The sequence below is a fragment of the Pseudonaja textilis genome, chromosome 2, assembly GCF_049901715.1.
Source record: "Pseudonaja textilis isolate UNSWEBS1 chromosome 2, rPseTex1.2, whole genome shotgun sequence".
NCBI classification, from domain to species: Eukaryota; Metazoa; Chordata; class Lepidosauria; order Squamata; family Elapidae; genus Pseudonaja; species Pseudonaja textilis.
The window spans coordinates 86,693,362-86,765,450 of record NC_141991.1 but is presented as its reverse complement, the minus strand read 5'-3'; the positions used below and the strand labels follow the sequence as shown (position 1 = coordinate 86,765,450).

The 72,089-nt window shown below is 41.3% G+C and overlaps 1 long non-coding RNA gene across 1 annotated transcript; it reads left to right on the top strand.

Annotated features, from left to right (window-relative positions):
* The first annotated feature begins 48,095 nt into the window (after positions 1-48,095).
* On the top strand, positions 48,096-67,576 carry LOC148126956 (uncharacterized). Its single transcript, XR_015741436.1, has 4 exons — positions 48,096-48,449; positions 57,288-57,375; positions 63,895-63,977; positions 67,252-67,576. It is a non-coding gene; the product is annotated as an uncharacterized LOC148126956 (long non-coding RNA).
* The last annotated feature ends 4,513 nt before the right edge of the window (positions 67,577-72,089 follow it).

Below are 72,089 nucleotides of genomic sequence, written 5' to 3'. Positions count from 1 at the left end.
CACATTGCTTTCAATGGGTACAAGACAGTAACTTGGCACTTGAGCATTCCAATGGGCAGGAGTATGTTAGGAGGCCAACAAAAGCCAAAGATGTGAAACCAAGTGGTTTCACATCTTTCCAGTCACATGATTTGCTAAGCCATTGGAATTGCTGGTCACAATGAAGATCATTTAGTGGGGACTAGCTATACAGGTAATTCAAGCAGACTGAATAAAAGGCATTTCCAAATCCTATTATTTCTCTTTTGTCCTTTAAAATAGTCACCCTGAACCCAGAGTATTGGTCCAAAGTATTATAGAACATAAACCTTAGACTGACCATGATCTAGTTTACAAAGGTGTCACTTGCATCACTTTTTGACTAATCTCTGGGGATGGGAGAAAGGGAAAACACTAGGAATGTGCTGGACATGCATAGCTGCATCTGAGTGAGAAACAGAATTGTACAGCCCAATATATTGACTCATCTAAGATCAACTATCCTATGATTCTTCATCTCTCAGACTTTATTATCACCTCATTTTATGCAACTGGAAAGTTTTGTATAATGTTCTTCCACTTTCCTATCTTTTCTTTCTGTGTAATATTGCTTAATTTACATATGAACTGGCATATCCAATGTAACTAAGTCTTTGTATAGTATTTCTGATCGGTAATTACTATGGCTTGTGCTGCATTTTGGAAATGGATGTCCAAAATATATTTCAAATTACGAATCTAAGATAATCTAGTTGTCCTATCCCATAAAAGATATAGCTACTTTTAAGACATTTTAGACTGTTCTAAAAATAAATTTTGAAATGAAATCACAAATATTTTATTTGTTTTGATCCCAGAAACATAAATGGAGGGTATTACAATTTATGAATGTATTTATTTTAACAGCAGCAAGAATCAGTCTAACATAATGTCGGAACAGAGAAAACTTGCTATCTTTACAGAATTGGGGGACTAAAATGGAAGAATATGAGGCAATGGAAAATCTGACTGAATATATTCCCAGAAGAGGTTTAACATAATTTTAAGCAGGAATTATTTTTAAAAATACTCTTTAAAAATTGTTTCAGACTGGCACTCCAATGCGCCTTTCACAGATCAAATACAAAATACAAAATTGCCCTACTAGTTACCCATTTGTCATCAGGCTAATACTCAAAGTGATAGTTTTAAAATTTAAATTTATTCATATTCTGCACTGAAGATATTTAGACGAAAGATTGGCCCATATAAACCGTCACTTGAATGAGATCTGTTGAATATTCAAGAAATTCCTGTACTATGAAATTCACATGCCATGAAAATCTACAAGTTGACAACGGTTTCCTTTAGAAGTTATAATATGCTTGATTTTGAAAAAAGAAAGTAGCTTTGCATTTTAATATGATGGAATTTAAAATCTTGTATTTTAAAATTGAGTAACATGGAAGATACAAAGTTTCTCTGAGACAATTATACACTATTAAAACTAAGTATTAAGATGTTTCCTTACCACTCGCCTCAGTTCTTTTATGGTTACTATCCTTATTTTCCTTTGTCTATCGGCTTTCATATTTATGCAGTTATTTTCTATACTGTACTGCATCATACCCTGATTCTACATGTTTGGATAAGGCCACAAATCTTGCCAATAAATAACATAAAATAAATTCTCAATATCAAGTCTTTCCCCCAAACTCAACAACCAAAATCTCCAAGATTTTTTTCTGAGTAGAATCTTACAAAATGATAGTGAATCATAGCACAGTCATTATAATTCTTTACAGATCCTTGTTCTCTCGTCCAAGTCTTCCTCAAAATATCCCAAAGGCCTTTTCTGTAACTACACAGCATACGAGGACCTCTAGCCAACATAATGAGTTCAAAACAAGATACACAGCTTTTTCCAAGCAACATCATTGTAAGGAATGTGAATATAGATCTGAAATGCTCAAAAGCTTGCATACTGTAAATGAACATTCTGGATGGTTACAAAAAAATTTCTCTAATTTTTCACTTAGCAACATAAATTTTGGACGCAATTCTGGTTGTAAGTGAGAACTACCTGTAGTACAGAATCTACAGAACTGATTAAACGACTAAGTAAATATTACTCAAGCACAGCATGTTCACAAAAACTTTATATAGAGATGAAGATATCATGCATAAATTGCCTGCCTATCAATCAATCCTTTTTTAAATTATAGCTTTTCTTTCCTCCAGTAAAGCTATATCCAGTACTTCCAATGTAGCAAGTTTGCTTTACAGCCAGAAAGTGTATCTTTCCATCTGGACTTTGTCAGTTTTTTGGTTGATTGATGCAAATTTCAAGAAATTCATGTTTCTGGCTTCTTATTCATCCCTACCCACTAAGAAAAATAAGAATTCTTATTTTTCCAGAAAATTTACAAGAGTCCAAGAATACAAAAGCCCCTCTCCAGAAAACCCCAAAACCCATGGCAATCTTATACAATTTAGTTTGTGGATATGACTAAGTAAAACAAACACTGGACAAACACCCTACCACCATGGTATAGCTAGGACATATAACAGAAACCTCGTGGGATGGGATCAAACAGCATTTTGTCCCTAGGAGATACATGTGGTAAAAGTCATCAAGCTGTAGGTTGCAAGTCAGCAGTGAATGGGGACAAATGTATATTGCATCCTGTACTACACGGATCTTTATTTTGCTCTCATCTTGTACATACACAAGTTCTTCTCCTCATGTTTGGTCATTCATTCTATATCAAACCCCCAAGACTTGAAATAATGATGACTAGAGATTGCATTGGTTCACATGTACCAGGATTACCCATTGTTACAGACAATACATGTATTACATGGACCTCCGGGGGAAAACACTTGGAAGTCCAAATTCAGAGTTTCTGGTTCTGCCTTACAATCAACCTTACAATCAAAGGTTTTGTATAGAAAGACGGAAGAAGAAAAAATGCTGAGAAAAACACAGTGATTAACATATCCTGGAAAATGTTGCATTCTAATTATAATTTCATGTCGTCAAAAGTCAGAAATCAACTAGTATGTTCTCCATTTTATCAGCAGCATTAAAAGTCAAACAAAAGTAAACAATAATTCTTCATATTTTAATAATCAAAATAATTGTTTCTAAAATGAAAGTTGATCTATCCCTTCTTTCTAACATACTATATCATTGGATTTGGGGGAACAGTGGACGAATAAGTTAAAGGAGCATGCTGATGGATTCAGAATAATATTGCAGAATTCTAATTGCAGAAGGAAAATATAAAATTGAGCTGTTGATGTCTATATGATAGAACTGATGCAGTCAAATGTGTAGTGCCCATATTCTAGAACATGCATACTATTTTGTAAACCTTGATTTAGCTTAATAAAGTTCTTGCCTTAATATGGATCCTGTAAGTTTTTTCTCACGACTACTATATCTATTTTCTCCCTAGAACTAGAGATAAGCAAAAATTTACCATAATATTATACCATAAGAATATGTATTTGTTATGTATATATGTGTATATACATTTGAATATGTATATATCTACTATTCTGGAATATAAGGTAAATGAGATCTGATCTATTCAACCAGTTTGGTGCAGTGCGATTAGTCATTTCTCTAAGGCAGGAACATACAACCATACAGGCAAGTGGATCAGAATTACTGTCACTAAACAATGTGGTTGCAAAGTACAATGTCATATGACTGTCACAAAGACAGGTCATTAAACCAAGATCTCATGCAACCACAGCTTCAAACTTCCTGCTGGCAACCCCATTAATAGTGGAAATCATGATCACATGATCGCAAGGGCTGGCAATAGTCACAGAACTCTGAGGATATCTTCCTCATTCATTCCTCCTCATTCAGCAATGTTGCAAGTTTGAGTGGTGCCATCCACCCATATTTAAAAACCCCAAATTAAAATATACCATAAGCCTTTTTAGTATCCATTTCCTTCATTAATACAACACATTTTCTCTAAAAAGTATTTCCATTTGCAAAAGAATAGAAACACTTAACCGAAATGGCACTCTACAATCATGTCCTAATTGTAATCCCATGTTTGTTTAATCAGGCTGTAATCTATAATATCATGGAAAGAAAAATACAAGATTTTTGCAGTTTCCTGTCTGCTGCTGTGTTGCAATGCTCCATTTTAAATTAGTTGAGCTGCACTGGGTTGAAACAGAATCACTTAGAACATTGGACTTTTTCAAGTATAAGACAAGAACCAAAGTGTATGGTCTTAAACGACTGCCCCAACTGATGATAGCTGCCTTTAAGAAAAGGTTATTTGTTTTAAGTCTAAGTGTGTGTTTGAGAGAGAGGGAGAGGGAGATCTACACAGAAAATGTGGATGACTGAAAGATGCATCTGGATATAAGTAAAATCCAACTATGAGGTTAAGATTCTGTTTTCTAATTGTATATTTCATAATCTGGACCTCATCACATCCCAGACAACTGTTTCAACTCCTTCCCTCAGAACAACGCTATAGAGCATTGCACACCAGAACAACTAGACACAAGAACAATTTTTTTCTGGAAAGCCATCACTCTGCTAAATAAATAATTCCCTCAACACTGCTCAACTATTACAAAGACTGCACTACTATTACTGTTAAATCTTGTCATCACTCCTTATTACCCATCCCCTCCCACTTATGACTGTAACATTGTTGCTTGTATCCTTATGATTTATATTGACTGTTTCCTAGTATGGTTTGATTGCTTATTGTACCCTATGACTACCATTAAGTGTTATACGTTATGATTCTTGACTCTTAATGAATGTATCTTTTCTTTTATGTATACTGAAAATATTTGCACCAAGACAAATTCCTTGTGTGTCCAATCACACTTGGACAATAAAGTATTCTATTCTATTCTATTCTCTTAATATTTACAGTGGTATTAATTGGGATAGAAAACCACAGAGTGTTTAGTATAAAGAACTTCAAAACAAGACTATACTACAGCTCAGGATTAATGCCTTTCTAATCTCTGGGGTTTTCTCAAGTTAAGTTGACTCCTGATGAGTACACAAAGCCATTTTTACCAGCAATACAGAACTGCCTTCTTCTGCAATTATTCTCCAGAATTGCTACATAATCATTGATGGCCTCTCATCCAAATGCTGCACAGATTTAACTCCACTTGGTTTTTTCAAGATCAGCAAAGCGCTACAATGTGCTGAAGTAGTTTGCGAGGTACTAATTGAAGCAGTAGTTATGATCTATAATGGTATGTGGGAAAGACCCAGTGAGATACTGTGAAGAGATGCTGCCTAGAGGATGGTCAGATAAGAGAGAGCTTCGCCCACAGCTGGATAGTGGGTGGAGTTAGATGTTCAGAGGGGACGACCCTCTCTAGTTTCTCAGAATGTAAAGAAGACAATGGGAGTATTGCACTTTCAAATATACAAGATCCTGTTAATATTATGTTTTTATTTGGAAAATTTACATTGCCATGGAGAGTCAAGGCAGCTTACAGGAAATAAAAACACAATATAAAGAAATAAAAATAAAAAGAATAAAAAATAAAAAATAAAAGAATAACCACTCACCCATACCCACCCCAGCAACAACACACATACACCACCCAGTGGTGGGACAAATATTTTTGCCACCAGTTCGGTGGATGTGGCTTGGTGTGGCATGCACACACCAAACATGCACTTTGCGCAGGCGGAGAGGCGTTCTAACTCACCTCCTGCAAGCCTGCACGATCCCGGTTGCTTCAGCAGCTGCTGTGCAGCACTATTCTGTGCCACGCAAAGTAGCTGCGCTTCAAATGCAGTGAATAAAGGTGAGTATGGGAGCCCGGGTGGGCGGGCGGGCCCAACAGCAGAGTGGCAGAGAGAACTGGTTTGGTCTCTGCTGCTCATCACTGCTACTGGCTCACCAGAACCAGGCTGAACTGGTAGAATACCACCATTTAATGGGCTCCATCCCGCTCTGGGTTCCTCAGGCCTGCTGGCAGAACCAAATCTTCAGGGCTTTCTGAAAGAGTGTCAGAGTCTAATTTCCAGAAGGATGATGTTCCAGATGGAAGGAGGTACCACGGAGAAGGCTCTTCTTCTGTTGAGCCCTGGATAACCTGGGACAGGCCCACGGAAGTTATGGTTTCCATGAAATCCCAGGCTCCCTCTGACCCCACCCCAAGGTATGGAAGATTGAACTCCTCAAGAACTATAAGCCTAGGGAACTCCACTGTCAGCCTTGCAGTGAGATTCAAGAGCCCAGGTAGGGAAGCTGCCATGCAGCAGAGAGTCTGGTATAGCACAGCAATCCTACCTCATCCTTTGAGCCCAACCTAAAAGGAAGGGTCTCACAGCTGGGCATTTGTGAAGCCATGACCCTGGATGCTGCCAAAGATTCTCTGATAACAACAGCCACACTCTTCTCCAGTCCTGAGATCTAGGCTGGTGCCATGCTCAATAACCCACTGGGCACCTTTCTGAGAGGGGAATAACTCCCTCTGAGCCAAGCAAAGTCTTGGAGATGCAAGCCAGATGTGCCTTCTCTTCAAGAATCAAATCAGCAATAAGACTAATCTTATTGCAGGTGATCTGACATTTAAAAGTAACAGCCTAAGAGCAGGGCCACCACAGATCTGCTGACCAGGTAAATGAGCTGAGTGCAAGGGGGCAGAACATGAAACTGGTACCAAACACCAAGGTTCTCTGTGAGCACACTCCCATCTGCCTCCCATATCCCGTAATGTAAGTGTTCACAATAAAGTATTGTGAAATTATTAGTCATGTTTCCTATCTGGTCTACCTGGTAAGGCTGACATTATCATCTACCTACATGCTAATTCACACTGGGCTTCAAGATTAGGAAATTAAGCAAAAACAATACACTATATGCTGTAAAATGCCATATATGAAAAAAGATGGTCTAATTTTTTTTAGCATTGCTTAAGTAATGCATTATCTTGATTACTGAGCTGACAGTCACTCCCAGGGTTTCCACTGTCACTGGTGCTGTTTTACATTAGCAAGAAATCTGGTCCTGAATAATAAGAAACGTGACCTTGTGATTTTCTCTGGTTTGGGCTTGGCAACATTTCTGAACTGAGAATGCTACGGTTTACTGAGGAGGTCAGATATCTACTGTTACTAGCAAAATTAGCTCCACTTATAAACATGCCATATGACATGTCAACAGTCTAATCCCATGTGCAGCAAAAATTGCTGGAAGGATAATTTATAATTTGGAAGAGAAAAATAAACAAGCAACTATTAAAAGCAGTTTGCTTCAGTTTGATAGTACTATTGTTGTTTTTACTGATCTATTGATTCTTGAAATTTACATGTGTTCCCGAATTTATCAGCTAATTAAATTAAAAAATTAAGTTAACAAACCCATTATGCTCTCTCATATGATGATCCTTTAACTTTTACTTAACTTTTATTCTAATTCAGGCATTGTACTTAAGGAAATGTAGGATATAAATTGTCTAATAAATGAGTTAATCAAATAAAGAACCACCTTATCAGTGAGATGGTGGCATATAAATTTAATAAATAAATAAAAATAATTTCCAGAGTGCAGGTTTTATTTGGTTCAGCTTTATAGTATGGTTCATTTATTTCTTTTTATTCCTATTTATTCCTTAAGCCTTTGTAGGCTACAAGGCTCAAACTTGCAAATCTGTCATTTTTTGCAGCCTACAATAGTAGTTTCTAAATTTTGAAGTCATTGCCCAGCAAGGCCAAATGGTGAATACCCATAATGCACCCCAAAAGTGCTCCAGGCAGAGCATGAGCAACAAATCCCCATTGAATTTTTTAATAGTGTTAAGTTTGAGCAATGAGAGGCTGAACCAGAGCATGAGTGCAACAGTACTTTATTTACAAATAAAGGGCTGACCGTGCTTGCCAAAGCCTGGAACTGGCTCGCAGCAATCAGCAGCCAGTTGGACCCCGCAGCCCGCTTTTATAGCTGGCTGCTGGGGAGAACTGACCAATGGGAATGGGGGAAATAACACCCACACAAGTGAGTGGACCTGAGTGAGAACTCCTTGAGTCCTCAGGACATAACACCCCTTCCCCCCAGATGCGAACACGCATAGTCCTTGAGGTAGATGGGGGGTTTGTGTTGGCGCCCGGAGCGGCGCAACTCGGGAACATTGTCTGACTGTTCGGCATCAGTCTGTGACGGTTGAGCTGGCATAGTGTCACCAACACTCTCTCTGGACTGGGCATCCTCGGAAACCACCGGGTTGGTTTCTGGAGTCAAACTCTCGTGGGTTGGATCCGGCTGATCAACTCTCTGGGCGCTGTTGTCCGGGTTTGGGCTGACCGGGCGACCGCTGGCGCAGACTGGTCACTGGGTGCGATGTGGCTGGGTGGCGGATGGGACGGTTCCCCTTCGACTGGAGACTCTGGATCCTTGTTTGCGAGGTTGCTGAGGCGCCTTCTGAGTTGGTCTATGTGTCTCCTCCAGGCGCGACCGTCCTCTAGCCTGACTCTATATGATCTCGGCCCGGTGACGGCGATGACTTCGCCCGGAATCCAAAGTGGGTCCCCAGCGAAATTCCTGGCGAATATCGGCTCCTGTAACATAAAATGTCTAACCCCGAAGTGGAAGCGAGGGGAGAGTCAGGGCAGTATTGTGGGTGCAGTCTATCCAACACAGTCCTCAGGCGTCGGCCCATCAGAAGTTCCGCTGGGGACTTATTGGTGACTGCACAGGGGTTGAGTGCTGGCTCATCAGGAACCGTGAGAGTTTGTGGTGCCAGTCATCTCTGCCAAACCTAGCGAGGGCCTCTTTGGTGGTCCTGACGGCCCTTTCAGCCAACCCATTACTCGCAGGGTGGAATGGGGCTGTTAAAATGTGGCGAATGCCTAGGTTGACTACAAAACGGCTGAATTCTACTGATGCGAACTGTGGGCCATTATCGGAGACCAAGGAGTCGGGTAGTCCATGGGTAACGAACAGGCGCGTTAACACGTTGGTGATTGCTAGTGTGGTTGTCGTGGATAGCTGCGCCACGTCTATCCACTTGGAATAAGCGTCCACGACCACTAGGAACATCTTTCCATGCACGGGCCGGCCAGATCGATATGGATTCTAGACCAAGGGCGCTGGCGCTCTCCATCTGGTAGGGGTGGCGATGGGGGAGCAGGACGGGATTCCTGGCAAATGCTGCAGGAACTTACCCAATTGACAATGTCCTCGTCTAGACCCGGCCACCATACGTAGCTGCGTGCCAACGCCTTCATTCTCACAATGCCGGGTGTCCCTCGTGCAACGCCTCCAGGACTCGTGTACGCAGCGAGGTCGGGATGATCACTCGAGTGCCCCACAGTGACAACCCTGCAAACTGGACAGCTCCTGCATGCGAGTCTTAAAGGGTGCGAATTTGTTATCAACATTGCCTCCCGGCCACCCCCTCCTCACCCAGTCGAGCACCTGGGCGGCGTTTGGTCTGCCTTGGTTTTGGCGGCGATGTCAAGGGCGGTGATGGGCAGGTCCAACTGGGTGATTTCAAAAATGGCATTGACAGGAGCTGGGTCTTCAGCCGGAGCGGGTAAGGGGCAGCGACTGAGTGCGTCAGCGTGGGATAGAGTTTTGCCGGGCGGTGGATAAGTTTGTATGAGTAGGCCGCTAAAAAAGCGTCCACCGTGTCATCCGAGGGGAGAGGACTTGAGGTGTCTGTTTGTCGCCGGCCAGTAGGCCCAGGAGGGTTTATGGTCGGTGACCAGTTCGAAGAAGTGGCCAAAAAGGAATTCGTGAAACTTTTCACGGCTGCAACAGCTGCTAGGGCTTCCTTGTCTATTTGGCTGTAATTTCGCTCCGTGGCCGAGAGCGTCCTGGAAAAAAAAGCGATGGGGGCTTCGGCGCCATTGGCGAGTCGGTGACTAAGGACCGCCCCAATTCCAAAGGGGATGCGTCTGCTGCCAGTACTAAAGGAAGGTTGGGGTCGAATTGGATGAGCACTGCCTCTGACGTAAGTAGTGATTTGACGGCGTTAAACGCCTGGTCTTCTTTGTGCCCCCAGTGCCACGGTGACTTTTTGTCTAGTAATCTGTGTAGGGGTTCGGCTACTGAGGCTTTATGGGGCAAGAAGGATGCATAAAAGTTTAGGAGTCCCAAGAAAGCTTGTAGCTCCGTTTTGGAGGTTGGTGTGGGAGCTTCGTGGATCGCCCTGACCTTGGACTCCAGGGGTGAATGCCAGAGGCGTCAATTTTATAACCCAGAAAGTCCACCTGTCTAGTGGCAATGGCGCATTTTCTTTTTTTAACTTGAGGCCATGCTGTCTGAACCTCTCTAACACTGCTCGCACTCTCTGGAAGAGTTGGGGTCTGTCCCTGGCCGAGACCAAGATGTCGTCGAGTAGGGTACTACACCAGGGAGGCCCTGTAAAATCCGCTCCATGAGGGATTGAAAAATGCCGGGGCAACACTTACGCCAAATTGGAGACGCTTGCATCGGAAGGCACCCCTGTGAGTGGCGATGGTCTGAAGTTCCGCTGTTTGGTTATCAACAGGGAACTGTTGATATGCTTGAGACATGTCCAATTTAGCAAAAATACTGCCCGGTTCGAATGTATGCAATAAATGCTGAATGACGGGCACGGGATAGGCGCTAACTTGTAAATATTTATTGATTGTTGTCTTGTAGTCCGAGCAAATTCTCAGGCTACCATCTTTTTAGGGGTGTGACAATGGGCGTCTCCCACTTGGCGAAATCTGTTGGCTCAATGACCCCTTGTTTTAGTAGTTTATCCAATTCAGCGTCTAGTTTTGGTCGAATAGCAAATGGAACCCTACGTGGTTTTAATCTGATTGGGGTTGCCTGGGGGTCAACGGTGAAGCGAGATGGGGTTCCATTATAACACCCCAGCTCCTCGCTGAACACATCTGCGTAGTCAGCGAATAAGGAGTCAGTGTCTGAGGTTGAGACAGCATGGACTCCTGTTAACCCTAGGCCGAGGTGGGAAACCAATCGAGCCCCAATAAGGTGGGTAGGTTGCCGTTAACTACCACTAGAGGTAGGTGGCCTTTAAAAGCTCTAAAACTGACAAAGAACTTGCCTCTGCCGATCACGGGAATGGCCTTCCCCTGGTAGTCCTTCAGACCGAACTGGCATCTCTGAAGCCGGGTAGTAGATAGGCTGGGGTGGAGTCTCTTGAGGGTGTTCCACGAGATTATTGAGAGCGCTGACCCTGTGTCAACCTCCATGTGACACGGTTTACCTTCTAGGGAAACGGAGAGAGAAATTTTACTAACAGAGTGGCAAGTACGCCTGGCAAGGCGGTGCGTGCGACAGTTTAATACTTGCCTCTGTGGTCCCGAGTGCGGGGACGGGGTCTTTGTGCAGCGCTTTGGGGGCTTGGCAGACTCTGCAATGTGCCCCCTCTTATGGCAGTTGTGGCAAGCGGCTCCTTTAAACTTGCAGGTGGCCCTTTGATGTGATCCCCCACAGGCTAGGCACAGGGTGATGTGCTTGGGTGGACCGGTGTATTCTTGTTTGGCCCCTACCTCGACCGTCTGTCATTGGTGAGGCGATGGACATCGTTCTCATCGTTGTGGCCTTCCTCCGCTTCCACCTCTTTGGAATGGACTGGGAATGCTGCTAGCTTGGCGCTTGGGCCCTGAATTTCGGTGGCTGAGTTTGTAGCTAGCTCGGCTGCTAGGGCCTCCTCTACCGCTTGCGTGAGGTTGAGGTCTTTCTTAGCTAGCAGTCGCCTCTGTAGGTTGAGATCCTTGACCCCACAAACCAATTGATCGAGGAGCATGTCCTCTAGGTATGTTCCAAACCCGCAGTGCAGGGCTGCTGTTCTGAGGCAGCCATATATTGGTTGATGGTCTCCTTACTTGATTGCTTTCTCATTCGAACGTGAACCTCCTGGCGATTTGTGAAGGTCTGGGGCGTAGTGGTTTGTGAGGATCTCAAGCAACTTCCGGACCACGGGCGTTTTTAATTCTCTCGGCGCCACGAGTGCTGCAGCGGTATCGTAAACGGTGGCTCCGCAGTAGATTAGGAAATAGGATTTTTCCGATGCTCTCCGCATCCGACAGGCCGACTGCATCGATGTAATGATTGAAACGGTTCTTATCGATTCCCACTTCTCTTCGTCTGGTTTAAACGCCGGGAATACTGGATTGGAACTCATGGTGCTGGAGCGGCTGGGCTACCTGCGGAAGAAATCTCTCTGGGACTACGAGCGCTCGTGAGTTACAAGTGATATTAGCTCTGGAGAGGTTTTTTGCTACCCTCTCTTTCTCTCTCTCTGGGTTACCACGTTGGCTGCTAGCCGTTGGAGGTGTCTTGATTCGCGCCAAAAAAATGGGCGTTAGTGACTCTCTACAGCGCTGTGCTGTGATTCCTACTGGCCCGAAATTCAAATGACACCCGTTTGAATTTCGCGCCAAATGCAGGCGGCTGCGGCTGCAGCGCTTCACTTTCCCGTGGCGTGGCTAACAAGCGGCTACAGGCGCTTCTAACTATTTGACTCAGACCGCTTTCTCTGGCTGCGGATCTGCGTTTGCTCTTTTTGATCGCTCGTTTCGCTAGCTGACCGCTCTCTCTGGCTGCGGATCAGCGTTCCCCTGTTGCCAACCGATCGCTCTCTCTGGGCTGTAGATCGGTGGCTAGTGACTCAGCGGTTGCAAGGTGCTTCTGGTAGCTATCCCATCCTCGTCGCCAGTGTTAAGTTTGAGCAATGAGAGGCTGAACCAGAGCATGAGTGCAACAGTACTTTATTTACAAATAAAGGGCTGACCGTGCTTGCCAAAGCCTGGAACTGGCTCGCAGCAATCAGCAGCCAGTTGGACCCGCAGCCGCTTTTATAGCTGGCTGCTGGGAGGAACTGACCAATGGGAATGGGGAAATAACGCCCACACAAGTGAGTGGACCTGAGTGAGAACTCCTTGAGTCCTCAGGACATAACAAATAGCATGATCAGTAACAATGTACTTTCTACAAAAGGGGAAAAATATAACCTTTCCTTATTCTGGATAGATATAATGATAGAGACCAGTGGTCACCAACCAGTGGGCTGAGACCCACTGGTGGGCCATGAGAAAATTTTGGTGGGCTGCAGAGAAATCTCACCCCCAGAGCAACCCCCCAAAGCAATTAATCCAGGCTGCACAGAAACACAAGGCTGCGCAGCCCACATGGCCCGCGGGAACCCTCCCCACCCACTCACTCCTTACCCAGCAAACTTGCCTGCTAAATTGCTATTTTTCCTTTTCTGACCATCATCTGTTCTGCTGTGCCGGGAGATTTAAATTAACTAGGAAGCAGGAAATGGTTGAATTTCTTGCTTTCTAGCTAGTCTTTAGATCTTCAGCTCTGCTTTTAAGCACAGCCGAACCTCCCTTAGGACTGAAGGTTCTATTATTCAGTGCAGACTCACGGCAAGCAAGTTTTATGTGACAGACTCACATGGCAGATAGATAGATCACTGAATGATTTTGTGAGCAACTCAATCTGCCTGCCTGCTTTGCCTGATTTGGGGTAAAAGTTGCCCTTTTTTATAAAAATATTTATAATATTTACATACAAGCCATGCCCAGCCAGTCTCATGACCATGAAGCCACACCCTCAAATTAGGCCATGCCCACAGAACTGTTTAGTGGTCCCTGGGATTTAAAATTATGAGTTTGGTGGTCCCTGAGGTCCAAAAGGTTGGTGACCCCTGATATAGACTAGAGCAGGGGTGTCAAACTCATGGCCCCCAGGCTGGATGTGTCAAGTACTGGCCCCATCCCACCCGGTTTAGCAAAGGGGGAAAAGTACCGATACGTCACATGATGCTGCTGTGATGTCACGAGTTTGACACCCTTGGATTACTGGATAAACTCATAACTAAGATAGCCATCATGCTTGAATACAAAAAATACCCCAAAAATTAAGATTACATTCCACAAAGAAAAAGCTTTTGACATGTCTGTTGCTTAGTTAGGATACAATCAGTGCTTGCGGTCAAGGTGGATGATGTGTATGTGTGTGTGTGTGTGTTTGAGTCAGCGTTGATTCCTAGAAATGATTTTCATGGCAAGAGTTCAGAGTAGCTTGCCATTGCCTCCTTCCTTGGGCTAAGAATGAGTGAGTGGTCCAAGGTCACCAAGCTGGCTCTATGTCTCAGATGAGACTACAATTAATAGTCTCCTGGTTTCTAGTCTGTTGTCTTAACCATTACATAAAATGGATATCAGATAAGTAGTGGTGAGGAACACTAGTTTCAAAGTTATACAATTGAAGATGGAACCAATTCTCAGAACACACACACCTATCTCAAATTAGAAAAAGCAACCATCATGCTGTGAAAAACAGAAAAATCTATGCTTATACTTACTTTTACAAACTTACTGATTGTAGTAACTTGATTAACTTTCCAATATAAACATCTTCTTTATTAGACCATTCAAATGCAAAACCATGTTTCATGAGATCATCAGAGGCCAAGTAGGGAAAACAAGAAATTGAAGAAAGGGAAAATCACTGTGCAGTTTTTTAGTCTTGCAGCAAGCCTGATACAGGAAGGAGATAAACACTGGGAATTTTTATTAGATGAGTCCCCTTTTATTTAGCGCATGAATGTATCAAGTACACAGCATACATCTCTATATCAAGCAGCTCCTCCAGAACATGAAAACCATTAGACAGATAAAATCTGAATCCAAAGAAAGAGTTCCAAGGAAAAAAGGGACAAGAAGTTCAAATGTCAAGGTCTTCAACTTTCCTGCTCCTTCTATTTTTTCCAGTTTGTTTGTTCAACTAAAACTGAGAAGATTGGTTGGAAAGAGAAGCTGACACGAACAGTTTGCCAGCATTACAAACACTGGTGAAATAATGCCAAGATACAAGTGACTTAATCAATTGTTCCACTGAAAACATCTTGGAAATGTAAGAGCTGCCTAAAGACATAATTATGCCTGTCAAGTTGCATTATTTCAAATAGAAACAAATGCCAACAATAAAAGACAATGTTTATTTATTTATGTTCTTTGTGGTCTGAGGCCAAAAAAAACCCTCAACATGCAACACCACAAATAAGCAGAAGCTAAAATAAATAATTGGAAGATAAATAATACTATCTTGAACCAGTTAACAAGTTTAAATACCTTGGAATCATCCTCCAATCTTCTACAGCACAGAAGAAACAAGCAAATGGTATTACTGCTTAAACACAGTGTTATGTCCCTGGAACTCTCCACAGTTCCCACTCAGGTCCGCTCGCGCTGCGGGGGCGTTTGCTGCTTCCCCATTGGCTGACCATCCCCAGCAGCCGGCTATATAAGCAGGCTGCGGGGTTCGGTTAGTCGCTGGTTGCTGCGAACCCGTTCCAGGCGGGGTGAGCACAATCAGTCCTTTATTTTTAAATAAAGTATTGTGTTGCACCAATGCCCTGGTCGAGCCTCTCATTATCCGAACTTAACACTGGCGACGAGGATGGGATGGCTACCAGAGGCAAAATGCAACCGCTGAATCACTAGCCGCTGATCCACAGCCAGAGAGAACGATCAGCAGGCAACGAGAGCGAACGCTGATCCGCAGCCAGAGAGAGCGGTCAGCGAACAAGTGAGAGTGAGAAAGCGTCTGTAGCCGCTAGTTAGCCAGCTACAGGGAAAGTGTAGCGCTGCGAGCCGCAGCCGCTCGTTTTTTTTCTAGGCGCAAAATTCAAACGGCTGTCATTTGAATTTCCGCTCAAGAGTACAGCGCGGTGCTGTATTTCGTAGTCACTGACGCCCACGCAGGCGCGAAATTCAAAACGCTGCCAACGGCTGTTGCAGCCTAACCTCGTGTTAACCCAGAGAGAGGGAGAGAGTTGTGAAAACCTCTCCAGAGCTGAAGTTACTTGCCTACCATAGGCATAAAAAACCTTCCTGTTGCTGCCCCAGAGAGATTTTCTCAGCAGATTTTCCAACGAGATTCCCATCATGAACTCCAACCCAGCTTTCCCATCGTTCAAGCCGGATGAGGAGAAGTGGGAGTCATACAAGAATCCTTTTAACCACTATATCGACGCCATAGGGTTGGCTGATGCAGGGGAGCACCGGAAAAAATCATTTTTCCTGAGCTATTGCGGGGCCATCGTCTTCGACACCGCCACAGCACTGGTAGCTCCACGTGAGTTAAAAAACGTTCCCTCGACTGAACTGTTAGAAATCCTTACTAACCATTATTCTCCTAGACCCTCACAGATTGCCAGGAGATTCACCTTCCGCATGAGGAAGCAAACAGAAAAAGAGACTATCAACCAATACATGGGCGCCTTGAGGACTGCAGCGCTCCACTGTGGGTTCGGGAGCTACCTAGATGACATGCTCCTCGACCAGCTCGTCTGCGGGGTCAAAGACCTCCATCTCCAAAGACGTCTATTGGCCAAGAAGGACCTCAACCTCGCCCAAGCCGTCGAGGAAGCCTTGGCAGCAGAATTGGCTACGCAATCAGCCACTGAAATCCAAGGCCCCGTGCACAAACAACCCGCTGCCACCATCCATTCAGAAGAGGTGGTCAACGCAGAGGATTCCAGCGATCAGACCAACATCCACCGCCTTACTCATGCCAGACAACCACAGGTAGGAGCCAGGCAAGAAAGCAGCCACCCACCTAAGCACATCACCCTGTGCCTGTCCTGTGGCGGATCTCATCCGAGGGCCACCTGCAAGTTCAAGGGAGCCTACTGCAACAATTGCCACAAAAAGGGGCACATCGCCAGGGTCTGCCAGGCTGCTCACAGTTCAACGCATGGGGGCCCCTCCTTTGCACAATCAGGTCCACAAAGGCAAGTACTAAACTGTCGCACTCGCTACTTTGCTAAACATACCTGCCATGCCATTAGTAAAATCTCACTCTCCGTTTTATTAGAAGGTAAACCTTGTCGTATGGAGGTTGACACGGGGTCAGCGCTCTCAATTATTTCTTGGAACACCCTCAAGAAGCTACAGCCCAAGTTATCCAGAAACCAACTCCAGAAGTGCCAGCTCTCCTTGAGGGACTACCAGGGGAAGGACATTCCGGTACTTGGCAAAGGCAAGTTCCATGTTAATTTTAAAGCTTTCAAAGGTTACCTGCCTCTAGTGGTAGTTAACGGCAATCTCCCTTCTCTATTGGGGCTAGATTGGTTTCCCCATCTCGGCCTAGGTTTAACAGGAGTCCATGCTGTCTCAACTTCTGACACTGACTCCTTATTCGCTGACTACTCAGACGTATTCAGCAATGAGCTGGGATGTTATAACGGTACTCCCATCTCATTCTCAGTCGACCCCCAGGCAGTTCCAATCAGGCTGAAACCTCGTAGAGTCCCATTCGCCATCCGGCCTAAACTGGATGTGGAGCTGGACAAGTTATTAAAGCAAGGGGTCATTGAGCCAACAGACTTCGCCAAATGGGAGACACCAATCGTCACCCCCCTTAAGAAGGATGGCAGTCTGAGAATTTGTTCGGACTATAAAACCACAATTAACCGATTTTTACAAGTTAGCGCTTACCCAGTCCCTGTCATTCAGCATCTATTGCACACTTTTGAACCCGGCAACATTTTCGCCAAATTGGACATGTCGCAAGCGTATCAACAGTTCCCTGTTGACAATCAAACAGCCGAACTCCAAACCATCGTCACTCACAGGGGTGCTTTCCGGTGCAAGCGTCTCCAGTTTGGCGTGAGTGTTGCCCCGGGTATTTTCCAATCCCTCATGGAGCGCATACTTCAGGGCCTCCCTGGCGTAGTACCCTACTTCAACGACATTTTAGTCTCGGCCAGGGACAGACCCCAACTCTTCCAGAGAGTTAGAGCTGTGTTGGATAGGTTTAGACAGCATGGGCTCAAATTAAAAAGGGAGAAATGTGCCATTGCCACTAGACAGGTGGACTTTCTGGGTTATAAAATTGACGCCTCAGGCATTCACCCCCTGGAGTCCAAGGTTAAGGCAATACATGAAGCACCCACACCAACCACCAAAGCAGAGTTACAGGCCTTCCTGGGATTATTGAACTTTTATGCATCATTCCTGCCCCACAAGGCTTCAGTGGCGGAGCCTCTGCATAGGCTCTTGGATAAAAACTCTCCTTGGCACTGGGGTCACAGGGAAGACACCGCTTTTCGCGCAGTCAAGTCGTTACTCACTTCAGACGCAGTCCTTATTCAGTTTGACCCCCAACTTCCATTAGTGTTGGCAGCTGACGCATCCCCTTTTGGGATTGGAGCTGTTTTAAGCCACAGGCTACCTAATGGCTCCGAAGCACCAATCGCCTTCTTTTCCAGAACTCTCTCATCAACAGAGCGAAACTATAGCCAGATAGACAAGGAGGCTTTAGCTGCCGTGGCAGCAGTAAAGAAATTTCATGAATTCCTTTTTGGCCACTCCTTCGAGCTAGTCACGGATCATAAGCCTCTCCTGGGTCTTCTAGCCGGAGACAAACAGACTCCACAAGTACTGTCTCCAAGAATGACGAGGTGGACCCTATTCCTGGCAGCCTACTCGTATAAACTCATACACCGCCCAGGAAAAACCTTAAGCCACGCAGACACTCTCAGCCGCTGCCCCCTGCCTGCTCCAGTTGAAGACCCGGCCCCGGTCCATGCTATCTTCGAGGTCACCCAGCTCGACCTCCCAATCACTGCTCTCGACATCGCCACCAAATCCAAAACGGACAAAACGGTCGCCCAGGTACTGGACTGGGTGAGGAGGGGGTGGCCGGGCACTAGTATCGATAGCGAATTCACACCCTTTAAAACCCGCCAACAAGAATTATCTAGTTTGCAGGGCTGTCTGCTGTGGGGCACGAGAGTGGTCATCCCGACCCAACTGCGCACCCGAGTCTTGGAGGCACTACACGAGGGCCACCCTGGCATCGTCAGAATGAAGGCGTTGGCACGAAGCTACGTGTGGTGGCCAGGTCTCGACGACGACATCATCAAATGGGTAAGCTCTTGCCAGCCCTGCCAAGAGTCCAGACCATCCCCTCCAGTCACCACCCCCACAAAGTGGGAAAGCGCCAACGCACCCTGGTCCAGACTACATATTGACTTAGCGGGTCCAATTCACGGCAGAATGTTCTTGGTGGTTGTAGACTCATACTCTAAGTGGATTGACGTGGCCCAACTATCCACGACCACCACACAAGCCGTCACCAAGGAGTTGACCCGCCTATTCATGACACACGGGCTTCCTGACTCTATCGTTTCTGATAATGGCCCCCAGTTTGCCTCAGCTGAATTCAGTCGTTTCACCGCAAACCTTGGCATCCGTCACATCTTCACGGCTCCCTTTCACCCTGCCAGCAATGGATTGGCGGAGAGAGCCGTTAGAACCACGAAGGAAGCATTGGCCAGATTCAGCAAGGAAGACTGGCACCATAAGCTGTCCCGTTTCTTGCTGAGTCAGCACTCAACCCCGTGCACGGTCACTAATAAATCCCCAGCTGAACTACTGATGGGTAGACGCCTAAGAACTGTGTTAGATAGGCTTCACCCAAATTACTGCCCTGACTCGCCCCTTGCTTCATCACTGGGGATCAGAGGTTTTGTTTTGCAGGAACGTGTCTTCGCTAGGAACTATGCCGGAGACCCCCTATGGATCCCTGGAGTGGTCGTAGCCGTCACCGGTCCCAGGTCATACAGAGTCCAGCTAGAGGATGGCCGCATCTGGAAAAGGCACCTGGACCAGCTACGTAAGCGCCAAGACGCTACTACCAGCGCAGAGTCATGGGCACAGTCCAGCACACAGACACCACACCAGACTCCCGTCAACTTCAGTCCCAGAGATCCCTCACCACCACCACGAGAGACGAGTAGCGTGGACACAGACAGAGACCACCAGACGGGTATGTCACCCGAGCCAACGAACGAGGACGCACTGTTACCGGTCAGCTGTTCGACTCCCAGACCAACGCAGACCGCTGGGCAAGCTCGCGTTTCCACACCAGTTCAACCATCCACTTCGGACTCTGGGCCAGTGGTCAACCCACCAGAGTTACGTCGCTCAGGGCGCCCACACAGACCTCCAGCTTATTTGAACGATTATGCGTGTTCACATCTGGGGGGAAGGGGTGTTATGTCCCTGGAACTCTCCACAGTTCCCACTCAGGTCCGCTCACGCTGCGGGGGCGTTTGCTGCTCCCCCATTGGCTGACCATCCCCAGCAGCCGGCTATATAAGCAGGCTGTGGGGTTCGGTTAGTCTCTGGTTGCTGCGAACCCGTTCCAGGCGGGGTGAGCACAATCAGTCCTTTATTTTTAAATAAAGTATTTTGTTGCACCAATGCCCTGGTCGAGCCTCTCATTATCCGAACTTAACACACAGCACATCTCTAATGCAGCAATGTTATGCACTAACCTCAAACCCAATAATTCTGTCCCTGCTACAACTTGTGTAAGGCCAAGATGTTAGTCTTTTTCTTTACTGAGCATAGTTCTACTTAAAAACTTTTTAAAAAATGTAATCCTTAAAAACTCTTGAACAACTCAAATGAAATAAATGACTGTACATTCTCTGATAGAAATATAGTACTTTTTATGCCTGGAAAATGGCCTTTCCTCTGTTTTGGCTCACATAAGAGTATCTTAATTATTTTTCTTCTCCCTTGCACTTTTCATGCAGGTGCAGGGTTTATTTTTTCAGATCAACTGAGTATTGATCCATGGGTTGTGATAGAAGTTGACAGACCAGCTTGTTGCCTGAGTGTGACATTGTGGGCTGAAAGAGAGTGACTGGCCCAAAGTCCCTCAGCTGGCTTTCTGTCAGGTACAAATAACTAGGGGTATTTGTTGAGTTCAAAATGCAAAAGAATTTACTATTGCTATCTATACCCAGGAATCTCGTCAATCAGTGGTCAAAACTAAACTGCACTAGATAAGCTTTAATGAATTCATGGGGGTTGGACTTGGCTGTCTTGTGGCAATGTAATGACTCCAAACTCATGACCCATTTAACTCTGTCTTCCAGCTCAGCCTGCTCTTCTCCTACACTTTCATGTCTAAAGTAGGACTAGAATTCACAGTTTCCTGGTTTATAACCTGGAGTCTTAACCATTAGATCAAAGAGGCTTTCTTAATATCTTAATTAAAATATTGGATAAGATTACATTATTCAAAGGAATTCTTTTCCTCTGTCTCCTCATATTTCTCATAGAGAGTTTTGCCTCTTTGTGGAAGGTATTTGTTTAGATTATGAATCATTTAAAAAATATCATAGGGCTTGAAGGAACATTAAAAGCCATTTAGTTCAACACATTGTTTGGTTTAGGGTTTGCCAAAAAAATGTCAGATACAATGGCTACACAACTTCTCTTTCAAAAGCTCTGGTAAAAGGGAGCACAGTATTCATGGAGCAATCTATTGACAACACTTACTGTTTGAAAAGTTCTAACATGAATATACTATTTTATAGTTTCAACCACACTGATTCTGGTCCTGCTCCCTAGGCACAAGACCATTCTCTCTCCCGTATGATAACTACCATCAAACCCAAAATAATTATGGACCATTTCAGAGTGTTAGATTTATCTCATAATGGAGAATTCTAGCTTACTGTGAACTGTGAAGTTATCTTATAATTTAATTGAATTATATGCAATGGGGCTGGTGCAGTCAAGACTTCTCACAACTAATCAAGGAGAGAAGCAACCTGGAATTAAATAAAAATTTCCTAACAGTGAGGACAATTAACCAGCAGAATAGCTTTCCTCCAGAAGTTTTGGGTGCTTCATCACTGGAGGTTTTTAAGGAAAGACTGGACAGCCACTTGTAAGAAATAGTATAGGGTCTCTTGCTTGAACAGGGGGTTGGGCTAGAAGACCTCTAAAATCCCTTCCAGCTCTATTCTGATTGAAACTGTTAAAAGGAAATAATAAAATATGTTTTTCTTTGGAACAACAGTGCTATTAATGTAGTCTACCAGCAGGCCTTTGTTTTAGTCAACCTTTCTAAAGCATGAAAATTAATTCCAAAAGGGATTTGTCTGTTGTCATGGCACCAAACATGTTCTGTCTCAAATAACCCAAGATGGAAAAACCATGCATCAGCCTCTCAAGCACATTTGAATGGCCTTTGCTGAAATGTTCATTAAAATGTCATCGCTGTATCAAGATATCAATCGGACAGACCAAACTTGATTCAATGGCTCTGAACAGCCTCTGTTTAGCACTTAGGAGGCATATTGTCTCTGCTTAAGATATGGAAATCTAAATATGGAGAGTAGATAACACTTTTTAAAGAAGAATATTTTTCAATCAAGTTAAGACTGGCACATTTAGTAATACACAGAGCTCTTCTTCCCATTATAAATATAATTTGAATCTAGAGCAGAGCAGAGCAACTTTAAGATGTCTGTACTTCAGCTTCCAGATTTCTACAGCCAACATGCATATTACACAAAATAATTTTTTTAAAAAACATTTAGAGTATGATTTAAAAAGCTTATGCCACCATGTACTGCAAATTGGTTAGAGTACAATGGAGAGAGAGGTCAGAAATTAAATATTTAACAATATTTTTAAAAATATTTTTATTTTCTTTTTTAAAAAAAACGTTTATAGAAAATAACAAAATGGACACTTTGACAAGAAGCTAAAAAAAAATGGTAACAAAATGAAAGGCACGAGATAAGGAAAAGAAATCTTAAACCATGCCAATTTTAATCACTATAGCCTCTTTTTTAAACCTCCAAGCCTGACTTTCTCACTTTCCTCTTTTTTTCCAATCCATTAACTGTTAGTCATTAACTAATTTGTTAATAGATATTTCTCATTCTCTCCCTCCCAACAGATGCATTCTGCCCACTAGACACAGAATTTAAAACCAGTTGTGAATACCAACATACTCTCCCCCCACACCCCCAGTTTTCATGGCTAACCAACAATTGTCGATCAGCAGAATTGTGCTCCTCCTCCAAAATGTAATTAGAGGTCATGCTTACTTCCAATCCCCTTCCCTGAATCCACAATTTGAGATAAAGGAGAATAAGGGTTGCAATAAATTTATATTTACCAACAAAGAAATAAAGGGGCACTAGTATAGATCTATTTCAAGCTATTTAGCCCTCATCAGCTAGCCATGCTCTTCTGGGATTCGAATCTGGACTATTTAGATGTATTAACTTCTAAGCCATGGGGTCTCCTAGCTTTGTCGGCTATACCAGGGGAGAGATTAAATGTTTTTTATCAGGGCAACCTGACTTACCCAAATATGGGATGGAGCATACTTGAGAATAAGGGTTCCGTCCACCGTAACCTCCCCTCCCTCCGCCAGAAGCTTTGGATCTCTTCTGTTGCTAGCTACTGGCAATTGCCAAACTGAGTCTCATCGTTCCATCCTGAAGTCTGATAATAAAAGAAGTCAACTTTGATGTGTATTTCTTGGATGCTCAAAACTCTCAGAAAACCCCCAATAAGAGCAAGTTCCAGGAGTCTCTGAACTCTGCCAGTTAATGAAAAATGCTTGTGGACAGTAAAAGAAAACACATAGTCAACACGCAACTAAGTTTAATGAGAATATGGTTTCAGCTTAGAATTCAACTTGAGAGAAAGCTAATTTATTAATTTATTAATGTATTAATTCATTTTACTTCTATTAACATAAATATTAGTTAAAATCAATGGATTTAGATTGGTTTCCATCAGTTCAAGTAATGCATATCAGTACTGCACATACTTGCTTTCCAATACTCAATCCTAACTATGTTATATAACCTCATATTTACCCATCATCATACTAGTTCCCTATGTTTTAGATTCTTTCCCAGAATTAGCATAACCCCAAGAAATGATACTGTGTCTTAGCAGTTCTAGAGTATAAAATACTATAAATGGATAAACTGAAAATATAAAAGCATATACATATACACAAAATTATTAGAATATTAGAGTATTGAGGAAAAATATCTGTTTTGCAATGTTATTTTAAAAGATAACTTCAAACAAACCTGGGCAGCCTTTATTTCCAATTCCTAGAAGGGTTATTCCAAATCTTAAAACAATGAGGAAGAATGGATCCCTAAAATGCTTCCAGTGGATCAGAACTCTTATACCAAGTATCCTGACCAGATTTGGGTTCATTTTTTACCTTTATAATTGCTGCAATTCCCATTCTTCATTTCATCCCTTAATGACATTGACTCAGTAGAATCTTCACTTGTTCTTGACCTATTGAATTGTTCAACATGTCTTTTCACTGTACCATCAAGTTTGTCCATATTAGAAGCAGGTATGTAAAGTTGACTAGGAATGCTTCAAGACTTTCAGAATTTCTAACTGAACACAGTCTATTGCAGCAATATTCCTAGAGTAGTAAGAACACTCTTAAGGAAATCCAATCCATGAGCAAAAAAAAATGAGTTTGAATTCCCTAGCTAACTGAACAGTTTTCATTTGCCATATTGGATGAAAGGATCAGTTACAGGTGCACCAAGAGATCATTTGCATATATTGCTCACTTGCAACAGATACAATGACAGGAGACAGAATATTATACCCAATCTTTGTTAATAATGCAAACAACTTCAATATACTGCTGAATAAAACACCAGATGTTTCGATTAAACCATTGGATAGATTGCAAAGTTTAGAATACAACAGTTTAGAATACAACAAACAGAACATCACAATTAAGATTTTTTTTCCCATGTAAACCTGAAATACAAATAAGCTTAAATATGTAACAGTCTTGCAACCTTCCAACTATAGCATAATGATAATAATTTAGTTTAATTTACAAAGTGAAAGAATGACTGAGTTTTTAATTTTCTTTTTAAATAGAGAAATTACAACATCAAGAAAAATATAGTTGTAGTAACACAATAAAAATAAAATAAATAAACTAAATGTAACAAAGAAAAAATTAAAAGTATCCATATAGTATCTATTTAGCGTTAGCATGGAATTAATTCAATCCTTAATTACATTTCAACCATATAATAATACTAATTTATTAGATTTATATGCCACCAACTTCCAGCACCTTTATACAGTATATCAATGCCTTCTGAAGTGGATCTAGCAAAACTTCCTGGAATAAGAAAAACAATTCATATTCCTGAATCTTTAAATTTGCTTCACTGAAATCCAGTGTATTGTGAAATCCAGGACAGTATTGTGGCAGTAGAATCTGCAGAGATTTGACAAGTGCCATTAAGTCTAGAAATGCAGACATCATTGACCCCAGGATGCTGATACAGAAATGAACTCAAATTGATAAGGAAAATGTATAGAGGTCCCATATCACCTCTTCCTGAAGATACTAAGAAATTTTCAAGAGATACCATGTAACACTTAGACTTTAATAGCTACCCTTCTCCTTCTTAGCACCTTCTATGCCTGCTCTCAGAACAGTAAACAATTATGTTTAAAAGGGACTCTTGGCTTGATAAGCAATTTTATAGTGCTTTCCATTTCCAGAGTAAATTAAGTCAAAGAGCAGGCTAAAGGCAGTATCCTTTAAGAGTAAAGCAATACAACTATAAATAATTCTACCAACAATGTAACTCAAATAAAACACCAAATTGAAATGGACCCCACTGAATTGAAAAGCGAGCACCTATTTATTTTCTGGTAATCCATTTGTCAGATAGATGAACTTTGAAACAGCAACCCTGAAAATTGTTTAATTTGATATGAAGCACTATGAATTGGTCTGCTATTTTATATGTTTTAATGAGTGGCAATTTCCATCAATGAATGTTCACCATCGCCTATTGAAATTATTATATATTTTGTCTTACTATAGTTTGGAATAGTAAGGAAATTATTTAGGAGGTTTTGACCCTATCAATCTTCTGTGCTGCTTCAATAAACCAGTAGATGCAGGTCAGATAAATAGAGTACCCTAGAATTGTCCCTCTTGTGTTTAGTTATACTGGAAAGTGGGAGGAGCCAGGGTAAAGGAAAAGATTAACCTGGTAAAAATCCTTGAATGCTGGCAAGCTCAGCTCTCAGTCTATGAACACACCTTTTTATGCATCCAGAGTGGAAGGATATCCTTTCAAAAAAGATGATATTGATTTGTAGAGGAAAAGAACTTTAAAATCTGCCATTTTCAGTGGAATTTTTCAGGCTAATCTATCTTTTTGCCCAGCAGTACTGTTTGCCATGAAATGCATTAACAATCCTTTAGAAAGGAATGAAGATGTACAGAAATAAACCTTACGTACTAATTTATTATGCATAGTTTGGTATCAAAGGTATTTCTGAACTGCGGGGTTGAGACCAGTGATGGGATTCAAAATTTTTTACGACCAGTTCTGTGGGCATGGTTTGGTGGGTGTGGTAGGGGAAAGATGCTGTAAAATCTCCAATCCCTCCCCATTCCTGGGGGAAGCTTACTGCAAAATCCCATTCCCTCCCCACCCCACTAACCTGCTTTCCAGCTCCGTTCTCCTGTGCAGGGCAACAAAAGAAGAGCCAGCCGATCAGCTGGGACTCGGGAGGCAGAGAATAGATGGGGGTGGAGCCAGTCAGAGGTGGTATTTGCCAGTTCTCTGAACTACTCAAAATTTTTGCTACCGGTTCTCCAGAACTGGTCAGAACCTGCTGAATACCACCTCTGGTTGAGACCTTCAAATTATATACATTAGAGGAAATGAGACTAGGGTCTTCCAAGCCATTCTTAGCAAACTCTGTTACTCTTTATTAATAATAGCAAAGTTATTTCATTTTGCCAATGATGGCTTAATATCTTTTTTAAAAATAATCCTAAATATATATACACGTGCATAATTGGCTATGTGTTGTTTCACTGTTCTTTATTGTAAAGTAACTTGAAATTGTACAATACCCTGAAATCCAAATAAGATGAATTTTTGGTACATAAAATATTTTAAAAATAAAGTAGTGAGAACTCTTATTTTCTGAGGGGAATATAGATTATTTGTACTTCTTCAGAGTTTGTTTTTTATCTAGGATTTTACATCACGTTTCAGTTAATTAACCTTTTTTTGATTTACAATAAATTTATATTGATTTATAATAAAGGAGATATTTATCTAATCTGCCTCAATGGGTATCTTCTCTAAAGATTCAGAAAGTGGCTTACAAGAGCAACTATTATTTTAAACTAACAAATATTGTTGTTGTGGGGAAAATAGGATGATGGAGTATTAAATATGTTTATTTCATATTGTGTATGTTTATTACAGAATTACTTATAAAAATAATAAAGGCAAGATATAAATATAATCAATAAATAAAAATAAAAGCTGGGAACTAAATGTCAAAAGTATAATCCTGCCTAGTTCTCTTGAAAGTCTGACAGCTTTCAATGCCAACAATATTATGTATTATCCAGCAAAATTGTGCATGGGGGCACAGTTTTGCAATGTTTGTTATTCCTGTCAGAAAATGCTCAGAAGGTGGAGCTGGGAGAATACAATTCAACACTTCCTTAGGGTGTCATTAATTGTGGGAATGACCCTGGAAGACAAGGGACCACAAAACCATCATGCAAAATATATCTCAGGCTGCAAGAACAGCAGGGACCCTGCAAGGCACTAGATACATTGTTGATCTCAACAAGCTAAGTAGAATCTGACTTAATTAATACTTGAATGAGATACTGTAAAATTCCAAGGATGTTGTGGGGGGGAATCCCTTTAAGAAGGCAATGGCAAACAATTCTGAATTTGTTGCCCGGGAAACTACATGGACATGTAGTCACCAGGACAGAGTATGGTTTGAATGATTATTGAATACTTAGCAATAATTAACTTCCATATTTTGCATTCTCTGGATCTTTTAGTTACTTGCCACTAATGGGAATCTGGAACCTACATAATATCTTATTTCCTTCTCTGTGAGGGCAACTGTGTGAGTTGTCAACAGAGTATACAATAAATGGCATATAGACAGAAAAAGATGTGACATAAAAAGATTGTTGGTCATTTTCAGTAGAGGTTAATAGAATTAAATCAGCAATCTGTACTGGGCCAATTTTATGGATTGTTAAAAGGTCTGAGGCCCCAGTCAGATAGTAGACTTACCAACAGATAGTAAAAGCATTTACTGCTTTAACTAAGGTGTTTAGCAGACTTTTGTGGCTGGTTAGTTTTCTGATCATCTTAGCTACATTCATTAGTAACCCACATTAAAAAGTAAATTCAGTCCTGGTTGTTCTAAGTCACTCCCCAAGGGAACAAGAAATAATATTTCCCACAGATTCTATTGGAGTTTCTCCATTTATTCTTGGAGAACTTACCAAAATTCATACAGAGGAATAAATAAGTGACTGGAACACTGGGTGATTAGAGCAAGTTATAAATGGAACATGACTTCTTTCATTCAGTCTTTGATAAAAAGCTCAGACTCCTAAGTAATATGATTTCCCCTTCTGAAAAGTAGGACTAACCCTCCTGCACTTTGAGAGTGAAGTTCCTCTGGCACGATTCTTAAGAATAGGTGTATTCATACAAAAATAAACTTCTCTTATCAGCTAATAGTGTCGTTCTGATTCCTGTGCCTGACATAGGTCTTTGAAATCTTCCCAGTGAGAAAAAATATGCACAATCCATCTCATTTGGTAACTTTATGTCTAAAATTAAAGACTTTCCTCATACATTATTTAATATAACTAGGCTCAACCCAACACTTGAAGCTATTAAATATTACAGACAATAGAATTATCCTCACTTCTTCAAACTAAAGCACAAACATGCCTCAATAACTGGGCTTTATGTCATTTTCTCATGACACTGTCTTCATCTTATCTCCAACCCACAGCTTGAAGTCAGGTTTAGCTGTTCTGGTTTTAAAGTTTAAATGTTTGGGGGTTTTCTTTTGCTATAGTAAAAGTCTACCATATATCATTGATGATGTAATAGTTGATGGAATCAAAGATGGTTCTGCCCAGCTCTATGGTCCTTTTTAGTCTGCTGGCTGACACTTTTCTAGAATCTGCCCTCAAGGACCACTTCAGCTTGGACTTCAGGAAAACGCAAACACCTTACTTCCTCAAAGTCACCTACCCATCTTGGCCAGCATTTTGAAAGCTATTATGCAGTCTTTTTAGATGCATGGGTTTAGTGCAGTTTTGAAGCAGATGTAGACCTGTGTTTCAAAGACCAGCACTTTCTTGAACTGGTCCTATGTGGCATAAGTGGGGAAATCGTGGTATAGCTATGTGGCAAACCAAGAAAGAGATCTAGGTTCTGGGTAAACTGAAGGTTTTCCCTTTCTTTGGTCAAGAAAGAGTTTTAATTATTTGGGGGGACTTTGCCAACTCCACTATATCTACCAGGTGCCATCAGCCACAACGAGAGATATTGGCATTCTGTTGCAGGACCATCTATGAAAGAGTTCATTCATTATCAATTGTTCCCTTCCACTCCATCCCCACATCCTTCGCCTACACCAGCAACCTATTAATCAGGCAACTTGATAGGTGGCTATAGTATTCCAGGTACATACTTACACTCACTCAACAATTCCCATCCTCTGATTAGGAAGAATGACTGGCAGTTGTGGATAGGCAATTCTCAGAGGTGGTGGTGAGGAGAGCTGGAAGAATCCACCTATTGTTTTGCATATCATGCATTAAAACAGCCAGAACATTACTTGTTACCAGCCTTTTTTGCTGTGGCAGAATGAGACTTGGAAATCAGGACAGCATACTTTTCTATCTGTTCAGACATCATTAACGATCTATCTGCCTGTGCTCTGTTAAAAGGCTTTTCTAAGTTTCAACCAAGAAAATCCTATCAGCAGCAAATCAGAGAAATTCTGCACATTTCTTCCTTGCTTTGCAACCCGCTCTGCCTGCCTCCATTTAAGTTTTTGGAACAGTACAGCTTGCTTTTTCCTGTACAGATGTTCTCACTGTTTTATATCTCATGAGATATTCAAATTTGGTCCCTGGTGGCTTGCAAAAAGTCTGAAATCCAAGGCGAACAACTATTATGTGCATCCAAGATTATTAATCAAGGGACTGAAGGGAGAAAAACACCCAGGGCATGATATAGTTATTCCCATCTCTTAAATGTTTTGCTTCAACATTAAATGTTTGCTTACCAAAATTCCCAGAAGCGGAAGAAGTTGACAGAATGCTTCATTGAGAACCTCCTGTTTATCACTAGGCTACGCATTCAACAACACACTTGGTCCAGGCTAAAGGCCTTCCCACTTCCCATTCTGGAGCTCATCCAAAAGTTTAATGGCTTTCATTTGGCACAAAAGAGGATGCACTGAAGTATAATCTTTATATTATTCATTCCTTCCATGGAGCAACTTTTCATGTATATCATGTACTTTGCAAAATCCTCTTACCATTTGGAGGGGAGTGGGGAGGAAGGAAGCAGCCACAATATCTTGCCTCCAGTGATTATTAGGCTTCTTTCTGGTTTCTACATTAGTGCCACCAGATCATACCAGAGATCAGGGCTGATAAAAAATAAAATGCAAAATATAACTTTTATTTCCAATAATGTATCTGGGTCCTTCACAAACCTCGCAGGCATCCCTGGCAAATTAATGAAGAGGGTAATTGCAATTCTTTTTTTTCTTTAGTTTTCATACTGGTTCAGAAAAAAAATGTAAGATTCTTAAAAATGGGGATAAGATGAGAAAAGACAAATTATACTAAAGGAGTAGAAAAGATGGAAGGGACAGCTTTACCAGTTTGCCTTTTATAACTGAGTGGTTATGGCTGTCTACACTCCTTTTGTAGTATGTTCTGAATTTTCCCTGTGATTATTGGTCCCCAGTGTTCCCTTTATTTGCTCTGCTAAGTTGTTCCTAAACTTTTCTTGTATTTAAACCACTGTATCCTTATCAAAAGCTTTTGCAGGTTAAAACTAAATTGGCCATGTAGCAAGCACTACATTATGAAGGAACCCCCAAATAATTTAAAAATTAAAGAAACCTTAAAAAATCAAAATGGGCCACATCACAAAACATTATTAAATCTTTCAAAATATTGGTACCGCTATTTGAAATTTCCCTTTTCCATCTCCCTAGTCCTCAAACTACAAACTGGAAACCATAACTCAGGAAGATCTCTTTGATCTGCAATTCAGAAGCCAAGTCAGGAAATTATTTAAAGATGAAATACAACCTTATTCAAAGGTTTGGCTGAATGTGTGGAGCATTTGAAACTGAGTATTGAATCAGCCTTTGTGTGTCATTGCCTCCAACCCCTCTATACCTTCATGCATTAGCTCACTCAAATCAGGACTCTAATGAAGCAAGCTCTAGATCGTTTAATGAAATCACTCTTCCCTTTCAGTGCTTTAGGTGAACACGTAGAAGCCTGGAAAAGAGCATGGCCAATTATTTGCCTCTTTAACTGTCTGGTTTGAAGGTCTCTACTTGCTCAAATGAATATTTGAAGAGGGCCTTGAACAGCTTCTTTGACCATCAATAATCCAAGGAGAAAAACACTGTAGGAGAGCTCAACTTCCATTGGTCAAGCAATTCAGGAAAAGTACTTTAAATGAGAAACATCCTGGAATCTAATCCATCGATATTCCTCTAAGCCCAGCAAGGAAGACCAGAAATCCCAAAGAAAGGACAATCGTTTTGACAAAATGCCAATTTACTTTTTCATAACCATACATTCTATTGTACTATGTTATCTTCCCTTTAAACTGACAGATACAACAGGAGATGCTTTTCCCTTGAAGAAATATTTTGATATACCTTTAACCTAAGCCTTTTCAGAGTGCTGGAAATATCATTTTATACTAAAGTATTTTATTATAAGTAAAAATGTCCCTAAACTGGGATACGCAAAGTTGCTAACAAGCATCCATGTTAGCCATTGTTGCCCTTACAAAGACTGGTTTTATAATAAAAAACTCTCCTTAATTAAACAAAACCAATCTAGATAATTATGAATTTGATCAACTGCATTATATATTGTAATGGTGTGAAAACAGATCACAAGTAGCGACTATCGGTTTAAGCTATTGATCAAAACCTCATCATTTCTACCCCAAAGACCTACCGGAAACATGTGAATCTACCTTCGACTGACCTTCTCCATCTCACGTAGTACTGTCTTTTCCAGATTGGTACTTTCCAAGTATTCAAAATTCCTTGTCAATAATTATATCCAGCGGTGAGTTTCAATTTTTTTTACTACCAGTTCTGTGGGTGTAGTGGGTGCGCTTTGTGTGCGTGCAGAGGGTTTGCTACTGACCTTCTCCTGCAATCCTGCACTCTCCCTGTGTCTTCAACAGCTGATGTGTGGCAATTCGCTGTGCCGTGCAAAGCAGCTGAGCTTCAAAACCAGGAAATAAAGATCAGTATAGAGCTGGGGCGGGTGGGCAGGCGAGCCCTGCAGCTGATCGTCAGAGTGAACCAGTTAGCTCACAGATGATCCTTGGAGCAACCGGTTTGGCCGAACCAGGCCAAACTGATAGAATACCACCACTGATTCTATCAAAGTGGAGAGGTCTTTGTAGGAGAAAGCGAGTCCAGTTTACAGAGATGGGGAATAGCTTTTCAGGACTAAGGTTGGAACTTTGGCGTAAAAGCTTCTGCATTTCTCTACTAGTAGACATATATGCCCTTTTCAGTTCATAGCAATAAGGACATCTGTTCAGCTCTGAGGTAATTCAGAGCTATGGATTCAGGGCTATGGATGGGGGATATAGTATCTTACCAAACAAAAAGCACCACCATCACCCATTCTCAAGACTTTGAACAAGCAGCTCCTATGTCTAAAACCCCTAGAAAGACTAATTTGAGATCCATGATTAACCTAGATCTCACTGAATATCCTGATATTCCTTGCCGATAAAAAAGGAGAAGCAACTCTGTTATTAGGATTGCTGCCAATTCTCCTAAGCAAAGTCACTGCAGCTGTTTTGTCCTTTTTGTGAAAATGAGACAGAAACTGGGTGGCAGAATACTCTCATTAGGAATCCTATGAAGTAAGATAGTAATTGTTGTGGTTCGCCGGCAGCCTGTGCAGACGGCAGCAGAATCGGACAGTGGGGAAGAATGAGGACCAGTCTGGGAGTCTGGGGAGGACTCGGACGAGGGTCCTGTGTCTGATGCAGAAATGGGGCCAGGACCATCTGACAATTGTGTGCTGACTCCGGAGCCTGACAGTAGTGAGGCAGAGGAACAAGAGAAGCCTGTTCCCAGTGTGTGTGTGCACAGAGCTGCTAGAAGGCAAGAACAGCTAAGACAAAAAGGGGCAACTCAGGAGTAAGGCTTGGAGGTGATTGCCCCTCCCCTAAGGTATAAAAGAGGTGCAAAGGTAGAGAAACCTTTGCAGGAAGCAAAGTCATTCATTCTGTTCGGATTAAACCTTGAAGCTCTGTGTGGACTTTGTACTTCGGTTGGTTTTTTACAGTTAATTTGGCACTTTAGTTGTTGGCAGCAATTCAAAGGAAATAAAGGTGGGTGCTTATCTCGAGGGATTGTTTGGGACTCAGTACGGACTGGGTATGAACATAATTCCCAGTGCTGAAATAAAACAAGACTTGTTTGGACTAAACATATGCTTAATTATGGTCTTGGGAAGCCTTGATCAGAACAGTAGTCTAATGAAAGCTGCAGTAGGAGTAACTCATGAGCAACTCACCATATGCAACCCCACCCGAAACTTGGATGTAAAGACAAAGAAAAGCAATTTGACCTAGAACTATATCTATTCTGGCAGTATATAAATTTAACCCTTCAATACTTCTCTCTTTGCATAAACCAGGGGTTGCCAACCTTTTGGACCTCAGGGACCATCAAACTCATAACTTGTTCTGTGGGTGTGGCTTGGTGGCCATATGATTGGCTGGGCATGGCTTGTATGTAAATATTATAAATATTTATATAAGTATTGAATTTTTTTATAAAAAAGAGCAACTTTTACCCAGAAACAGGCAAAGCAGGCAGGCAGATTGAGTTGCTCACAGAATCACAGATTCATTCAGAGATCTATCTATCTGCCATCGGCTAGCTCAGTCTGTCACATAAAATTTGCTTGCCGTGAGTCTGCACTGAATAATAGAACCTTCAGTCCTAAGGGAGGTTCAGCTGTTCTTAAAAGCAGAGCTGAAGATCTAAAGACTAGCTAGAAAGCAAGAAATCCTACAATTTTCTGCTTCCTAGTTAATCTAAATCTCCCAGCACAGCAGAACAGCTGATGGCTGGGGGGGGGGGGAAAAATAGCAATTTAGCAGGCAAATTTGTCAGATAAGGAGTGAGTAGGTAGGGAGGGTTCCTGAGAGCCATGTGGGTGGCGCAGCCTTGTGTTTCTGCGCAGCCTAGATTAATTGGTTTGGGGGAGTGCCCTGGGGGTGACATTTTTCTGCCGCCCACCAAAATTTTCCCGTGGCCCATGACCGCCGGCATAAACCACTTGTCTGGGAAGCCCCTTTTCTATCCCTATTTACAATCTCATCCCTTCTTAGTAGTTTGGCATATGTTTTTAATTTCTGTCATGCATGATATTCCTTAAGCGAGATACTCGTCTATTTTGTTTCAGGCTCAACTTCCATTTTCTTTGCAAAAATATTATCTCTAAGACACTGTCCTCGCCATGCGTGGTTCCTATGATATAGTATTTCCAGAATGTTTCTTGAAATGTTTCTCTTGGCCTCCCCAAAGAATGTAATCTTTTGCAAGTGGTAGTCTCTGTTTCCTGTCTTCCAATTTCCCAACTTAACAGCAGTTTTTTTTTTTAAAAAAAAGCAAATAAACCTTTACTTTATTTAAAAAAACAAAGCCAAAAGCACTCAACTACTATTGCTGCTCAACCAAGAGGTCTTGCCCCCTTCCCTTCAGTTTTCCTCTCCAAGCCAATACAAAGCAAAAAAAAAAAAAAAGTCAAAACTACGCAACCCTGGGTCATGTTTCATTATGGCCTCAATTAGCAAGGGTTAAAAATGGAATAAGTCTTCAATTTCCCATAGGAAGTCTGCAGTCCTTTAACCTACAGTCAGAAGAGGTCATCTGATGCTGTTTTTCTTTAAATAAAAAAAAGCAACATTTCCCATCTCTGCATGAATTGTCTCTCATAAACTCCACACTGTTCAGTGTCTTTCTGTGTACAGCAAACAATTCTAATGCTGCATTTCTGTTTTAAGCACAACAGAATAGAGATATTTGGAAACATGGTTTGGAGATTTCTTTAAAATGCTAGCAGAAAAAGCTTAAAGTTTAATATTTTTACTTCAATTACATTTTTGTTTCCTGTGAAAAAAAAAAATCTGCAATTTCCCCATTGTCCTTTAAACACTGGGTTGCTAAATTAGAGCTAATTTTCAATTTAGTACAAGAAATCCCTTTAGTACAGACATTTTTCCTAACTTGGTGTGTTCTCTGTGTGCAGTTGCCAGGAAACTGAAATTTTATAACCCTAGGATGATATCCAATTGCAGGACTGTAATGACTGATCAGTTCAGGTTCTAGAAATAGTAGGTATCCATCTACTAGCCTTATATAAAAGCTAGCTGATTTAATGTTTGAAGTCCCCATGTTCATTGTCCAATTTCATTATTGGAAGAAAGATGTGTTAGTTTATGTTATCTTTTAAAAAACCCTTTGTCTTCTGGTGAACACATTTTATTAAAATGGGCGTTGGTAAAAGTTACCATGAACGCCCTTTCTATCTATGCTGTGAGAGAGCCCAGGATGGGTTGAGTCCTTCCCATGAGGTCAATTAGCTGAGTCTGTACTAAGATATAAAAGCCAGCCCCAGGGGGGAGAGACCCCAGCTTTGGCGAAGATACTTGACAGACTAAAAGGTGTCTCTGAAAGCCCAAAATAAATACAGAAATATGTCTTACCCTCTCCGAACGAATCAAGGGAGGGGCTGGGCTCTCTCGCAGCATAGATAGAAAGGACATTCAGGGTAACTTCTACCAATGCCCATTCTCCTCCATGCTGCATCAAGAGCCCAGGATGGGACATACCAAAGCTTGCATGTCCACGGGCGGGTCCTCGTCCGGCTCATCACACTGACTATGGAACCACTCGTTGAAGCACCCGTCTGCCGAAGGCTGCAGTCGCCGAGGCGAAAGCATCCAGATGGTAGTGTCTGATGAAAGGAGACGGGGATGTCCATGTGGCCACATGACAAATCTCCTCCAAGGGTGCTGGGATCGCCCAGGCAGCAGAAGTGGCCGCGCTTCTGGTAGAGTGCGCCGTCAGACCTCGGGGAACCGGAAGGCTTTGTAGACCTGCTCAATGCAAGACCTGACCCACCTGCTAATAGTAGAAGAGGCCTTGTGCCCCAAGTGAGAAGGGAAAAAGGAAACAAACATGGCTTCTGACTTCCTGAAGGAGGAAGTGCGCTTAATGTATATTCTAAGAGCCCTTCTTATGTCTAGCATGTGCCACTGCCGCTCTAAGTCATGGTGCAGGAGAGGACAGAAGTCAGGCAAAACAATGTCCTGTGAAACCAGGTGTTAACCTTCAGAATAAATGAGGGGTCCAGACAAAGAACAATCCTATCATCGTGAAAGGAACAAAGGTCCTGTCTGATGGAAAGAGGAGCAAGCTTGGAAATCCTCCTGGCAGAAGTGATGGCAACAAGAAACACAACCTTCAGAGTCAGGAAATGGAGAGACACTGTCCTAAGGGGTTCAAAGGGGAGCTTTGTAAGGGCATTAAGGACCATATGAAGGTCCCAGGAAGGATACCTGTGAACCACCGGAGGGTGCAGGTTGGAAGCCCCTTTCAAAAACCTCCTGACTGAAGTGTGATGGGATAAGGAAGGAAGCGAACCCCATGAAAGGACCGAGGAGAGGGCCGCAACCTGCCTGCGTAAGGTGTTGGGGCCAAACCTTTCTCCAGCCCATGCTGAAGGAAGCTAAGAACTTCTGCCAACTGGGCTGAAGCAGGAGAAAGACCCTCCCTGAGGCACCATCAGGAGAAAGCCTTCCAGGTGGCATCATAGATGTGCCTTGTAGAAGGTTTGCGAGATGCCAGGATAGTGAGGATGACCCTTTCTGGAAGATCAGCCTCCTCTAGCCGCTGCCGCTCAAGTGCCACATGGTCAGCTTGAACCACTGGGGCTCTGGGTGGAGCAGGGCCCCCTGGTGAAGGGAGATTAGATGGGCTGGGATCCTCCACGGAGAAGCCACCGATAGGTTGACCAGGTCCGCAAACCAGGGCCTCCTTGGCCAATAGGTTGCCAGGAGGAGCTCCACACGTTCCTCCAACATCTTCCGAATTACTGCCGGAATGATGGGAAGTGGGGAAAGGCGTAGAGGAGACCCTTGGGCCATCTGCACTGAAGAGCATTGGTCCCCTCCGCTTCCTGGCAAGGAAACCTGATGAAGAATCTGGTGACTTGAGCATTTTGAGGAGTGGAGAAGAGATCTACCTCCAGTGTTCCGAATCTGAGGGAAAGATCCCTGAATAGAGATGGAGGAATGGACCATTCTACCTGGTCGACTAGGCTCCTGCTGAGCCAGTTGGCCTGTAAGTTGTTGACCCCGAAGATGTGGTCCGCCAAGATCAACAACAAGTGTTTCTCTGCCCATAACCCCAACCGTAGAGCCTCTCTCATGAGGGCTTTGGACCTCGTCCCCTCTTGCCGTTGACATGAGCCTTTGCGGCCATGTCCGTAAGGACTAGAACATGAGAGCCGGTCACTGATTGCCTGAAATACTTGAGAGCCAGAAAAATGGCTCTGAGCTCTAGCCAATTTATGGGAAGGGTCTGCTCTGATCTGGACCAAACGCCCTGAGCTATCTGGCCCTGCATATGGGAACCCCAACCCAGGAGTCTGGCATCGATGGTTATCACTAGCCTGTCTGGGTCCCTGAACAGGAGTTCCCTCCAGATTGATGGGGAATGCCACCAATTGAGAGATCTCTGGATTTGTGGTGGGAGTGGGACCTTGATGGATGAGTGGCTGGTTTCTGCTCATTGGTAGGGAAGCAGGAACTATTGGAGGGGTCGGGAGTGGAGCCGAGCCCACGGGACGATGCCAATACAGGAGACCATCTTCCCCAGAAGTTTGGACAACAGCAACAGGGGGACAATTTGATGTTGCTGGATCTGGCTGATGATCTCTGCAAGGCTCTTTCCACGAGCTGGTGACAGGAAAACCTGGCACGACATGGTATCGATGACTGCTCCCAAGTGTTGCAATTTGGTGGTGGGAGAGAGCTGGCTCTTTTTGGTGTTGATGGAAAATCCGTGGCTCTGGAGACATGACAGGGTAATTTGCAGATCCCGATAGGCTGCAAGGATGGAAGAGGAAAGAATCAAAATGTCGTCCAAGTAGCATTGGATCCTCACTAGAATAGAATGCAGAGATGCCACCAATCCTGCCAGAACCTTTGTGAAGACCTTGGAGCCGATGAGAGGCCGAAGGGAAGTGCTCAATACTGGTAATGGGTATTCTGATAACAGAAACAGAGAAACTGGCGATGATGAGGCCAAATTGGGATGTGGAAGTAAGCCTCAGTGAGATCAATGAAAGAGAGGAGGTCACCCTCCCAAATGCTCTCTAAAATAGAATGCAGAGTTTGCATTTTAAATCGCCTGTATTTTACAAATTGGTTGAGAAATTTTAGATCAAGGATGGCTCGCCACCCCCCTGAGGTTTTGGGAACAATGAAAAGGTGAGAGTAAAGTCCATGTCCCCGTTGAGGGGGGGAACAGGTTGAATAGCCCTGATTTCAAGAAGGTGCTGAATGGCCTGATTCATGAGGGCTTGTCTGGAAATGTCCCGAGAGACAGGACAGATCAAAACATTTTGGGGGGGGTGACATTAGGAAGTCCAATTGTAACCCTGACCTAATAGTGCTGAGCACCCAGGCGTCCGTTGTTGACTCCTCCCATTTGGAGGCAAAGAAGGCTAGACGACCTCCAATGGGTGGGGAGAATGAGGGATTACTTAGAGCGATGGAAGGAACGATCCCCTCTCCCCCGAAAGGGCCGTTTACCAGCAGAAGGTTGTTGCTGCCCATTGGTCTCGGTGTTGGGACTATGGCCTGTGAGAGCGGGGGAAGCGAGATGAGGTCTCCGCTCGGAAGGCAGGAGGGCGAAAAGGAGCAGGGCGATAGTTGGCTTTCTTCCCAGAGGAAGAGAGAATTTTACGTTTATCTCTGGTTTCGATGAGATACAGTTCCAGAGCATCGCCAAAAAGCTTATCGCCTGCAAATGGAACTGAAGCCAGCTTCCATTTTCAGCGTGACTCCGCCTGCCAATTTCGGAGCCATAAAAGTCTTCTTGCTGCTACAAAAGATGCCGTGGCCTTGGATGCAAATTTGGCAGAATTGAGAGTGGCATCCGCAGTGAATTCCACTGCTGCAATAATCTTATTAAGGTCTTGGTGAGACCGAAGGTCAGAAGCAGGCAATCTATTCTGGAGTTGGCGCAGCCACCGTATGGGTGCCCTCGTGAAAAAGGATGCTGCTGTTGAAGCCCAGACAGCTCAAGCAGCAGCCTGGTGACTGTGCTAGAGGGTCTGTTCGGAACATTTATCATCCGGTTCAGGATATATTCTGGCTCCGTGGGAGTGCCAGAAGATGAGAATGAGGCCAGAACCGGCATGTCAACAGAAGGCATTGCCAGGGCACTGTCCAGACATTGTAGAAACACTTATCTAGAGAAGGTGGGCAAGGACCTGCCGAAGGAAAAGCGCACTGTTCCTTGACCATGTCCAGGAACAAAATGGGAGAAGGCAAAACCTCTGCATGCACTACAGGCTTGGAGAAGAGTGAATCCCCTTGGCTAGAGGGATTTCCTTGTGGCTCTGGCAACTGCTTGGCAGTGACGAAGGCCTTGCTGAGTAATGGCCTGAAGAGAGTAGGTTTGAAGACCAATGCAGAGGATGTCTGTTCTGGGTGAGAATCCTCTTCCTCTGAAAGATTTTGGTCAAAAATCTCACCCTCTTCACACTCTGAATGAGAAGAGTAACTGTGTTCAGATGGTGAAGGCCTTCCTTCCTCATCAAACTCCTCCCATTCTGGTAGAGAAGAATGGACCCTGAGGTCCTGAGGCCTGTGTAAATCAGGATAATGAGACAAAGAACTTATAGATTGAGAAGGGAGAAGGGCCTGAACCCTTTCCAGAGGTTGAAGAATTTGCTTGAAGCCTTCAGCCAATCCCTGCCTAATGGCTAATGAGACAACATCTTGGATATCCCTTGGCCTATGCTCAAAGGTAGAGGCAGAAGGCCGAAGGCCCGCTGCTGTGGGAGTGAAGGTGACTTCAGGCCTAGATTGAGGAGAGGTTCGAGGCCTGGAGGGAGGGGGAGGAGCATAGGGCACAGAAGCCTGTTGGAAATAAGGCCCAGATCTGCTTAGATCCTGAGAATCTGATTGTACAGCAAGAGCCTCAGGAGACCAAGATGGAGGATGGAAAGGCTCATAGATAACTTCTCCTCCCCTGGGAGGGCTTGGTTGGGGCCCATGAGTATCACCTGAAACATGCTGTAGTTGCACTCCCTTCTGTTGAATAGTTCTGTTGAACTGCCTCTCTAGAGCTTACAAAATGGCCGCTCACCTCATGGTGGAAGGCTTGGATCCAAGATGGCCACTGACTACAGGAAAACAGGCTCCAAGATTGAAGAATCGCTCCTTAGGCTATACAGAGCCCCAAGTGAAGTCAGCAAGGGAAAAACGCAGCAACCAGCCACACGATCAGCTGGCTTGTCCTCTTATCAGTTTGCCGATCGTGTTTACGATCCCTCCAAACTGCAGGCGTGGGGGAGGTCTGCAGACGCTGCCCAGCTTACCTGCACAGAGCTCTGTAACGCTGCTCCCAACGTTGCAGGAGAGAGAGCCCTGCTCTCCTGGAAGAGCAGCTGCCCAGATCCCTGGGAGCTGCTTGAAGCAAGGAAAAAAATACTGAAGATTGCTGGTGATTGCTATCTAACAGAACGCTTTCAGAAACACAGCTACTGACTGAAAGGAGCTGAGTCAAAAGCTGGGGTCTCTCCCGGGGGCTGGATTTTATATCTTAGTACAGACTCAGCTAATTGATGTCATAGGAAAGAGTCAACCCATCCTGGGCTCTCAATGCAGCATGGAGGAGAGGGTACAGGTTTTCATGAACTGTGGCTTATTTCATCAGATGCAGTTGCCTTTTAATAAAACAAATTTGCCTGAAAACCTATCAGACTCCTGTTTTTATCTAATATCAAAAAGGCATTGGTTTCAGGGCTTGGAGTACATAACCAAGAGATGCAGATAACACAACATTGGACAAAGGTGCTTTTTCAGAAGGCAATTGGACTTCCTTGTTTTTCTTTGAAGACATTTTGCTTCTTATCCAAGAGGCTTCTTCAGCTCTGACTGGATGGTGGGGAATGAAAGGATTTATATTCCTTGCAGACAGCTGGTCATTTGCATTGCTTTAGAGAGTCATTGAGGCCACCTGGAGGTTTATCTGTGCTCTCAGGGTCACCTGAGTAGTGCAAATGGGTGTGGAGCCTTCTTGGAACTATTGAAAGGACTGTGATGTAGATTGCAGATAGATGGTGTCACATCCCTCCCCTTCTATTGGAAGAGGACTGTTCCATTTTGACATAGATGCCCTCTTTGACCCGCTTTCAAACAAGGGTCAGCTGTCTTCTCTGTCCAAAATGTGGACTTTGCTGTCTTCAAAAGAGTGACCCTTATCTTTTAAATGCAGGTGGACTGCTGAATCTTGTCCTGGCGAATCTTGTCCTATAGGACGGGGGTCTCCAACCTTGTCAACTTTAAGACTGGAGGACTTCAACTCCCAGAATTCCCCAGCCAAAGCTATGGCCATGAAGTGACCATAGTTATGTTCTTTTATGTCATTTCTTTGAACTGCATTATAGCGTTTTCTCTTTTCACTCAAATGTCCCATAATCATTCGCCACTTGATTAAGGATAATACCTGTTCCACATCCTATCCAGCCTAGGGCAACCCAATAAGATTTCTGTCCAAAGCTGATTCTTTTGCAGATTAGAATGTAGGTGGTAATAAATAAATGCAGTGAGAAAATTATACTTCTCTCTCTTCTCACTCATGTGCTCTCTACAATCAAGAGCCATTAGGAGGGAGCTACATTCTGCAAGTTTGCAGGCATTGTTTTGCAGCTATAAAAGACATAAAAGCAAAAGCCAAGAAAAGCAACACAAACAAAATAATTCACAAGAGGAAAGTATAGAAGCCATGTGCCCACTCTCCTTTCTGCATGCTCAGCAATATGATGATTTTTTTTCCTCTAATGATTGATACTATAGCAGAGGAAATTGGCTCCATGCCTAAAGAAATGTAAACTGCAGAATGGGATGTGAACTCATAATCCGCTTTGAAGACATGGCAGATTGGGGATGATGGGCACTGTTCTTTTGTTTTTCACAAGGGTAATACAGATGCTAATGCAATTCACTAATATGAAGATGTGTGGACTTAAAGTTCCAGAATTCCCCAAACAACAAATATCTAATGTTATGAGACAGTGGGGGGGAAAAAAAAATCTACTGTCGAAGTTCAGCAATTGATTTTCTTCACCTCACTCATTTTATCATGCTTTCCTTTAAGTCTGAAGTACAATAATTCAAAGAACAGTCTTCTGATCAATCTTTGTGAGTTAATATCCTATCAATACACATGTGTACTTAAGAAGTTGATAGTTACTTTTTCTAAATGGCATGTCACTTTTTATTTTCTAATAGCCAACTTGGAGATATTATTTCAAGCTCTTCATAATCCTTGGTGATCATTTAATTAGCATGTGCCTCCCTTTTTACATCCCACAGTGATAAGAACTGTCCAATTACTCACACTCTCTGCTCTCTGTCCTTTCATCATTACTTATTCTTACAGGGACTGTTCTTATCCCACACATACTAGATTTATTCTGGAGAGAATATTACAGCAATTTTTATAAGCTTAGTTACATGACTTATGTTGTATCTTATATCCTTATCAACATTCTAAAAAAAAAAACCTTCCTAAACGTTTGAGGAGTTGGATTTATCTCTGTGAACAGCATAATGGTCTGTCTTCAACATGACTGCCTTTTCTACGCTTGACCATTTTATTTGTAATGACAATTTTCACTAATTTAGCCAGAATTGACACTAAGCCTTCAAGCAAAAGAATCAGAGAATTACCAGTGAAGTAGAATGTCCTTAAAAAACCCATACTATTTAAAGTTGTCCGTATATGAATGGAGAGGAACACAACTGAGTTGTGTAATTCATTGGTTCAGACCTGTTATATGGACTACAGAGCTGCTCAATTAGTACACAAAAGAAGTCAATTCATTTTCCAGGAGAATAAAATATAATTATAACATAAGAGAACCTGAAGTCAAGGCAACTAAAGAATCTGGTCAACAATTATTATAAATTCTCCAGCTGTTTCATTGTTGGATAGCAGATAAGTGGAGAATAATAGTGAAGCCATCATTATGCTGCACTTTTGATTTAAAATTAGAGTATTCAAGAAAGATTGCAAAAGTTGTGCACTATATCCCAAGGTGATCAGAGTAAGGATTTCCTCCAACTCAGATGGTATAGGTTTCTTCTAACTTTCTGACAGTGAGAACAATCAGCCAATGGAACAGCTTGCCCTCAGAAGTTGTGGGAGCGCCATCAGTTGAGACTTTCAAGAAGAGATTAGACTGCCGTTTGTCAGAAATGGTGTAGGGTCTCCCACTTGGGCGGGGGGTTGGGCTAGATGACCTACAAGGTCCCTTCCAACTCTGATTATCTGTTATCTGTTATCTTCTGCTTGAGCAGGGAACTGAACTAGAAGAGTTCCAAGGTTCTTTCCAGCTCTATTCTATTCTAAAGATTAAAGGTGAAATTCGGACAGGTTTTATTCTCTGAGCAGGAGATTTTGGTGTTTCTGATAGAGGAAAGGAAAGATCTAGAACTGCCTTCTAAAAATCAGTATTGCCTGTTTTGTGTGGCTCAGGATCTGAACTAGTCTTTGTGCAACTCACATTGTAACCCGCTAGAATAAATTCCAGCATTAAACAGCAAGTTTTCTGGGTTGATCCCTTGCAATAAAAACACAAACCTCTGATTTTTAAAGATATGTTACGTTTAGGAAGATGTAAATTTAAAAAAAAAGAACAACGTGTATTCGTATGTATGTGCACATGTACCACGTTCTGTTTGTCCACTACAACTATGGCAGATAAAGGTAGATAAGATATGGTATGTATTTTACTGGCAGATAAGATATAACACATAAGTTCTACTGGATTATTTGTTTACTTATTTATTAAAATGTATATGCAGACAAATTCCCAGATGCCCTATGACTAACATATTTTTTAAAAAAATTTCTAGCGGCAAGACACAAATAACTGCATGGCACCACTGTACAGTAGATTATTTATTATATTTTGATTTGTAGGCTCCCTTGACTTTGGTGTTATGATAAAAAGTAAATGTCCAAGTTACCAAAATAAATACCATCCTGCTACTAGAGCTGGGCATGCAAAAATCATATATGCCCAAGCCTAAAGATATGGCAACAATTCTGTAATGACACTAACTGCTTCTAAATATACAACAGCAGTCTTAAAATTTCACTCTTGCGGGTCAGGTTTGCTCAGAAATAATTCCTACTAAACCCAATAGGAGTTATGTTCTAGTAAGTATGAGCTGCAGTGTTAGAAAAACAAAACTAAGATAAATGTTAAAGAAAAAGCTATTTATTTTAAGAAGAATGCTATTCCAGTTTTCTTTTAACTGAAGCTAAATTCCCCCCACTAGTCCGTTGTAAAGTATACAATCTGTCCACATGTTAGGCTGGGTGATGGCTGATGTAACCACTCCAGCCTGTAGTTTCTCTCTACATACATACATACATAAATTCGTACGTACACACACACACACACACACACACACACACACACACACACACATACAGAAGTGAAATTTCCCTTTCTCTGCAGGGTTTGAAGAATAAATAATATATATGCGTGCAAACATACATACATACATACATACATACATACATGGTATTCAGCTTTGTTGGGGTATTTTCCCACGTCATTGTAGTTGTGCTTTTAAAGTTGTAGCAACGTTTCGGCAGAATCTCATCATCTCAGGATGATGGCAGATGAGATTCTGCCAAACGCGCTAACAACTTTAAAAAATAACTACAATGACGGGAAAATACCCCAACAAAGCTGAATACCATACATGTAAGTACCAGCGAAAACTTAAGAAAACATATATACATACATACATACATACATACACACACACACACACACACAAGTATATACATATTTAGTAACAAACATAATTTAAATCATAATTAATGGAAATCAGATGACCTGAGTCTATAAAAATGCTTTCAGTCTCTCTTCCAACGTTTATGAAACAAGACAAGTGCAAGCAGCTCCTCACATGCCAGGAGAAAGTTGCTCCAGAATCATTAAAAAACTCCCAGAGGCTTTCACTAAAATATATATTTTATATTATACATGACCACTTCCAAGAAATAGAAATAGAAACAGAGTTTCCCACTGGTTCCCAGATCAAGATGAACAAATGGCATAGAAATAGAACTCCTGCTCTACAAAGATTTAATACACTCATTGCCTTATAATAAGTTCTTCAGTTTTGTTGAGTCTTTATTCTGCTTTAAAAATTGTATAATATAATAAAAATAGCTCCATTAATACTTTTTTAAAAGCCTATTGGTTTTCCTATTCCCCAAAGTATAATTTGCAATTTTATTAAAACAAAATACCAAACAAATAAAATATTGAACAGAATGATGTACAACATTGGTGACCCAAACTTGGACTAGACAGAATTTAAGTCTCTATCACTTCAATTGTTCTGTTGAGTTAGAAACAAACTACCAGTAGTCCTTGTTAATGACTGCCTCATTTAGTGACTGTTCAAAATTACAATGGTTCTAAAAAAGCAACCAGCAACTTAGCAACAAGTCCTCACCATTTACAACCTCTTTCTCTTGCTTATTTACCCTCTACCAAGATGTCCTCAAAGAAAAAGTGGAAGAAACCCAGTGCAGCTGAAGGAAGTAGCAAGCAGCATAGGAAAACTGAAATAAATCATGTGATTTCACAGATGTGATTTTTATTTAACAACTTCATTTGATGACTGAGTTGGCAGTCCCAATTGTGGTCACTAAACAAGGGCTACCTATATGTGTCTTCTCTGCCAAATACCACCTGTCAACTGTTGTCCATACCATTTAAAAGGATATACATACACTAACGCACACATTTCAAGAAAAGGTCAAGTAATAATTTGATTAATGTTTCGTAGATGTACAAGTAACATAACAAAATGTAGAGCATACTCTAACCCTAACCATATACATAAATAACTATAGTAAATGTACAAATCAATCTAAATCTGACCCATCCCAATGTGACATTAATTGTAATATTAGTCTGCTGCACCATGGGTTCTGTGAGTCCTTTTAATAGCAAGTTTTTTCCCTCTTTTAAACTATTTTTAAGAAATGAAATACATAAAATTATCTTATGCAACTATCCTACATATGGGGGTAGAATGTATGCAAGATCTTCACATATAAATTCTTTCTAAGCAGATTCATCCAATATTTTTTAGTTGTACAAAATCTTCCCAAATATAACATTTTATACAAAAACCCCAACAAAATATTAACAGACACCATGAATTATATACTGCAGTGAATTCTTTCGGTAGATCATGAATTGTGGGTGCTGCGTCACTGGAGGTTTTCAAGAAAATATTGGAAACCATTTGTCCGAGGTGATATGAGAACTCCTGCCTCGGGCAGGGAGCTGGATAAGAGCCCTATAACACAACTAATATCAGGTTTCTCTTGGTAGATACAATATTATAATTAACAGGTTTATAGAAAAATTGTGAGAGTTTAAGAAAGAATTCCAGGTAATACTGAGCCTTAAATATAAGTTCTACGTATATTAAAACGTAGATTTGGTTTTTATGCTTTTTATCTTGCCTGGAACAGACCAAAGGCCTTGCATTTCTGGGCATAAGGGATGGTTGCCATCTGTCTCATTATAATAACGTACTACAGTTGTCTACTTACAGAGTGTTTGCTTCTGTTCTTACCAAGCTAATTAATTAGCTGATATAGCTGATTCATCTTTACTTGAAGCCTCTCCCCCTCTTGTGTAACAGTGACATAGTTGAAATTAGGCACTAGAGGCTCCAAAACCCTGGAAATGACAATCTGTATCTTCTGCTCTGAGAGGAAGGTGAACTGTATGTTCCATTCTGATAGCCTCTATAAATCCCTGTCTGAAAACCACAGACCACTATGGCCTAGATAGCTCCTAAAGTTAATGTACTCCACATATATGAGTGCTGGCTGAGGAATTCTGGAAGTTGAAACCCACACATCTTCAAATTGCCAAGTTTGAGAAACACTCTTATGCAGTCATTTATGTGGCCCATGAGTCTAATGCCCAGTAGAAAGCTTACACCCCACAATTGCCCAGTTTTTGATGATTCTCAATAATAATGAAACAATATATATGGTGCCTCCTCCTTATCAATGCAGCCCTGTGAAAAAAGTAAATGCGTTGTTACTGGGGAGTTTTACAACATCATTTGCACATTTATTTTCTGGCATTTTTATAAACCAATCCAAGAGTAACCAATATTGGTAACTAGACATTTACATTTTTATTATATTTAAAAATGCATCAGTGTTTAATCATCATTCTTTTTTTTTGTAATGAAATTTATGAGATGTGTACACATATAATTCTTTTAAAAATGTTACTACATAAATAGGTGAAGCACTCTTAACAATGCTTTATCAAGGACCTAAATCAAGTAGAAAACTTCAATTGTATTCAACTTAATGAGAGCAGACCTCCCTATCAATACAGCAAGATCAGTGGCAGAGGTGGGATTTAGTCGGTTTGGATTGGTTCATGCGAACCGGTTGTTAAGATTTTGCGCAATTCGGAGAACCAGCTAATTGCCCACTGGCTGGCCCTGCCCACCATGCTACACCCCTCTCAGTCACCCTTTTCTTGCCTTGCCCACCTTGGCCACATCTCATAGCAGCTGCTACCGTCTGACTCCCTCACTCACTTGCCTCGACCATATGGCTCCCACAGCCCAGGCCTTCGTGCCCCGACCTCCCAAATAGTCCTGCTCCCTGCCAATCCTTCCTTCACCATTCTCTGCTGCCTCCCACATGGCCCAGCTACCTGCCTACCTGGTGAGTGTTCCTTTTCCTCTTTGCCAGCCGGAACTGAGCTGGCAGCGACTGCCACCTCAGTTCAAGCCAGCAAAGAGGCAGCAGTTGGAGACTGCTCTCGCCAAAAAAGAGCAGCGGCTGAAGGCCCCTCATGCCTGAAAAGAGTGGTGGTTGGAGGCCGCTCTCGCCAGAAAAGAGAGGTGGCTAGAGGCCTCGCACCTGAAAAGAGTGGTGGCTGGAGGCTCCTTGCGCCAGAAAAGAGTGGCAGCTGGAGGCTCCTTGTGCCGACAAAGAAGGGGCAGCTGCAGGCGAGTATCTTGGGTGCAGTTGTGCTCAGCTGCACCAACCAAAGTCCGCAAGTAGCCACCTGCTGTTCCCTGCTGCAAAAATCTTTTTTAAAACCCCGACTATCGGGCAGCAAGACCCAGCAAGAGATGAGGCATCAGAGAATCACCATAGCTATTGCTGCACCAAGGTAAGTCTAAACTCCAGCCATCGCCACCACCACTTCGGCCCGCCTGCGCTGCCCCACCTTGCCATGAGTGACATTGAGTCACTCCCACTCAGTCACATGACACTCCCCTAACTATGCCAACCCAGTCTTTAGTACAAACTGGTTGTTAAATTAGTTGGATCCTACCACTGATCAGTGGAAAGGGCATATGTACCCAGGATATGGCAGAGGGGAGAATGTCCAGTAAGATAGCTTGTTACCTTTTACCTTTTAATCTTTCTTCACATATTAGGAAGAATACAAGAGTCAAGAATCAAGAATCAGCCCTGTATCTTAAATTAAGAATGGATACTAGGTGGATCAGGATTAACCAATAGATTTCTGAGTGACCTACAACGAGGACTTCCGATTCAGAAATATTTAACAAACAAAAAACCTTTCTAATCTCACATGACTACCCCATGGCTAGATTTAGTAAGAACATTTTTGTTATGTCCTGAGAACTCTAGGAGTTCTCACTCAGGTCCACTCACTTTGAGTGGGCGTTCTTCCCCTTTCCTCATTGGCTGGTTCTCCCCAGCAGCCAGCTATAAAAGCAGGCTGCGGGGTCCAACCAGTCGCTGATTGCTGCGAGCCAGTTCCTGGCATGGCAAGCACGGTCAGCCCTTTATTGTTATAATAAAGTATTGTTGCACTTATGCTCTGGTTCAGCCTCTCATTGCTCAAACTTAACAATTTTTAACTTGCCTTCAGTCAAACCATCTCTGGGCAATGAACAGCATTAAAAAAATCATTAAGTGCAATATACTGGCTGCCCTAAACTATAACGTATACAGCAAAAGCACAAGCTTTAATTTTTCACGCGGATTTATACAAGTTCTGTGTATGGAATAAAAGCTGTGGAAATTATTTTCCTCTGCTGTATCAGATCTTAAAGAAGTAGTAAAGAACAAAACATGGGAAAGAAATTAGCATTTACAGGTTTAGTTCAAAATGTTGCAGAATTCGTGTGTTTAGAGATACTGCTACTAATTTTCAGTTTTTTGCACATCATCTGCAGGAGGTCTGATTAGGAACATGTCTAGCATCCTTTTTACTCAGTGCATTATGGTCAATTTCACTTTCCCTTGGAGCACTGTAAAAATCACGAGATTTAGATTTTTCTCCTGATCAACTCCTACTCCTATGGGTATATATAGAACTTCATTTGTTTTAGTCTCACCAACAACAATACTGAATCTTTCATTTTTGATGCAGCAGAAATCCTACTTCAACATCTGGAAAGCTGAAACTAAACTATTAAGGTTATCCTCTAATTACTTACTGAATTCATGAAATATGCTGGGTCCAAGCAAAAAAAAATTCTCTACATTTTTACTTAGCTCGAGGTAGCAAAGCAATCACTACGGTATGTAAACCATGGTTTATGCTTTTGCTATTTCTATTTCTGCAGACTCAGTCAGTGGTGGGTTATTCAACAAACCATGGCTCAAAGTCAATTTAATGTGATGTGCAAAGCCAATTACTGTCTCGAGGGCAAGGAAATGTTTCAGTCAGAACTGAGCAAATTTTTAATTGAGAACTACTGTTGGTTTCTGAATTACTAATAGCAGCTTAGAAAGTGTTCTGGGTTCCTACAGTAATAATATTGCCCAGCAAAAAGAAAAACAAAGATTCCCCCCCCACCACATGCTAAGTTTGCTGTGCCCATGATCAGAAGGCATATTTCATGAGTTGCCAAGAGCCAACTGTCTCTGCCCATGAGACCGCATTTCACCATTGGCAACGGTTGGTAATCGTTATAAAGCTTGGGGGGACAAAATAACTTTGAAACATTGTGCCTATTTAGGCTTTAGCAGTGCTTCTTTTCTTTCAATTCTAATCAAAACGAACAATTGTTGGTCTGTTATTAGAACCTTGTGAGCAATTACCACCAGAAAAATCTATTTAACTGACGCAGCAGCTGAATTTACTAGACTTTCTTTACTGTTAAGTTATGGGAGTTATTTTTTCCAAGGCTCTCCCAGTTAACGAGGCTGAGAGAAGCCCCGGAGGGGCGGGGGGGGGTGAGGGACTGGGATAGCTATTCAGAGAAACACTCAGGCATACTCTGTATTTGCCCACTCGGGAATAAAGCTTTTCTCAGATTAAAACAGATCTTTTATACAAGACTCAGCTGCACGATCTGGCATTTTCCAAGCCCCAAAGGCAATTCAGTGCTTGTTCTTTCCATCTCCAGCAGATTACACTAATGCCTACCAGCATACATATGGTGAATGGGCATGTTCAATGCATTGCATTTGGAGGAGAAAAGCTTGATTGCATGCAAAATTGTAAAACAAGAAAAGCTAAATATCAGAACTCAAGTTGTTCAGACATGAGAGCAAGTGACCAGTCTGTGCATGACTTTCGATTTATGAAATGCAACAGCTGCCAAATTACAATGAGGCAAAAAAGAAGGTCCCCCCATTCCTGTGGGGAATATACCTGTTTTACTGAAAACAAAACTCTAGCACCTACCAGTGAAAAAATGGGTGAGTACCAACTTGGATAAATTGATTTTCATATTGAATTTCAAAGAAGCATAAGGAATTCACATATGACTAATCATGGGTGGGGGAGGCACACTTTAAAATGTGAATACTGTTTGTATTTTGTCAACAAGACAACAGATTTTGTGGATAAGGTGCACTGACTTAAGTAACATTGCAGATCTATTACCAAATATTATGTACTAAATAGGATAAAACATTTTTCTGATGAGGAAGGTAGTCTGTACCAAGACCAATAGTAAAAAAACAAAGCTTTTTTCATGGATTAAAACCTTCTCAAGTTAAATCAAATGCACAGGAGGTACATGCCTCAACAGCAGTAACTGTGAGAGGGATCTAGGAGTCCTACCAGAGAACCATTTAAATATGAACCAGAAGGGTGCCTCAGCTGCCAAAAAGGCCAGCGCAGTCCTAGGCTGCATCAGCAGGGGGATAATATCAAGATCAGGTGAAGTGTTAGTACGTCTTTATAATGCCTTAGTAGACCACACTTGGAATATTGCATCCAGTTTTAGTCACCACAATACAAAAAAGAGGTTGAGACTCTAGAAAGAATACAGAGATGATTGGGGATGATTAGGGGACAGAAGGCTAAATCTTATGATGAACAGTTGCAGGAAGCGGAAACATCTATTCTAACAGAGAGAAGGGCTAGGACATGGCAGCAGTCTTCCAATATTTGAAGGATTGTGACGCAGAGGATGAGGATCAATCTATTCTCCAAAACTGGGGGGAGGACAAGAAGAAATCGATTAAAGCTTAACAAAGAGAGATCCAACCTAGAATTAAGGAGAAATGTCCTGTGGGTGAGAACAATTAAACAGTGGAATGGCTTGCCTCCAGAGGTTGTGGATATTCCATTACTGGAGGCTTTAAATTGGATAGTCATTTGTCCTGAATGGTGTAAGATTACCTACTCACGCAGATGGCTAGACTAGAAGATCTCCAATGTCCCTTCCAACTATACTATTCTGTCATTACTACACTTCCTTCTCCTCTTTTCCATACATTAACAAACAATCATATCCATGGCTTGTATAAAATTTAGATTACAAAACTGCGCCAAAGCGACAGGAGAGGGCATTTCGCACTTCATAGAATACTAGAATTTCACAAGAATCCAATAAGAGGTCTGTGAGGGACTTCATGGGAAGAGGGAGGAAAAATTCACTCAAATGCAGCTGATCTTCTATCATTAGAACTTTGCCTTTCAATCAAGGGCTTGAGGGTTTTCTTCTTTTTAAAAGAACTAATAAAGTAGGCCGCCAGAAAGTTTGAAAATCCTGCAATGAAGCACCAAATATATTCTACAACAGGAGTCCTGTGGGTTGCGGCCCATTATCAGGCCATGGCCTATTTGCAACCAGGCCGCGGCAGTGGCGGGATGGTGCGTGCACACAACCCCACTCAAACAAGCAGCGCCACACAGGCTTCTCTCTTCTGTGAGAGAAGCTCACACAAGTGGAGTGAGTGAAGTGAGGGCACCCTGCTCAGCTTTACTGACTCACCGAGGCTACCCACACAGGACACTCAATCTGCTTTTGGAACATTGGGCAGCCTCGATGAGTCTGAAGTAGCACGAGACTGTGCCCCAAAAGGCTTCTCTTCTCCACGTCCAAATCTTTTGCAAATAGATGAAAGGCTTTGGGGAAACCATCTCACAATGATTCAAGTCTTCTGTCCCTTTGCAAAAGCTTTTGGCATAGAGAAGCCTGAAGGAGCCAAGACCGCGCCCCAAAGGCTTCTCTTCCAACTTCATGAGTGGAGCTGTGCATGGAGCTCACGTACCCCGGTTCCCCTCTCCCACCCACCCCCCAGCCAGGCCACCAAGTCGCAAAGGTTCGGGACCACTGTTCTAGAAAATATTCAAAAGCTGTTTTGGCATATGTCATGGTTTTCAGTGAACAAAGAAGGCAAATCAATGCTAGTATAGAAATCATTGAGTAAATATATATCCAAAACCTTTTTTAAAAAGTTAACTAAATCTTTACACAAAAATTACATCCCTTCACCATGTTAATAACACTATTTTCCCTACCCAGGTAGGACAGGGGTAATCATACTGTACAAACTAGCATCATCGAATTCTCAAAGACTTGTTATTTCATTGAACAGATTACACTGGGGATACCAAATATCTGTGTAAAATCAGATCAACTGGGAACTTTAGCCAATCAGTCTGTAAGACTTATTATATGTATGCCAGTGAATTAATTCGCAGACAATAAGCAGCACTATCAAACCACAAAGGGGCCATACATAAGCTGTGCGCCAGACATGGTAGAACAATACAGTGGGGTGTGGAAAGTGTATGAAACTCTCAGCATTGCCAACACTTGTCAACTGAAGGCATTTCATCTCAACAAAATTTGCTGGGAGGCTATAACGCAAAATAAATGATCCTGCTGCAAAAATAGGAAATGATGAGTCCAGTGAAGAGGAAGATCATGACGCCGGATGGCTGTGGGAGATTAGACAGACTTAGCAGAAAGTTAATTGCTGAAGACAATGTTCCAGCTTGGACTGCAAACTCTTCTCTATTGTTTGAGATTCCTTCCGAGACATCTGCAAGAGCATTCTTCCTTTAGTACAATGTCATCCTTTCCAAACCCTGCTGTTTTCTTTGGAGTCGAAACAGCGGCACTGTTCAACAAGAGATCTCAAATAAGAGACCTGAGGAACCAGGGGAAAAGGGGGGAAACGCATTTTTTTTTTTGCCAAAAGAAGCATTTTGTTTAAGGATATAATTTAATTTGGCTCTTAAAATCTTCAAGAACATCCATTTTTCCTTTTATTTGCATTCCTAAGCCCTATGCTCCAAAGCACATAAACAAGATTAGAAGACAAAAAGATAATCGATGGCAATCATTCTCCAGGAATTTTGCAAGGTAATGTTCAAAACATCTGCAGGGTTGGGGGAAATTGACCAAGATGTATATGTATTTACGTATATGATTCCAAGGAAGCGGCACAACTCCTTGTTATCACTCGCCAATAGCAACATGGTAGTTAGGTGCTATTACAAAGCAAGCACCAGTACCAGAGGTGGTATTCAGCCGGTTCTGAGCAGTTCTGGAGAACCTGTAGTGGAAATTTTGAGTCATTCGGAGAACCAGTAGCAGAATTTTTGAGTAGTTTGGAACACCACTCTGATTGGCACCACCCCCATCTATTCTCTGCCTCCTGAGTCCCAGCTGATTGGCTGGGTCTTTTTTCGTTGCCCTGCTCAGGAGAATGGAGCTGGAAAGCAGGTTAGCAGGGTGGGGTCCCCTGCCACGCCCACCAAGCCACGCCATGCCCACCAAACCACACCCACAGAACCGGTAGTAAAAAAAGTTGAATCCCACCATTGACCAGTACCAAACAAATATCTGAAGGACTGAAAGACAGATCATTCTAAGTCTGCAGTACTACCTTTAATCTTTAGAATAGAATAGAGCTGGAAGGAACCTTGGAACTCTTCTCGTTCAGTTTCCTGCTCAAGCAGAAGATAACAGAAAACAGATAATCAGAGTCGGAAGGGACCTTGTAGGTCATCTAGCCCAACCCCCCGCCCAAGTGGGAGACCCTACACCATTTCTGACAAATGGCAGTCCAATCTCTTCTTGACAGTCTCAAGTGATGGCACTCCCACAACTTCTGAAGGCAAGCTGTTCCATTGGTTGATTGTTCTCACTGTCAGAAAGTTTCTCCTTATTTCCAGGTTAAATCTCTCCTTGTTCAGTTTCCATCCATTGTTCCTTGTCTGGCCTTCGGGTGCTTTAGAAAATAATTGTCCTCCATGTTAAATGTTCTGTGTTCAATTTTTTAAAGGGATTGAACCCCAAAATCTTGCATTTGACGATTATTCAAATCCCACTAAAGGGCTGAACAGTAATATATGGAGGATAGCCATACCTGAAAAGTCCTAATAGAGGTAGTCCCTCACTTACAACAGTTCATTCAGAGATCTTTAAAGTTACAACGCTACTGAAAAAAGTGACTTATGACCAGTTTTCACACTAATGACTGTTGTAGCATCCCCATGGCCACCTGAGCTTGGCAATTTATGACTGTTGCAGTCTCCTGGCATCACGTGTTCTCCTTTTGCAGCCTTCTGACAAGCAATGTCAATGGGCAAGCTAGATTCCCTTAGCAACAGTTGGACTAATTTAACAACTACAGCGATTCACCTAACAGCTGTGGCAAGAAAGGTCATAAAATGGAGCAAAGCCGCTCAACAAACGCGTCACTTAACCACAGAAAATTTGGGCTCAATTGTGGTCGTAAGTCGAGGACTACCTGTAAAGGTGAAACTCTTTCATGTAGTGACTCCTACTGGTCAGTAGCTAATATATCTAATTCTGTATAAGCCAAGATAATATCTAATTCTGTAATAGCACTTAGCAATACCATTTAGACTTATATACTGCTTTATAGTGCTTTACAGCCCTCTCTAAGCAGTTTACAGAGTCAGCCTATTGCCCCCAACAATCTGGGTCCTCATTTTACCCACCTTGGGAAGATGGAAGACTGAGTTAACCTTGAGCCTGGTGGGATTTGAACTGCCAAATTGTAGGCATCTGGCTGCAGCAGTAGCTTGCAGTACTGCACTATAACCACTGCGCCACAGAGGGTCCTGATGTCACCTAGGCAGGTATTACCTTTTTCAGAAGATAGCTTCTCATTATTCAGCTGTATACCAGCCTGACTAGCATGAAAACCATTTGCCTAGAGGTTGTTATGATTAATTGTATGGTAAAAACAAGCTTCTGAACTTCCAAGTTTTCCTTGATGTAAATTACAGAACCAATTAAGGTAGCATCAACAGGGAAAAATGTCTACAGATCTTTTATCCTAAGGGTGTTTTTTTTAAAAAAACATAAACTTTGGGAAAACAGTAATAGAATGGTTTATAAATAGCTCTATTTATTTTATAAATAAATACAACTACAAGTAGTCGTCGACTTACAACAGTTCATTTAGTGACTGTTCAAAGTCACAATGGCGTTGAAAAAAGTGACTTATGACCATTTTTCACACTTATGACTGTTCCAGCAGCCCCAGGGTTGCATGATTTGCATTCAGATGCTTGATTTATGATGGCTTCAGAGTCATGTTATTCCCCTTTTGCACTTTATCTCAAGTAAAGCCAATGGGGAAACCAGATTCACTTAACAAATGTGGCAAAAAAGTGTCATAATGATGCAAAACTCACTTAGCAAATTTGTCACTTAACAACATAAATTTTGGACTTAATTGTGGTCATAAGTTGGGGATTACCTGTATTTTTAGCCCAGGGTCTCAACAATTCAACTCTCAAAATAATATTTAACTTTATACTTAGAAATACTCACCTAGGGAGTCAGTAGCATATTGTCAATATAACTTGCTTTTGCCTCTACCTACTGCCAACAGGCAATTCATAATATGCTTCCAACAGAAGAAAATATATATATAGCTCAAGGTTGAACTTTGGAATTCCTGTGCTCTCGGAGCTTGGTTATTAGTTGAAGATGTTCCAATACCCAACTCGGTAACATCATCAGTATACATGGGTGTGGGATTTGCTGCTTGCTTATTGTATATGTAGCAGCTTTGCTTATTTTGGGGAGGAAGAGGTGTGGTGGGCTGTTTGGTGGCTCCTTGATTGCTGTTTTTTGTCTGATTATGATCTTGTGTTGATATGCTCACCTGGAATTAGTTTGATTTTTACATTAAACTAGATTCTTCATCCACATTGTACATCAGGAATAGGAAACTGGACACAATCCAAAAGCCATACCCAATTTCCATTCTAGTTGCAGTTATAGAGATAACATTCAATTTCAGATTTTAAGGAAGAGAAGCCCATCTTGAAGTCATTCATATTTCTATATAGGAGGAGACAATTCTTGCTCCCTAAGTTTTCTTGCTTGGAGTAAAATGCACTGAATTGTTTTATTCCCTTAAATACTATACCAAATTAAGAAAACTGGATTTTAATACAGAAGGAAACCTGTTTTGCTTAATAACACTAACACCAATATTTGTTGTAATCTAAATGCAATATATCCACTATTCTATCCAACAGAGAAATATTGTATTCAATATGGAAGTGTCATTTGGTTCATTAACACAACCAATCTTTATATTAACAATATTTTAGAAGATCCCTATATATTTTTCAATACAAAAAAATAGTGACAGATGATGGGGAAAACATTTCATGACATAGTGATATAAAGAACATTTTAAAAAGCAAGTGCATTGTTTATTCAAATTGATTAGGTATATACTTAAATCTACTTACATTTGAACCATGCTAAATTTACTTTCTCCTTTTCAGAGTCTTCAGCATTTAACAAACATATGTGGGAATCTGCATATTTAAAAACAGAGGACCAAGTAAATGGAGAATGCCATGTCTAATGCAGGTAATGGAAGCAAAAACTTCACTTATCGATGTATTTATTTTTAAATATGGACTTTTTTTAAAAAAAAAAATCCAGTTATGTCACTGTAACTCTGAAGACTGAAATCAAGCCAGGAATTGGCTTGTGCTCATACTTATTAGAACTCTGGACACTGTAATTGATTTACTTTCCCCACAATACAGACTGTGATCTATTAAATTAGAAAAGGCTATGAAAGAAAGTGTGGTTATTGTGCTTCTGGAACCTTAGCTGTATCAAAACTGTCAGGAGATATGGATATTGTTTGCTCATTCATCTTTGCAAAAATCAGTAAAATCAAAGAACTACCTTGAAAGGCATAATGAGAAAATCCTTTTTTAAAAAATATGAAAAATTACTTCTGAATAACAAGTATTCAGCCAAAGACATAGTCAACTGGAAATTTCTGTAATTCTGTGCTTCCACCCTCCTCACTCCTATGAGACCATCATTCTAGCCAGCTGCAACCATTTTCAAGTTCATTAATACACATCATTTTAGCATTGAGAAAATCTTTGCTCCAATATGTGTCTAGAAGAATACTCCCTCAATGCCTACCCTGCGCTACACTCAGAATTCTTAGCCAGTTCACAATTCTATTTGGGATTTTATTAAAAATTGTTTCTGGGCCCAAATATGGAGATTGTTAAAAAGAAACAAGTTTCCAATCCAAAGAATTTATGCAGATGGCAAAGGTGTTAAAAACACTTAAATGCAAAATTGCCCTGGAGAAATAAAAATAAGAAAAGAACTCTTCTAAAGATGTTTGTAATGGGATAATCATGAGTTGTTCTTGTTTTTACAAAAGCATTTACTGTATTTTGTAGTCTTTTGTGCCCCAAAGCTTATGCTATCTAATCTGATGACCTCCAGATGTATTGGACAGCATTCCCACAAATATCACTCAGCAAGAAATATAGTCTCATACATCTAAAGGGCATTAGATTGGAGAAAGCCGGCTTCTGCATTTATTATGGTCAAAAGGCTTGTCCTTTTTTAAAAAAATACCGCAACCTTGCCAATTGTCTTTGTAACAGAAACCTTTCTGTGTATTTTGATTAAGTCCCTTGATTGTGCCTCTTTGGAAACAGATTTTTTACAAGCAATCATGAACTATTTTATTTTACATGACCTCAACATTGTACTTTTAAAGTCTCTGAAGAACGCCGTTACATAAGATTTCAACAAAACAACAGCTTTCCTTGTAACTGCTACAAAGACAGGAGTAATTTTTTACTGAAAAAACATGGTACCATCATCTTTAATAGACTGAATATAAGTCTATAGTAATTTTATGTCTTTTCATCAATGTTGACACCTGGCAATTATCTGGAGAAATCCCTGCAGTTTTCTTGGCAGGATTATCAGAAATGTTTGCCACTGCCAGCTTCCTAGAACTGTGAGTGACTGGCCCAAGGCTTTGACTCACAATCTCCTAGTTTCTAGCCTGGTGCCTTACCCACTACACCAAACTGGTTCTGAGATAACATTAATAAATGAAACAATTTGTTTCTTTTACTTAACTCCTCCAAGTAATGAGAAGTTCTGAAAAAAAATCCATTTTCTTCAGAAGATTTAATTTTCTTCAGAATGAATTCCCTTGGAAGTAATTAATATTAAAAGTAATTCACCTGGAAGTAATTAAGATTATTTATAACTATGTGTGCTACCTGATCTTAGTTCATCCAAAAGAAGAACATCAAAATTTCATAGCTTTTGTATATCCTTCACGTTCTCTCTTATACTTTACCCTAAACTACCAAACTGAAGCTATTCTTTAGATGAAGAGAGATAGTTGATTTGCCTATGTCAGAGATCGTCAGAAAGATATAACATTTAGGCAATATTTAGCAAATGGTTGCTCTCTACCAATGTTATGGACAGCCATCAGGGAGAGTGATGACTTGTTTTGAAATGTTTGTAATATTAGCATTATATTTCACAATTGTAGAATTATGATCACACCATAAAGATTTTCCAAGGAACACTGTAGAATCAAGAACATGCTATGCTGTTGTTATCAAGAATGTTATTCTTTTTAGCTTCATCATATTTCAACCAGTAAATATTTATTTTGAAAATCATGTACTGTGTCTTTAACAGGTGAAACATAAGAAAAACATTTTTTTTTAATCTTCAGGAATTAGCACATCTACTTCAAAACAAATCTTTAGAATTTCTGAATTATACTCAGTTTATTAAAATGACAATTGAGTAGTATCCCTATAGCCTAATACAGGGGTGTTAAACTCACATCGTTACGGTGGCATCATGTGACGTATCAGGACTTTTTTTCCCCTTTGCTAAACCCGGTGTGGGCGTAGCCAGCGCATGACACATCCAGACTGTGGGCCAAGAGCTTGACAGCCCTTGCCTGATAAATGCAAGTCAGGAGTTTTCAGACAAATTGAACTAGCGTTAATTTATGTGTAACCCAAACAGCATGGAAGAAAAATGTTTTGTACTATAATTTCAGCATTCTGGCTTTTAAAGAGGAACATGGCAAAAAAGAGTGGGAAGGGAGCGGGGCAAAGACTATATGTGATAGTACTCATTTTCAATTATTGAGGAACTTATTGCAATACATTGCATTCCATCACAAGAGACCTGTGCATTTTTCTCTGTAACAGAAGTGTCCAGAAGATATAGTCATAAAAGTCAAGATGGCAGCTATATCAGTGCAATCCTATTTCTAACTCCATAATGTTTCCCAGCCTTGGCCAGAATTATTAGCAATGGCCGTGCTGACAGTGGAATTCTGGAACTTAAAGTCCACACAACCTAAAATGCCCAAGATTGGGAAACGCTGCCTTAGTATGTGATGGGGTGGTGGGAGGGGGGAGAGATACAAATCTTAATAGTAACTTTTAAATATAAATTTAACAGCTATTTATAATTTAGAGGAAATGAGCCTTACATTTAATCAGACCTTGATCTGCCTAGTTCTTTGTGGCTAACAGTATAAGCACAAGCAGCTTTCTGACAAGAAAAGTCAGGTGTTAAAACTAGAATCCCTATAAACAAAATTAAGAATTTTATCATGGAGCTAAAGAAACATTGGTGAGCATTTTGTAGAGAACATAATAGATCCATGCAGTAGGGCAAAAGGAAAAATGAAAATGGCCACAGTTGGAGCAAATTGTACAAAGTTTTTTCATTACTTGTACTTTATACTATACCAATGTTTTTGACACTGTATTAGTTCCTAAGGGCTGCCTATTTTATGCCTTGTTGCACATTTATTAATAATAAAATGACCTGATTTCTACCACTTTTGGTAGTTCTTATTATTGGACAGACTGGAAACTGGGAGACTGGATTTATCTTTTCTTTTTTCATTTTTTTTCTTCCAGTCATAAGTCCCCTTCACCTGTTCTTCAGGATTTCTCAGATACTACATGAGGGTTGTGCCAGGCCATTTGCTAATTCGTTCAGCATCCAAGGAGGAAATTTTTAAAAAATTCCTTTCATTTTGAATATACAGTATCTCTAGGAGCTTTTTTATTTACAGTATCTTTCACAAAGCTGAGCTCATTGTGAGCTTCGTCCAGTGTTTCTGCTCTTTTCATTTCCTGAACTGTCTTCCATAACGATTAGTATCAAGTTAAGAATAGGTGATCCTCTTGTGCTTTCCTAAGAAGGAAAAAATGTGTCAACAATTAAGGAATATTACTGGGTCTTACTAGCAGAGCTTGGTTCTCAATAGACTTCAACTTAAATAAGCTTCTTATCATTACAATTTTATGCCAGAAATAGATTATACTGCACACCAATGCCGTTATGTAAACATACAGCTGTTTGGCTTTAAGGCCAAGTGTCATGCCAAGCACTGGAGTAAGAAGCTATGAGTTGAAACTTCAAGCGTATTAAAGTCATTTACAGGGGTATAAATGATAGTGGACAATTAGCTCTTTTGCATGGCTTCCTTTTTGTCTTCAATAAAGATTTCTAATCTACCAGACTGGGTCTGAGAGTTCCAAGTTCTATCTGAAAAGTCAAACTAAGCCATGAAGTGTCAGGAGATTAGTGATTTATTGCCAAGTTCTAGCTGAAAAACCTGACATTTTGGAAGGCACCAAAATCTTCTCCTTGGTTTGACAGGCAATAATAAACATGATCAGTGGAGGTTTTTTCCCCTCTCCGTTTATTTCAATTCAGGTTCTCTACAGTATTGTCAAGTTCATTCTTCTGAATTCCAAAGCAGGAATTGGTATTTTTAATGTACAATGCAACTCCTCCTCCCCGCATTCTGTTGCCTTGTTCCTTTCAACAAATGGCGTCTTTCAATTTTTATGTTCTCATCACACAAGTCACCCAACAAGATCTCCATTACAAGTTTTAAATGAGACTTGCCTTTGCCTTTCTATACTAATATAGTAGTGCCAATTCTCCTTGTTTGTTTACTGTACTCGGAGGATTACTGCACAGGCTAATATGTTAATATTATATGGCAATGTTCTAATTTTTGCTTGGGTGGTTGAAAAGCCTGCTTTTAGCAAGTTTTTTCAGTGCATAAGTCTTTATATATGAGGCTCTTTATTCAATAACATGAGCATTTGCATAGTAATATGGTGCAGTTTACACCCATTCTAATTAATATTGCCATGATTTGTCTAAATACATTTTTACATACTTGTGAATTACAACCTGACTTGTACCAGCAGTCCGTCATCTAGATCTGCATGGGCTCAAAAACCAAATCTCTCCAGTCAACACTATATGTACATAGCTTCTTACTGACTTCCTGTACTCTTCTTTTCCTTTCTGGACCTCTTTCACAGACCAGAATGGAGAACAAGAACACCATCAAAGCTCTAGAACAGAGCAGCCCACCGGCCAGATGCATTACAAGCTGGTTACACCCATGCCCGGTTTAGTGAAGGGGGGGAAAGTTGTGATACATCACGTGACACCACTGTGATGCCACGAGTTTGACACCCCTCTAGAATCTTGAATTCTTTCAAAAACATTGAAGTCTCTGAGGATATAATTGTAGCTGTTCTCGTAATAGAATTTGTCCTTACACAGTGTATATTAGGAAAAATGCACAAATGTCAGTGCAGTTGATAAATCTTGAAACTGTTTAGTCATATTTTTGATCTTTGATTCTAGTGGACAGCACATTTCACAAACCAAAGGGCTTAATCAAGATACATTTATTTTCTCACAACAGTGAGTCACCAATTATTACGATTCTCCTCTTAGTCTTCTTACAGGGAACAGTTGTATCCTCTCTGCCCTTTGAAGGTCCATCATACTCACTTCCATTCTTTTTCTTTCCCTGAATCCTAGGGACCTATTTCTTTTATGAGGGCATCAAAATTCTAAATTCCTGCACCATAAAATATCTTCTACATCTAAAATATTTTCTGTTACTCCCACCCACTGACCTTGCTGTCCCATCCATCTGACTTATGAGTTTACTTTCACTGTCCATTTGTATTGCACATTCTCTTTTATTTGAACTGACAAATCCAAGTCTCTTCTTATCAATTGACATGTGGCCACTCATTACTCCAATCTTTAGTCTTTTCCTTCAAGCGCTGCTGTGACCTTCATTGCAAATGTTTCTCAGGCTGCTGTTCCCAGATATGCCACAAGCTTTGCATAGTACCGTTGCACAGTCATGTCTATCTTAATTTTTATTTCTTATGCAATCATCAAAGAAAGTATTTATTTACTCTTTCTCAGGCTCTAAAATCAACCAAATACTTGATTTTGACATAAAGCAAAATTTGTTCAGAGCTCTCCCTACCCCACTCCAGGCAAACTCCTGTTAGTTCTCCCTCTTCACTAGCTCAATCAACTTTTTTCCTGAAACTGGGCTCCCTTATATTCTTCGTACAGTCTCTGTTTATTCAGCAGGAAGCAATCACCCACAGCGAGAAGTAAACAGCTCTCAGGATGCACACTTTGCAGCTATTCAAGAGACAGTGTTTTCACTCCTCACAGCTCAGCACACATTGCCTCCAGAAGGCTAATACAGTCGGTAAACTACCATTCTCTATCTCACATCTCACTTTTCTACTGATCCCTTTCTTGCAACTTTGACATTAAGGGGTTGAGCTAATAAATCACTGGGGAAGAAAGCAACTGAATGCTTGCCATGGCCAATGGCTGGGGCAACAGAGGCTTCCTGGAGTAGGGTGGTCAACTCTAGAGTCATGTGATTCTGGGGCTTTGCCATTCTGCAAGGAAGGATGCAGGGTGACCAAAAGGGCACAGAGGGAGGAAGATAAGTGGAGCACCTCTGGAGTTGTAAGTGCAGGCAGGCTGCCAAGCACCTGAATTTTTATCACTTGACTATGGGGGCACTGCAACATCCGTAACTTGGGGCATGGGTCTATTTTTGCAGCACCATTGTAATTTTGAACAAATACGTTGGGAATTATCTAGTTTTTTGTTTAGCAACCATGATAGGCATCAACAACTCAAGACACTATGTGGAAAATCATGCAACCGCAACTGTGCTTACAATTGTACTTCCGTTTTCCTTTACAGAGTTAGAAGGATACAACCCCAAACAGCCAGGTGAGCCGGAAAGGCAGGAAAGGTTTCCAGAAATCGATTCATGAAGAAGTCAGGTAAAAGGACAAATCTTACAGCTCTTTCTCCCCACTCCCCCACCCTTTGGAATACTAACTCCAACATTAGGAAAATTAGCTAGAAGAGAACATATATTTGGTTTTTTACATTCATTGGAGAAGAAGGATTACAAGAAAGTAAGAAGGCACAGAACAGGAAATGCAAATCAAAGGAATGTACTGACACCATCTATTTGCCTAGTGCTAGGAGGCAAAAGAATAGTGAAAAATTAGACAACCTGTAACCTATTGGGTCATCATTTCAGAAATGTTTCCCCACCTAAACAGAAAAACAGAATGACTATAGGTGGGAGACGGCATGACTTCCAACTTCCTGTCAGCTTCCCCGTTGAGTTTCCTGGTAGGAAAGCTGGCAAGAAGCATTGGAAACTTTTTCTTTCTTTCTTTCTTTCTTTCTTTCTTTCTTTCTTTCTTTCTTTCTCTTTCTTTCTTTTTTTTCCTTCCTTCCTTCCTTCCTTCCTTCCTTCCTATATTTGTTGCCCTAAACCGTACCTTCCAATTTTGCCCAACTGAAGGTTACAAAATATCAAACAGACACCAGAGTTTTAGTAATACCTATATAGATTGATTAGGCTCTTGTCAGTTAAAAGCAGCAGCTTTTAACTTTCTCAACACAAAGAAGCCTTAATATAAAATCAAGGAAAGAATTTTAAAGTCCCATTACTATGAGAAATATTTTCAAGGAGTCATTGGTGAGAAGGACTAAACCTTCTCTTCCAAAAGTTGTGACTAAAGCATGGAACTCTCTTAGAGATTTTGATTAATATTCTTAAAGATGTAGAAATCTGTTAAATGTCTATATCTTGTTGCTATCCATGGAACTAATTAGTTAGGAACCACAGGAAATTCTACCTAGGCTCAACATATTTAGCATCTGTTCTGTCACTTAAAGCCAGAACTGTTTCCTTAGTGATGTCTTTCTCCCAGTTTCCTGTACCTGTATGTACTAGATGGAGACATTCTAAAAGCCCCAGGAACATACAGCAAAAATACACTATCATTCAATCATACGCATGCAATTTTTAATTTAAAACAAAACTCTCCTATTTCCCCCTCGCCCAAAGAGATTTACATTTGAGAAACCATAAAACTCCTGTAAAATCAGGAAAAAGAGATAAAATAAATTCTGAACCTTTCCCAAATATTTTATTTCTTCCAATGCTTTTTTATTTGAAGAAATGTCCATCTGTGACATTTCAACAGCTCTAGATAGATGCTTGCAGATGAGGATGGGACTTAGCCATAATTTTGTATGTGTATATAAAAAAGATAATTGTTAGCATTATTGAATACCTTGAATATTTTATTCATTGAGTATCACCTTACCCAGCCATTGTCTTCCAGATGCATCAGAATGAAAAGTCCCACTCACCATTGAATACTGGTTCTTATGCTGAAGAAAGCTCCCCTAAAACATTATCTAATATGCTTAATTATTTTGACAGGCCATATACCAAGGCTCTTCAAACTTAGCAAGTTTAAGACTTGTAGACTTCAACTCCCAGAATTTCTGAGCTAACATGACTTAGAAGACCCCTGCCATATACGGTATCCAGAAAAGAGGTCTGCTGATAGTAGCATAGTAAAGCTCATTTCAGTGGGCTTCCCTGGAGACATCCTATTCAAGGAATGGGCACAGCCTATTCATCTGAGCTGCTACTGATGTTTCTGCAAAAGCCACTGGGAAGACTGGGGCTGAGCAGCGTCACCATGATAGCAACTGTGGGAACACTGGGGCATGGGGTAAAGGCAGCCTTTGCCCCATGCCCCGATCAGGATTCTAGGCTGAGAGGTGACAAAGAAAATGGTAAGAGAGCTCAGCTGTGGGTGACTATAAGGAAAGAGCACTCTCCTATCCCCACAGCACTAGCGATAGGAGTGGGGATATTAATAGGCCAAGGTGGCATCTACAATGCTGAGCTTGAAAGAACCAGGATGATTAATGCTTGCTTTTATGGATGTGTAAAGTATAGATGGGCTTTTTATTGATGCACAAAAGTTCCTTTCAGATTTAATGGACATACAGGATTAATGGATACCTTTTCCCCTTGACCGACCCATTAAATCAAGGTTTTCCTGTACATAACTTATGTGGCAAAAATGCATAACCTACATAGCCTCAGCTAACAAAATCATTCAGAGTTGTCCTTCCGTGAAGATCGCATTGTCTATTCTCTAGCTATGCCACTGCTCTAGTTTCAAATGCAAGTCCAATTTCATCCTAAGTATTCATATTCAGGGAGAGTCCTTCTTGGCCTCAAGCAAGTTTATAAAATAGAGGCCAACATCGCTTTGGGAACAATTGTGCTTAATCAAATAAAAGTTCATTTTAGCCAATGATCTCTTTTGACAAGTGTTGGAAGATTCAAAGGAAATGACGCTCCTTCATTTGTACCCACTGGTGTCTTGACCCTGAGGTCAAAACAGATAGGATATGAGATCTTTTCATGTGCTTTACTGCTGTGCGCAGTGCTAATTTTATCCTGGCCATGATGCAGTGCTGAAAGAAAAAGATCCAAACTTTTCCCTCTGTTGCGATTATATCTACATTGGAAAGGGAAAGGCATCCTTTTACATCACAGGGATAGGATTAGACATCTTCCTAGATCATTGTTCTGATCAAAATTAGACCTGCCGCTCTGGTTTAAAAGAGAATTCATCTAATTCACCCCTTGCAGTGTACATTCCCCATATAAACTAGGAGCTTCTATTAGGGTAAATGACTATGGAGATTCTGTCGTCCTTCCATTCCCCACCATCCAGTCAGAGCTGAAGAAGCTTCCTGGATGAGAAGCGAAATGTCATCAAAAAAAAAAAAAAAAACCCAGAAAGCCCAGTTGCCTCTTGAAAAAAAGCGCCTTTAGGACATTCAGGGTAGAGACCTTTTCTCTAGGTAGGAACTTGATTGTTTGGAATATACAAGAATGGCCTCCGAGAAACTAAAGAGGGATGTGTTTATAAAAATAACAGAAACACTGCCATGTGTTTCAATGGTCATATGTTTACTCATTGGATTTAGCCATAATATGCGATCTGAAGAGAAACCAGAGTATTAGCCATAACATGTTGTTGAATGCAACCATGATGAATTTAAAAACCATGGTTTACGATTTTGTTGTTTGGTGAGCCCAGCTATGTTTTTTTCAATGAACCTTGGTTAAAACAAAGCATGGCTTAATATAATATGTTAATCTAATTAATACATATGTGATTATTTCAGGGAGCCAATGTACTAAAAAACATGTTGTTGCAGAAAGTGATCTCAAGGCAAAAGCCAACCTCAAATATATTGCAAAACCTTGGACTTCTATCATCACTGAACAACATTGTTCCCCAAACATCAACCTTCTTGTTGTTACAGGTATCCCTTAACTTATAATCAGTCACTTAGGGACTATTTGAAGTTCCAACAGACTTACCTGGGGGAGGGGGTACTTATGACCTGGATTTGAAGTTCTGATTGGCGGGGGTCCCCCACACTCAGGGGACCATACTTCAGGTCTTGGCAGCTGGGTTTCCATTTACAGCTGTTGCAGCATCCTGTGATCACCTGACCACATTTGAAGACAATTTTACCAAAACCCAACATTTACTCCTGCTTTTTGACAAAAGCTTACTATAGTGAATTACTGGTTCCTTTAATGACTGCAGCAGTCTCTTAACCACTGCTACAAAAAAAAGCTGTAAAATCAAATCAGTCATATGACCAATCTGCTTTACAACTATCATAAGTTATGACAGTGATGGACAGATTCCAATACGGTTATAATTCAAGGACCACCTGTGTACAAAATCTGTTCTTATGTTTTCTGCACCTAATGAAAGTAGGATGCAGAGGCAGATGGGTCATTCATACTCAGAATGACTTGCGTCACATCAGATGTAATAAAGGATTCCTTTAGGGAGATGATTTTATTGTATGAGAGATACAACCTTTGAATTTTCATTTGGTTTGACGGAGAGAGCCTCTTCTTCTCTCTAGCCAAATCTCAAGTTTTGAAATAATACTCCCAAAGACTCCTGCCCTCCTACACATTTCCCTCAGGAATCTTAAGAGAACACTCTGACTCCCATCAAAGTAAGACAGCACCGTAGACGGTAGACACAAACACCCATTTCTCTTCCTGAACTTCTGTACTGAGTAAAGAACAGCCAACGTGTTGGCAAGAATGATTCACTCCCACTCCAAAACATGCCAAATCAAACAGCAGCCAGTCTGCTGTTTTTGCACATAGAATAATCACAAGCATCCTAGAAGCAGTATATTTTGCCTTCGAGAAAGAATGCACAATATCTTAGTTGAGTACCCATAATCTCACTTCAAAGCTTTGAAAAATTCGCCTGGAAAAAAAATAGCTACAGAGTTTCTTCAAAAAAATCCCAATATCTGGAGCCTTCTAATATGGCTTTCTCTCTGTAGGAGTGGGAAATAAACTCAGTTGATAGATTAAGCACACTGTTTTGACACATTTACATTCCCAAGTAAGTGCCATGAAGCCCAGTTCACTTTGCACTTCCCTGTATTGCCATGAAGATGCTTTCATAGGCAGCCCAGTTCACTTTGCACATCCCTGTATTTCTCCAATTTAAGACTTCAATATTGCTCCTTTAGGCTACAAAATTAATTCATCTATATAAACCTGGGTAACCGGTTCATTTTATATCAGTGTTTTATAAACTTGGTAACTTTAAAATATGTGGACTTCAACTCCCAAATGGAAGGATCCAGGAAGCTTACAACAATAGCTTATCCAAGCACATAAACCTCTCACAACTCTGACATTGGGCCAGTCTTTCTTTTGCAGTCCCACATACACTCTATCACAAGCTTGTGAGAAAAACATAGAAGAGCGTGCTACCTGTGTGACTTTGAGCTCTTGAACAAGAGACAGGCTACCAATTTAAGAATTATTCAAATTTTCATTTATGCTTTCTTCTAATGAATTGAATTGGTGGATATGAATACGCCATTGATGTATAGTTACTCTTACTGTGTACTTAAATCTGCACTGCAGGAGAAAATATTCTGCAGGTTAGGTTGCATCCTCTTCATTCTGCCAACAGGAGAGTTTTCAAAACTAATCCATATTACTAGTTTAGCCTTAATAAATAATCAACTGGTGTAATTAAAGATTGTTTTAGCTATGAATACAGGCTGCCCCCTAGTGGTAACAATTTAACATTGCTGGCTAGAAAAACAAGTTTAATTAGCATAATAAGACAACAGCAAATGCTTTCTGTTCTTCAAGAATGACTGGAATGTTGCCACTGTTGGCTCTTCACTTTGGGACAAAAGAGAAACATTGGGAACACAATTAGAAAGCAGAGAAAAAGGAGCTGAACTAAGGCAGCTAACTGTAGATTCTAGGTGGATGCTGCCCCTATGAGCTGATATGGAGAATTCTCTGTGGGAGCCAAGACATTTTTAACATAAAAAGTGAGATGAACGAAGATTGTGTATGTGTACTTCCAAGTTTCATTTGTTTGTTTTTCTTTTATGGCCATTGGATACGTTGCATTGAATTTCATCTGGCAAACATGATGGGTTTGAACATTTTATTATAAAGGAAGTTATACTGTAGTTGCTTAAGCCTTAAATAATATACTTTGCAGAATAGAAAATCTGGTTGGAGCTTTGTTACTATGTCCCCCCACATTCCACCTGTAATCCCTGTTGCCATCAAGATATCCAAATATCCAAAAAGGATATTGTACATGGATCTTGCCAGGTAGAAGCTGAATCACTTATATCTACTGTTTTTTACCTCCTGGTTAGTTTAAAAAAATGTTAAAATGGTAAGATACAAGTTTACAACATCAATACAGTGATAAATATGTTATTGTGATTAAAATAATATAAACATAACCAAAAAGTCCTAATTAACGTAACGAATCTCGCTGTATTATGCTTTCTTACTGAGCACAGATATTTCCTCCTATGTGTGGCACCATCTGATACTGCAGCTGCTTGAATTTTAGATTTGATGATGGAATTAGTGATATGGACTACTATAAGATTTACCTGCTGAAAGTGGACTGATATTAAAAATGCATAGATGCTGACTCTGTGTATGCTGTACTAGGCTAGAAGAAACGCTGACCTATATGATTAATGCAAGACTATGGATTATTCCTGTAAATCTTGATTTTTCAAATTTAAAATTACATGATACAGAAACTTCCTGTGGCAACGTATGTTTTCCAGCATGCATATTTGGTTCTTCCTACAAGAGATCAAGAAGTAGATGATTAACTGTAACAAGCTTTAGTCAAAATCTTCCTTCACAAGTATTTTTCTTGCATATAAACGAGTATGTCATGATTAAGCAGGTCCAATATCTATTAAATGAGCTTTTTAATATTTTTATTTAAACAAACAGCATAAACACAAAAAGAATAAAACTGATTATTATTCCCTAATAATAAATGTAAATAAAAATTCAGAGCCAGATTAAATAAATTAGTACAAAGTATCAGGTTTCCTAAAAGAATTTTAAAAATGATTTATATTTTACATTGCTAAAACCTCTGGAAGTTTAAATTGCCAGAAGAATATCATTTCTACATTTAAATACCATTCTTCCAAAGGACAGAAAGCCATGCTATAATATAATGCAAACAAAATATTTGGACTATGCAAAAAAAGATTACTGTAAGAATGGAACCATGGTCCTGCATAATCTTGCAACATATTGGACTGCATATTAAAGCTAAATCTTTATTTTTTATAAACAAAACACACTTTTGCAAAGCTCCATTAGGAACAAATGACTGGTCAGAACCATTTTTTTAAAAAAGTTTTGATATTTTTCCCAAACACATTAAAATAACTGCATAAAATATGCAGTACACACTATAACTCAAGATTTAAAATTAATTGCACTGATTAACAGACTTGTTGGTATGAATGTACATATATATCAAAAGTTGCAGTAATTCATACTCTTATCACTGCCTACTTGAATTATAGTAATGCATTCTATATGGGATATAAAACGCAACAAGTATAAATTCTGGCAACCCATATATTAGTAAAAACATTGCCATAGGCATAAGGCTGTTTTACCAGCACTGCATTGGCTAATAATAGGTTTTTGGATGCCATTCAAAGTACTTAAAAATCCTCAAATGCTTTGGCACCAGGATACCATGTTTCTCATATAATAAGGCTGGGTCTTATTTTTTTTTTGAGCCCCCCAAAAACGGCTAGGCCATCTTTTCGGGGGCGACTTAATTTCCCCCCCTTGCATCCTCAGCAGGCGGGCGGCGACGGCTTGGATGCTGACCTCGGCGTTGGTGGGTCACTTTGTATCAGGAGACCTTCCACCACTGTTGCTTTCCCTTCTCCCTGTGCTGCCACAGCGTTTAGAGCAACGCTGCGGCATTTGGTGCAGCCACACAGCATTTGGCGCAGCCACGCGGGGCCAACCAGGGCTCCTGCCTGCAACCAGAGCCCGGCAGAGACACTTGGCTCCAGGTGCTCCTGTCGCTGCCTTCCTGGGCACTGTTTGAAGGCAAAGCCCATTCTTTTAAAAATGACGCCCTACTATCGGTACGACAAAGCCTCCCCTGCCCAAGAGGGCAGCCCAACCCCACATGGGGAGGCAAATCTCCCGGGGCCGCAGCTCAGGATTGGCCCACCCCAGGAGAAGCGCCAACCACCATCCCTGCCTAGTGCCGGGCAGAGCATGAAGAGCTTCGCCTGGGGCACCCAGCGCAGCTGGCAGGCGGGCCCACCTGCCTGGTGGTGGAGCTCTGGCCAAGGCAGCAAGCGCCTCCATGCTGGGCCCTCTGTTCATCCCACCAGGCCCACGCCAGAGCCAGGCAGAGCTGGAAAAGCGAGCCACGGGTGTGCACCCGCCTGCCAAGTGAAAGAGCCAGGCCGAGCCGAGATTGGCTTCCTTCCCAAGTCCCTCCAACCCAACTCTGAAGGGGCCACCAGGAGAGGCTGCCCAAGGCAGTGATAGTGCCCACTCCATGGACAGGGAGGCGACGGCCCGCGCTGCATCCTCCTCTGAACTGAGCCCCACCGAGTGAGTGCCTCTGCCTGATGCCCGTGCCGCTGCAGCGTTTGGAGCTGCCAGCACGTTT